General features: G+C 41.1%; 5 protein-coding genes across 19 annotated transcripts; 2 read left to right on the forward strand and 3 right to left on the reverse strand.

The window, feature by feature from the left end:
- Positions 1-7,037: 7,037 nt before the first annotated feature.
- PMS1 (PMS1 homolog 1, mismatch repair system component) lies at positions 7,038-46,324 on the reverse strand. 4 transcript variants are annotated; one of them, XM_032445665.1, is made up of 13 exons: positions 46,213-46,324; positions 43,909-44,062; positions 40,892-41,074; positions 38,737-38,839; positions 36,903-37,066; positions 27,257-27,373; positions 23,326-23,448; positions 21,764-21,895; positions 19,807-20,684; positions 15,063-15,518; positions 14,382-14,512; positions 9,935-10,095; positions 7,038-7,456 (listed from the first exon to the last, which is right to left on the reverse strand). In XM_032445665.1, the coding sequence occupies exons 1-13, from the start codon at positions 46,257-46,259 to the stop codon at positions 7,286-7,288; spliced, it is 2,820 nt and encodes a 939-aa protein (XP_032301556.1). In that variant the 5' UTR covers positions 46,260-46,324; the 3' UTR covers positions 7,038-7,285. The 4 variants fall into 4 exon arrangements, 3 of the variants coding, with proteins under 3 accessions (XP_032301556.1, XP_015723334.1, XP_015723335.1); XM_015867848.2 differs by having other exon boundaries at positions 21,764-21,907; XR_001556341.2 differs by lacking the exons at positions 7,038-7,456; positions 9,935-10,095 and adding an exon at positions 14,810-14,924 and having other exon boundaries at positions 14,404-14,512; positions 21,764-21,907.
- ORMDL1 (ORMDL sphingolipid biosynthesis regulator 1) lies at positions 46,256-51,200 on the forward strand. 6 transcript variants are annotated; one of them, XM_015867859.2, is made up of 5 exons: positions 46,256-46,370; positions 46,882-46,965; positions 47,993-48,186; positions 49,576-49,727; positions 50,541-51,200. In XM_015867859.2, exons 3-5 carry the CDS (start codon positions 48,013-48,015, stop codon positions 50,674-50,676), a joined length of 462 nt encoding a protein of 153 aa, XP_015723345.1. In that variant the 5' UTR covers positions 46,256-46,370; positions 46,882-46,965; positions 47,993-48,012; the 3' UTR covers positions 50,677-51,200. The 6 variants fall into 6 exon arrangements, with proteins under 6 accessions (XP_015723345.1, XP_015723348.1, XP_015723346.1 ...); XM_015867862.2 differs by having other exon boundaries at positions 48,006-48,186; XM_015867860.2 differs by having other exon boundaries at positions 46,266-46,370; positions 46,885-46,965.
- Positions 51,201-51,329: 129 nt separating this feature from the next.
- OSGEPL1 (O-sialoglycoprotein endopeptidase like 1) lies at positions 51,330-56,971 on the forward strand. Of its 7 annotated transcripts, none has more exons than XM_015867853.2 (9): positions 51,332-51,550; positions 52,014-52,248; positions 52,646-52,737; positions 52,922-53,031; positions 53,728-53,932; positions 54,012-54,160; positions 54,719-54,849; positions 54,989-55,060; positions 56,831-56,971. In XM_015867853.2, exons 2-9 carry the CDS (start codon positions 52,052-52,054, stop codon positions 56,919-56,921), a joined length of 1,047 nt encoding a protein of 348 aa, XP_015723339.1. In that variant the 5' UTR covers positions 51,332-51,550; positions 52,014-52,051; the 3' UTR covers positions 56,922-56,971. The 7 variants fall into 7 exon arrangements, with proteins under 7 accessions (XP_015723338.1, XP_015723337.1, XP_032301561.1 ...); XM_015867855.2 differs by having other exon boundaries at positions 52,649-52,737; XM_015867852.2 differs by lacking the exon at positions 56,831-56,971 and adding an exon at positions 56,500-56,824 and having other exon boundaries at positions 51,330-51,550; positions 52,644-53,031.
- Positions 56,972-60,206: 3,235 nt separating this feature from the next.
- ASNSD1 (asparagine synthetase domain containing 1) lies at positions 60,207-63,409 on the reverse strand. Its single transcript, XM_032445666.1, has 3 exons — positions 61,864-63,409; positions 61,139-61,320; positions 60,207-60,531 (listed from the first exon to the last, which is right to left on the reverse strand). Exons 1-3 carry the CDS (start codon positions 63,343-63,345, stop codon positions 60,282-60,284), a joined length of 1,914 nt encoding a protein of 637 aa, XP_032301557.1. The 5' UTR covers positions 63,346-63,409; the 3' UTR covers positions 60,207-60,281.
- Positions 60,215-66,918, reverse strand: ASDURF (ASNSD1 upstream reading frame). The gene is made up of 6 exons (XM_015867850.2): positions 66,789-66,918; positions 64,858-64,911; positions 64,248-64,323; positions 61,864-63,439; positions 61,139-61,320; positions 60,215-60,531 (listed from the first exon to the last, which is right to left on the reverse strand). The coding sequence occupies exons 1-4, from the start codon at positions 66,849-66,851 to the stop codon at positions 63,369-63,371; spliced, it is 264 nt and encodes an 87-aa protein (XP_015723336.2). The 5' UTR covers positions 66,852-66,918; the 3' UTR covers positions 60,215-60,531; positions 61,139-61,320; positions 61,864-63,368.
- Between the last annotated feature and the right edge of the window lie 3,459 nt (positions 66,919-70,377).

The raw sequence follows: 70,377 nt of genomic DNA on the forward strand, positions 1-70,377 counted from the left end.
CCCAACATCAACCTACCACCCATATTTTCCCCCCAAACCATCATCTTCAATATCACATCTACACATTAACATCTACAGTAAACCTCACTAATAGCATAGAAGGCTTCAATACTGAAAGGACAGGTTCATCTTATTGCTCTGCCTTGGTCGATGCATTACCTCATTTACAGTTGTAGACCAAAACTGCCAACTCAAATTCTTGCTCTCTAAAGGAGCTGGTAGTGTTTTCACATGCTACAAGGCTGCATTAATCACAGCAGAGAGTTACAGCTCGACTAAGCAGCAACATCTCACAAGTAGAGATTATTCCAATGCAAAGCTTTTGGTGCATTAACGGTGGTAACACTGTGTAAAGGAGGGTGCTGCCTTGTGAGAGAAGTAACTGAATTGCTGTGAAGAGGGAACTTACATAAAACTAGTCTCATGCATCTGATTAACTATGAACAGGTTCTTATTCTAAGCTATACATACTTACACTGCCAGGGAACAACAGAAATTTAAACTGACTTAATAAGAGTCAAACTCTGTTTTAAGTGAAGAAGAACAGAAATCCCACAGCACGCTGCTTTGAAAGCATCTATTTATTATTAGTCAGTTCTGGCCCAAAGTTTGATGAGAATCACTCCTCACAGCTGAAAGCATTTGCCTTTCAACAACTACTTCATATGAAACTAACTCCAACTGTTTCCAGAAGGATTTTCCTTTACTTCCTCCTGAGGTTAGATGACAGGACTTTTTTTAAACCTACAGAAAGAATACAAGAGGGTTACTCTTAAATGTTTTATTAAAAGTATAGATTCTCTCATCTCCTGTTAAGACCACTCAGCCACCCAGTAGAAACAGAACAGGGCTAATATCAACAGGGCAAGACAGAACATATTCTGTATTTTATACCCGCTTCAGTAATTTTACCTGACTCAGTATCATTAAAAGCATCCAGAAAGGAGGTCAAACTGTGCTTTTACCAACATCATCTTCTCACTGTGATGACGTGAGAAGTGAACACCCCTATAAAATCACCTCTAACAAAACAGTTGCTCCTAGTGCCAATATTCTAACTGGAAAAGGCATTTTAAGTGTTGAAACACACAACATCAGTGATTTAAATTAACTAAAAGAATGTAATGATCTAATTAATGCTGAGCTCCTCCATGCATGAATGATTTGACCTGGGTTTGAACACAGTATTTCAATAATGCAGCTGCCATATTCATTGGTCTCTATGTTTCCTGAAAGTTAATCTGCCAAACAAGACACAGAGTATTAATCTTCAATGCTTCTGTTCTTGCAGGGCTGAGTTAGTAATGCTCCACAATCCCATATTATCTCACTGAAAAGTTCTTTTATAAATACACATAACATTTACAGATACCATAACTTCAAAATTAACACATTCTCAAGGAATTATTACTATCAACTCCAAGGAGCTGAGAGGTAACTGTTTCTGGGCAACCTCAGGTCAATTTAGGCACTGACTCCTAAATGCTTGCTTTTTTTAAGCTACACTTGCTATCTGCAGTTGTTATTTTCTCCAATAAGCTGTCAGAACCATAGTTGTTCTGTACTTCAAAGTCTTAGTAACACAACACATCTGTCTCAAGGAATACAGAAAATAAACTAGGGTCAAAGCACCACACAAAACAAAAATTTCCATGAGGTACCTAAGAGCCTCACTTGTACCACCTTATGAGAGCTGCTCCGATACACAGTGATGTGAAGTGCTGGATCTGAATGAGTCTGCTCTGGCAAAGCTTTACTCGTGATGCCAAACAACAACGGAGGGTGAAATAACCAAGGAAGAAATAACCACTGGGAAAAATTCAGGGTTGTTTTGGCTGAGTAACTCCAGCAGAATCACCAATTAAATTACTGAAATGCAAAAGGACATGCCATCAATTGAAAAAAAAAAAACAAACCTACAATAACATTGGATAAACATTTATAAATTCAAATACATAAACGATTGGAAAAGCCCAAAAATTCTGTAGCTACCAATGACAGCAGCATCACAGTTAATATTTAATCACGAGATTGTGAGAATATTCAGTAGTGAGGGACAGGATTAACATATTGCTTTAAAACATTCCATTACTTTCTGCATCTGTTTACTGATAATAAAAGAAACAGCTGTTCCAAACGTAACATTAACAGGTGTAAACCATTCATTTGAGATTTTAAAACAATAATTCTCATCCATTTCCTCCTTAGCTGTTTTGAAATGACATTACGAGCACCCCTCCTATTAGCTTACACAATTAACTTGTAATTGTTTAACCTCTTCTCATGTCCACTAAACATATACATGTGGAGTTAGCTTCCTTCTCGTTTAGTGCAGAAGGCTCTGTTCTTATGCAGCGCACATCCTGAACTAATTCACCAGATGTGTTCCATAAAATGTTTGGTCACACTATTCAGCAGCTTTCCTTTAGCAACTGTTCTATATCAAATTTACTGTAAAAAAAGCATCATAATTATGAAGTAACACTGTATCAAATTCACAGGCCTAATACCTCACTATGCGTGGTTAAGCCATGAATGATAATTGAGCTTGAAATTGTATATTTACTTTAAATAAGTCCTCCAAATCATCTGCAACAACGTGTGCTTAATTCGAAGCCATTAACAAAAGATTTAACATTTCCACATTTATACTCTCCATAATTTTAGATACGATGCTCCACGCTTAAGAGAGAGAGAGGGAGAGAAAATAAAAGCCACTTCTGGTAGGCCTCCATTTGAAGAACGAAGTTAACATCCCTTAAGCTTTTTACAAATTTCAACACTGAATGTTAAAGAAACTCATTTTTAAATTCTTCAACATAACTATTGTAGCAAAAAAACAATCCAAAAATAAAACAAAAAAACCCCACCAATGCAAAGCAATAGGTTTGTCTATTGAGCACAAGCACACAAAACCCAACCGATCAAAAACTAGGCCTGATTACAAAAGATACAAGCTCTGAAGATAAAATTATGGAAAACCTTTTAGAAAAAAACCAAAAAACCCCAACCTGGCCATTGATGCTTGCTTTCCTGAAACTAATACCAATATACATACAAGAAAACATAGTAGAATGAACTCACTTGCACACACTGCAACTGAAGAACTACAAGTTGATTAACTGGAGTACTGTATTGATTCTATGCTAGATACTTCCATAACTGAAGTATGGAAGAACCCATTATAACAACATGTCATAGAAATTGCTGCCAAGGAACGGCTAAGTGCTCACGAAATAATTCACCATTCCTCTGCTTTTGCAGTTCTTCTCTGAACTGGTACTACTCATACTGAAGGAATAGAAATATATATACACCCATGGAAATAATCCTAATCCCTTCACATACACAGCTCTTGACAAATAGGAAACAGAAACCTCATTATTAAGACTCTTAATACATTCAGAAAAGAAACATGTAGGAGATACTACTTCAGTTGCGTGCTTATATTCACAAAGAGGCAAAATAATTCTTGCTTCAGTAAGACTCTCCCCTGCTTAAAAAGAAAATTAATGCTCAGTGGCTTCATTTTAATACACAACTTCTCAGAATTTGGGGGATGTGGACACTGGAGCTGGAAGTGCACCAGCACAACCTGCCAAAAAGCACCATTCACACAATGCTTCTGAGAAAAGAGGAAAGCTACAGAGAGCCAGAAGATTAAATCAATAACAAAACAAACAAGATTTAATCTGTAAAACCCAGCGTTACTGGACAGGGAATGCTTCTACCTGCACTAGGTTTATTAGGGGAAGGGGAAAAAGAGCACCCGAAGAGCAGTTTCCCACCTGGTAACACTTTGAAATGCTAATGACTGGCAGGAGGAGGCGAAACTCCCTCAGAACCAGCCCGAGCTGCCAGCTGGCTGTTTTATTAGGCAAATTTGCACAAGAATAGAATGCCAGCAGAGGGCACTGCAAATACTGGAACTCCCCTGAGACACCCAGAACCGGCCATTGGTGGTGGCCAGGGCCGGGTCTGAGGTGCCCTGCCTGCTCCCCTGCACCCCATCCTGCTCCAGATGATTCATTAAGGGAAGAGTCTACTAGTAACCAAGCTTCTACACAGTGTTACACCTCTCAAACATTCGTTCTTCCCTCCAAATAGGGAATGCAGTTCAGGGCTGCTGCGCACCGACATGCTTGGTGCTCTGAGGAGGCCCACATGGGCCAGCCACATCACCCATGGAGAGAGACTCCAAACAAGGACCAAAGCTGATAGACATCCCAATGCAAGAACTACCACAGCAAAAACACTACCTGGCTTCTCTTAAACCATCTAAAACCATCACCCAGTTCCTACCAGCACAGCATCAAAGCAGCTCAGCTTTAACTCTCAGTGCCACAGCCGCCATTGCTGAGGTGACGTACAACCTTGTCCCTGCAGCACCATCCCGTAGCACTCACTGCCAGCACCCAACCTCAGCACCTCACAAAGGCTAAAAGAAAAACAAACTGTATATTCACCTACCTCAGAAAAATAAGTTGAGGCATCTTCGGAGCAGAGAGCAGCCAGCCTGGTCAGGAAGGCAGGAGGGAAGCCCTGGAGCTCAGCCTGGCACACCTGCCCCACAGAAATGCCTGCTGCTCGTTTGCTGCCATGTTAACGGAGCCCAGCTCAGCACTTGTGCAGATGCTGACCGTATCAATCTACCACCCACCTCCACCTGGGTACCTTTAAATTAACAACTGTTAAACTCCATGAATGTGTGCAAATTGAGATTAATATACATATGTAGCACTTATTAACACACATACTATGTATTAGTCTTCGCAACTAATTAAAATCAGTACTTGTATTCATTTAATTTCCAGCAGACTTTACTTGGTGATCCATTCTCCAGACTGACTTTAGCATTTCTCACGGCTACTCTTTCAACTCTTAACACTCCATATCCAAACGAGAATAAAAATAAACTATAACCTTCTGTACCCACTGCCACACGGGGATCCTGTTTTCCCCTCAGAGCCAAGAGTCACATCTCATTCCTGTGCCTCCATACACCTACTTTCAGTCTGAAAATTCACATCTTCTGCAGCGAGTGGCACTTACAGCCAATGTGTGCCTAGTTTTCCAGTCACATTCTCATTACAAATTAAGATATCCTGCTTGTACCCTCCTTAAGCCCCTGCTGTGTTCTCCATGAGTCCCTACATTGCTGACCTCCCTCCCCCCCTTCTTGCCCACTGTGAATATAACCAGTTATGTAGTGCACTGTTAGGCCTCTGATGGGTTAAAGTCAAACATGTTAAGATCTTTCACAGCTGAGAAACATAACGTAAAGGTTGATCACCCAGGTGGTAACTGCTTAATAACCCAGGCTTCAGATGCATGCTCCCCTTTTCAGTGAAGCACATCAAACCCATGCATTCCGTGAGCCTCTCATACCCATGATATTTGTGGCTATGTCTTAAGACTCACTCAGCATGACAGCAGATATCAAACTTGCTTGAGGGAAAAACAACACTCCTTCCCACTTTACGCTCAACTACTACTCCTGAAGGCTCTCATCTCCTAATATCCCAGCTGTTCTCAATCTGACCTATGTCAGGTGCATAAGAAGAGTAAGGAACAGCAAGAGGAACCCACGTATTTCTTGCACTCATAATCTTACAAAGAAAGCAACAGGAAGGGAGTTCCTTGTTTGCTGCTGCAATTTACCTAGCTGATGCACCATCCTTCCACGTAACTGAAGAGGTAATAAATACTACTTTACAAAGCATCCTTCCTTAGTTCAACATTGTTTGATACAGAGCAATAAATCAATAATGCACATTTTCACACTAAGCTTTTCCTTAGCTTCTACTCTGATATTCTTGTCCACAAACCAGCTCAGATTCTGGCTTCTCAGCAACCTTTCACCACTTACCTAGCAGACACAGAAACAATGCAAAGCTAGGTTAATTCCCATACATTCACAGTAAAAAGTGTGCTGTGACAAAACAATTAGGGATATACACAAGTGATCTTTTTAGAACCTTTTAAACATAGGCTTCCAGAGACACTGTGCTGCACTGAAGGCATAATCTAGTAAATAGATAGAAGTTACCTACTGCACAGTTTGAATAATACGAGAGTATAGTTGTAATAAGAGAATAAATAGTCAGATGGTATCTAAGCAAAGACTCACCAGTGCTGAGGCTTTTGGTCAAGATGGATGCTCGCCAGCATTGAAGCTCACCACAAAAACATCACAAAGGAGCAATCTCCATAAAGAGATGCTACCTTAGTGGTGGTCAGCCTTAAAGCGGGATCTAGGAGAGGTGGAGCCAAGCTTCACCCCTCTGGGGAGCACAGCTGAATTACCTTCACCTGTGCTCTCGCAGCTGACTCCTCCCTTGCCTTAGATGGTTAATCAGAGGTTCAGGCTGTCATCTACAGTTACCCTTACACCTACTGATCAAAATGTAGGAATAAACACTACATTATGGTAAAAATAGAATAAAAATGTTTACCGCCAGCAGCAGCTCTTCATAAAGCAGATTTCTCCCTAATTATGCCATGCTCTTCTTGACTGAGGACTGTCTGCTTCCAAATGGCAAAAGGTTTATGTATAGCACTGCACTATCACACGCATGTTGACATCTAATTTCAGTGCTAACCTGTACTCTCATGACTTTGATCCATTCATCTTCTAACTAATTAGCCCATCTTTGTTAATCTTAAGTTTTAATAATGTACTGAACTTCCAAGAATCACATCTTTGCACATGAAGGTTAGAAATCATTGGAGTTACTTGCAAAGTTAATAAAGAAGCTTTTCAGAAATTAAACTCTAGGACTTCAATACTCACAAAATCCAACAAAATCCAACAACATGAATATGTGCCAGTAACAAGTATATATGGAAGGGCCACATTTAAATACTTACCACTCCCCAGCTTCCTGTAGTAATTCATCCATCTTGTCACAGTGCAATCAAATTTTGCCACGCTCTTTTGAGAGCAGCTTATGACCATGTCTAAAACAGTTTGACATACCAACATTTTCTAATTTCTGATGTTTTTGGCTAAAACCAGCAATAAGAAAAGCATCAAACCAATTGAGAACATTTCTTTAATAAATTCTTCTAAAAAATAGTGGAGCTTTTCTCTACAATATTAATTTATTTCCATTTCTCAAGCAGCAAGTGAACTCAAAAAAAAAAAAAAAAGAGAACTTAGATAACAAAAATATATAAAAACTTTACACAAAACATACAGAAGTTACAGAATAACTATCAAAATTAAGCAAGAGAAATTTAATCCCAAACAAAATGTTCCATTTACTGAATAATTTCCTTGGAGTTATGGCTTGTTAACTTCTGGAATATCTGTTAAGTGATGAAAAAAAGGACGACCGTGAACACAGCCTTTATTTTCCCTTCCAAGCTGTTGCTTCATCCTGTAAATTGTGTTTTCTACATCTTCTTTTGACAAATGCAAGGGCAGCTGCCGAGCTAAACGCACTGCTTCTCCCTGTGGAAAGGAAAAACAAAACAAAACCAAGTAGTTTTAAGGTCCTGCTTTGTAACATGTTAACCTGGGGCTATGAGAACACATGAATTAAGCACTCACTGTTGAAAGGTCACTCTTTTCTTTTACAGTTATATACTCTGAATCCCAGAAACACACATTAAATTCTAAACGTATCATACTGGTCATTTTAGGCTCTTCTATGCCAGTCACACACAGTGTACTGGTTATGTTTGCACTTTTTCTGTTAGGGTCCCTGTGTTTCTGAATAGCTCAGTTTCTGTTGGTGACAGTATTGCCTGAAGAGATTTACCAGTTCACAAGACATATTCCACACCACAAAATTATGAACTGGTCTAAGCTTAAGAAATAGCTAAAAAGAGTATTAAAATTCTATAATGAAATGTTAGGTCAGTGCTATGATAAGTATATACAAATACTGTCATCTCACAGTACTAGAAATCAAAAGTGACCTCTGAATGCTGCAGTACTAGCAAACACCCTCAAAGAATCAGTACTATCAATAGTAATTTCTGTTTCCTTCTGTTATCTTAGGCCTTCGTGCCTTCACAAGGCATGAAACCAACATTTATCATTTTTTTAATGTGAATCTTTTCAGCAGATCCCCCCCCAGCCAAATGGAAAAACGAACAGTGTGGACCATTCTCTACTTAGAAAGGCTTTTTCTTTGAGCGTTTCTCTATTTGTGCTTCTGGGTTTGCCAAATGATAGCCAAATAAGAAGATATACTGATTATTCCAACTTAGGACAGAAACTGCATTCTGGAACATGAAATGACAGTAAAAAAAATATATATATAAAAATCCAGTGCTTATTGGAAAAATCAATCATTTTCACAAATGCAAGCCATGTACTTCCCAATGAATATGCATTTTCCAGCTACTGTTACTGCTAGACATTCTTTTGAACTGTTCCTCACAAGATCAACTATTGCTGTTAATAATGCTCTGATAGTCTCTAGATAAACACCTTTACCTTTAAACACGCGCACACTCTCCTTTTAAACACTAGCATTCACACAAACCAATTCTACCCAATCCACCTGACAGACACTTATTGGTAAATAGAGAACTTAAAGCTTCCACCTCCAAACCAGGTTACACTCCTGTCCTAACATTGAACTGACTCTTTCTTTAAGAGCACATGACTATAGTTCACCTGCTGCAAAGGCAGCTGTAAATTTACTGACCCCAAACGGCAGCCAAAGATTTGTATAATTAATGTTCAAAAGGTTAAGCACGGATTCCATCTAAATGTCTAGGACTCACTATGTACCCTAGTTCCAAATAACACATAGGCAAGAGCTTGCGTAAAAACAAGCTAAGCATATACTTGGGTATTCTTTTGAACAGATATCTGAAGAGCTGTGCCTTAAGATGGCATTAGTGAACCATCTAGAAATAAGGTAAGAACTGCTGGAAAACTTCTTTTAGTTATTCCAGCTTTGACCAGTACCGTATTAATTAGCTGTCTCTGAAAATTCAGGCCTATTACTGTTTCCAGGCAGACAATTTTATCTCCTGCATATCAAACATTAAAAAAAAAAAAGTAATTCTGGTTCCAACTGTTGCATAACAACATCTGAAAGAAAACAGCTTAAAGATTCTTCTGCTTAAGTACTGTTTCTCTGGCTGCTAGTGAATAATGCTGGCTGCTGGTGAAGAACACATGGTTTCCTGCAAAACTTAGTCACTACATGAGTAAAGCGGACCTCTGAGACGGTCAGTTGTCAGCATGTGCTTCCCTTAACTTCAGCAGTTATTGATGCTAAATAAATGCAAGCGTTTGCAGAAGCATATGGGTTTCGCTACATGTGAGACTTCATTTTTTCACTTCAATGTCTCAATTCCAGTGACAGCTTGCTTTTTTGGCTAAAAAGATTCCCTTTGTGTCTTATCCCCTCTTGAAATGAATCATGGGAATTTTTCTTCATCAAGTGGAAATGGTGCACTTTCTGCTTTTCAAGACATGCATCTCTTTGAAGAATTAAGTATCCATTAATGCCTACTTCTCATGAACTAATAGCTTAAATCTTTTAATAATTTCTTTACAGACCTATTGAGGAGGGAATAAAAGCTTTATTACTGTTCTAGGCTCAACTGCATTGCAGAGCTTGGAAGCAATTTTATGACTTTATTGTATTCTAACAAGAAGAAATGATGATCCAGTCTGAAAACTGCATATGCAGAACAATCCTGCGAGCACGAACGCTCAGCATGTATTAGATGACATTGGATGACTGTTTTGTGGCATATCTGATGGAAGCATTTTGGTAAGCAATGCAGAGCCCACACACCTCAGTGACTATCTGGCATTCTCCTTTTCAAAAGTAACTTCTGTTCAGACTAGAACTACATTAATTAGAATAGAAAACTGAAACAAGAATCTCAAGCTTCAAGATTTTATTATTTGCTATAAGCTTAGCTAGCCTATGTTTACAAGTAATTTGTCAGGTCTTACCTCCAAGTAGTTTATCACTTTGAGAGGCCTACATTCATATACTTCCTTTGCGTTTCTATTAACGACTGCATTGAGAATTTCTTTCAAGTCAGAAACACCATAATATGACAGACAATTGGCCATTCCTTCTATTTCCATATGGCTTTCTGTAGCTGAAGAACCTGAAAAACAAACAAACAAACAAACAAAAAACCAACAAAAAAACAGCAAGTGACACACTGCTTTGATTTCTATTTTGGAGCAATTAGGAGTAAGTCAAACAGACCTAAAATCCCTTAACAGATTAGCAGAATCAATTCAATACAGTTAGGAAACCTTTTTCACTCCTCCTTTGAGAAGTATTTCTTTGTTCAAGGTTTCAAAATGATGGTCTGTGCATACTGACATCACAAGCCTACCAATTCAATTTAAATCATATCCTAGCTGGTGCTGTTGAAATGCTTAAAACCTTTTACAGCATTTCCAGCCTTGAGCATAGCCTTTAATTAAAGCTTCTGCAGTTTTGATTAAAACATACATTAAAAGATTGTAATAAAATACAACTTCATTTGAAATTAATTAAAACAATGTATGTATTTCCTACATAATTGGTTACAACACTTGTACAATTCAACTCCCATCAATCATAACAAATTCAACTTCTACCAAAACAAAACGGAGCAATTTCTCCCAGCAACACAGAGAAGGATCTGAAGCCTGTACATCTCAAGGCTCGATGACAGACTTCATTCACACACGTGACACCGCTACTAATTAAAATGAGAATAAATCCTCCCTTTGTTTTGGAGTATGGTGGGAAAATTACGTACATTCAGCCTGAGTCATGAATGCCTCAGTGAAATAAAAAAAGGAAGAAACAACCAGACTGCTACAAACTGGATGCAACTAAGGAGCTGTGATAAGGGATCATTTGTACTCCTAATAAAGACACAAGCTAGTGCTAAGAACTATCTCAAAGATTTTAGAAATATACATAGAATATAAGTTAAGACAATGTATCAGCTACTGCAATTAGACCGTTATCCATGACTGGAATCAGAACCAGCTGAAACCAACATTTCACAATACTGTCCATTTATTTCTAAGTCAAATAGGACTTAAGAGCACACCATAAGAACACATAATAAAAACTCTGAAGTCTCTTTCTTTGGTACTTCTATTTCTCCTTTTCTGCTTACACTCTTTGGGCTGAGGAGTAACGTGCTGCATGCTGACTAACATATATTTATCTGCAAGTCTTTGCAGGAATTCATATATTGGCAACATTTGATGACATAAGCAGATGTCCAAACCTCAATATACTTGTAAATTTTTGACAAAATATACGTTAATATTTTTGAGTACTCGAGCAGCAGTCTTCAAGCAGTTTCCATGGTGATTTCTGTGAAATGCTTTACAACTTCCAAGGAAAATATTTCAATGAACAAATAAACTAGTTTTTAACTGACTAAAGACATGGATTTCTCATTGCTAAAAAATTCCCCTTTGTCTGTCCAAACAAAACATTCACAATCACCTTTGGATAATTCCTTCTCGATGGCCAGGAAAATCTGTTCTCTTCCAGCTGCCACCTAGATTAGGTGACACTGTAAGACTATGAAGCTTACAAACTTTTATCAAGATCAGACTGCAGTGAAGTGGCAGCATGATTTTCCCCGGGTTGTCTACAGGCAGCAGCTTGTATTACCAAAGAAGGCAGGTAGTTTGTCTGTTACAGCGCTTTGAAACCTTCTAAACACAGTCTTTGTATACATGTAGCTCAGGTATTCTATTACGATAACAGCTCGACTCTAAAACGTTGCCATAGCTCAAGGCAGATAGACTAAAATAAGGCTAAGACATAGTGGCAATTCTCAGTTCATTTCCACCCATCTTAAGTTTTCACAGAGGAAGCAGATTTGTTGTGAAGGTCTGTACACCATAAATACAATAAGAACTGGATGGAAAGAAACTCATCTTACTTCCTGAAATGGTTCTCTGTATATAGGGATCACTGCAAGCTATATACAGCAAACAAATGCCAGGAGGAACCCAGAAGTAAAAGCAATAAGAGCACACTCCCAAAAGGCAGCATCACTTGAAGTCCCAGCGAGGCCAGAACACTGAGTGGGTGGGAGGGTGGTGGAAGGAGGACTGGAGCTCAGCGTCACCACCTCAGAGGATCACAATTGGCATGTTCTACAAAGAAACCATTATTTTTGCCCAAGTGACATTAACGGCAAGAAACTTTTTCTGAGTTATTTCACAACATGTTTTTCACTCTCAGCTATCCAGAGAAAAACCTAATTAAAAACTCTTCAGACTGCTGAGCAATCAACATCAACAAGAGACAAAAATATTGGTTTACTAAACAACATGGCATATCCAATGTCTAGAACACTTAGAACAGCTTTGGTTGCAGTCACTCAGACCAAAGGTAAACTACATTCTCATTTCACAGCAAGAGAACATCCCAAGGACAGACGTGGCCTTAAAAGAAACCATAGCCAAACATGGTCTGAAACTACTGCACTCTTGTAGAAATCACTATCCAAAGGCTGGACTCATGAATAAAGAAAGGGAAAATAATAAGGAAGAAAAAGAAGGGGAACTGATGAAGTATTAAGTAAAAATCCATAGGCCGGTTGGAAAAAACGACTGGATGAAATTCCATTTTTTGTTGGCATTTCTACCTTCAACTGCAATAACACGCTAAACCAGAGGCTGCAACTGCCATAACATCATTAGCAGAAGCTTATAAATATGATGGACAAGCCTCAAATGTGATTAATGTTTCATTCAAATAAAAGTTAAAATTAAAACCGTGACTGAGAACTGAATTAGATTTCCATTCCTCAGATGGGCTGGTTATATAGTACACATTGAGTCCTTGATTAAACAGTTCCTCAACCTGTATAGAGCACATAAAGCCAACAGAGCACTGCTTGTATTTTCATTAAACTGCAAACTAAACAAAAACAAAGATCCTCATAAGACTTCATTCTCTTAATTTTATACAGTTAGGGACATAGGAAAATGATTATTAATTCCTGGTAACTATGCCGAGTCCTATAATGTTATATCATACAATTTCACTCCTGTACTAAGCAAAGTACTTTTAAATTAGATTGACTTTTCCAGTTCCACAAGAATGCTCAGCAGCTTTCTTCTGCTGTTACCTAAAAGCAGTCTTCTAAATGTTAACAACAAATTTATTCACATCCAGTTTAGAAGGACAGAAAACAATACGAAGGTACATGAGCAGAAAGGCCTTCAATCCCTTCGTCCCATATTTGCCTAGAGACAAGTTGTAGACCTGCTTGGTTTGTTATTTGCTTGACTGACAGTTTCTTAAGAGCTGTCTCTTACCACAAGTACTCAATTGCCATAATGATTCAATCTAATTGCTTTCACGAACACTTCTGGACAGCTCTTGCTATTTATCACAAGACTTAGCCACTGAGAAGGAAGCATCCTTGTTTGTGCAGTACGTGGTTCAGAAAAGAAAACAGCTTAGGCTCTGTTCTTCCCAAAGAGCCAGCCTCTGTCAGAAGGAGTTACTGTACATCCCTTTTCTGTACCCACTCTTAAAAGATCCCATATGTTTGAGCAGATCTGTCATCACCGTACATATGTGGGGATCTGTAACACATGAAGCTATAGCATTTCTAACAGCTCTTATAGCGATGAGCTGTCACAGCTAGGTACTGCCCAAAGACGTTTGCTTTTCTTGGAATTCTGCTAGAGAAATCCTGCTGCTCAGAACTGATCCTGGGTGAGTTGCCCCTGGAATTCCAACAGCATCGCTGTAAATGATTCTTCAGGAAAAAAAAAAAAATCTATAAGCAATTAGTTTTTACTGCTAACCTGAAAGAATCTCAGAGTGGAGACCAACCTCTAACAAAAGAGCTCATGATAATCCTCTGACCCTCTCTTTACTGGCCCCTTTGGGCACAGTGCTACAATCTTGTTATGAATGAAGCCCTGCAAACCAGCTCCAACTCATTACTGGACCTCCTCAGCTGCTAAACAGAAGAGGGACAGTGAGCTGAAGCACTCGCTCACATAAGATTAAGTAACTATCACCTTTCAGGAAGCTGCTTTGACTATAGAAGCCTCATTGGTTTAATCATTGCGATAGAATGATTAATACAGCATTTTGAGAAAAGAAATAAAAATGTCACGAGAAAGTGCATTTCAGAACATTCTTTGAATAGGAGGTTATACCACCAGCTACACGCACTTCCTTTTTTATTCATGTTTGCTGTCATCAGTTTCCATTAGTCACTATTGTATCTAGATGAATACACTTCTAGCCAAGTAACATAACCTTAATGTTTAGGAAACCAGGATTTCGGTGCTTTCATTTCAATGAAATGCAGAATAACAACTTTATAATAACATTTAAAGCATAGAATCAGAAGAAAAAAAGCTTCAATAAGACTAAAAGATGTTCAAGCCATCCTACCTTGTATCACTTTTATCTGGAAGCCGTTTGCTACAAGCCTTGGATCTGACAAATAGCTCCATCCACTTAATGTCTGGTTATCCTTCTGCATTTTGTGAAGAGCATCCATATAGTGAGGTTCACCAAGAAGACTGGGAAAAGAAACAACACCGCACAAACCAACACCCAAAGGGTTAAAAACTATCCTTAATTTTACAATTAAAACAGCTCAGAAAAATACATTAAACGTATCAGATATCAAGAAATTATGATTTTGAAAAGCATTTTGAAAAAAACAAGTCTTTAAAAAGAGGAAGTAAAGAACAGCAACTATTTACATATCATACAGAATGACCAGGTTTAGTCAAATAGTATTAACTACGTCAGCCATTCCATAATCCATGGGGAAAGTTAGCTAGAGGGAAGCTGTGAAAATGTGGAGCACTTACTTCACCCCTCAGGGAGCAGACATTTGTCTTCACTACATTTCCAAACATTTCAAAAGTCATACTTACTTCTACTGGAAAATGACCAGACTGGCTCCTTATTTGTTCTTTCATTTATCTGTAAGAGCATATTTTTATGTTTTGTACACTTACAGATTAAAACAGTCACAGAATTCATAAACAAGGCCTCACCAGCCTACTCTAAATCACTACAAATAATGAAAATCATGTACAATCTTCCTCACTCGTACTCTACCTGTCTGATAACACAATTGGCTTGTCCAGTTTCTCTACTGGAAGCTTATGGTTCCTCAGCAGTCTTTTATGCAGCAGGGCTTCTTCCAGTCTATATGGATTCAGCAACATTAGCTTTTTTTCAGTAGCAAATATCCAAATATCGGGAAAACTCTGCCGACGGATTAGGCAAAGCTCATGTTTATCTGAATTGCTCTTCTCGTGCCTTGGAAACTGAGGTCTACAGGCACTCAGAGAAAAAGGCACTGTAACAACTTTCACAGGCTGATAACACTTCGGTTTCTTATCAACTTGAGCATGCAACATTTTGTCAAGCTTCTGCTGGTTGGGTAGAGAAGTCTTCAGCCTGGCCTTCTGTCTTTCTTTCTCCTTTATGGGTTTGCGTGGTTCTTGATGCATGGCTTTGCTAGCCTCTCTGTTGTACCGCTCCAGGTCTCTAGCAGCTTTTATTTCATACCTTAACAATGAAATGAAATTATTTGAACCAAACAAGAAATCATAGACTCCAACTCCTTAGACACAAAACCAAAAGGCAAGGCATCTACTCCCATGGTTCACTTGAGCAGCCATATCAATACATTTTCCACTGTGACTGGGTTGGGAAGGAGATTGGAAATCTTGCCCTGTGCCTCTACCCAGAGAGGATGATGAGTTCAAAACTTTCCTTCATTATGACAGCCAGGAAAATCTGAATATTTGAAGGGAGATGCATCAACTTCATTATACAAGGAGCTAGTGCAGATTGTCTTGGACCTCAGTCCCAAAGACTGCATTTAACTCACATTTGCATTGAGACATATAGTTTCAGAAGTTTTGCCACAGGCACATCCAACCCTACTCAAAAGGCCACTTGAGCTTCCAGAGCTCTGCAAATTTTAAGTGGAGCCCAAGCATTTAACTAGAAGTTTGGAGGTTAAATAATTTCATAAGCCTCAGGCTCTATTTAAGGTAAAGAACACTGACTTGAAATAGCCTAACTTCAACCACCTGAATAAAAAGCATGCAAATCCACAGTAGATATGATTATCACAGAATTCTAAATAACAAACGTAGAGATATTTCACAAAGTGACTCTAAACGCTGTCTTTATAGTTAAGTCACTGCTATGTACCAAAGCTCTAAAACCTGCAGTGATTCTTAATGTGCTTGTACCCATCAAGATGATAGCTAAAGTTTTATAGATGGTTTGTACTCACCTCCCATATATAAACCTCACTTTTCTGAATGACAGAGGAGCAATGTGCTACCTCCTTGTTTCGCCCTGATTTGATGCTCTAAATTCTGCCAGGTTATTCATACCAATCTGACCTTCGATGGAAGGCAGTGCTATCATACAGAAGTATTGGGAGTAAATATTTTAACTGGTCATATTTATTTATGGCTACTTGCTGGAACAGTTTGATTCAATTATGTGTATGCGTGCTGGAAAATTAAGGTCAAGAGAAGGGTCACCGCAATTAATTACGATGTGCTAGCATTCACATATGGTACCAATATTTAGTTAACTAAAAAAAGTCAGCTTAAATAGTTTCTTGCAATAAATCATGTCCTAGAAAATATGGAGTAAATGCTAAGACAAAAAACATCTGCTGCTTTTAAAATATATCAATGAAATCACTTGACCAGAACTTTTTCTAATACAGAATACATTCATACTATTGACCAGATCAATTAATACTTTGTTTTGAATAGACACAGTTGTAACACGTGATAATATTTAACTACAAGAGTACTGATAAGGATAAACCAGAACCAAAACAACCCCAAAGAAAGTCCTATACGCTTTCATTTTAGGCCACCAACACAGAAATTCTAACCTTGCAAGATCTGACTGTGAGGGCTTTGCCTAAACTAACTACATAAAGATAACTCAGGGTCTCTCAGACTGGTACACTGAGTAGACAAAACTGAATAAATCCGAATGTGTCTGTTAGGAGTAACTTCAGAGCAGCAATCATCACTTGCACTGACTTACACAAGCTGAAAAAAGAGGTACCACATTCTGAATGTAATACCTCTCAGCTTCAGCCTCTTCATAATATGAAATCCAACCAACTCAAACTACCATCTCAAGTAAACATTACATTCTATTCCTGTGTTTCCTGTCTTTGTGAAGGGAAAAGCAATTAAGTTTTTCAATGCTTGTATCAGCTTCTCACGGAGTACTTCTAAAACATCTCGGTTCCAAGTGATCGGTGCAGTTTCCTCACAGTGAAAAGGTTAAAGCACATTAACAAACAATACTTTTTTGCTGGAATTACTAATTGCTAACTTACTCCCCAGCAGCTGCAAATAATGCATTCACACAAGCTGTGAGATGAATAAAAAATTCATCAGGCAACAAAAAAGTACCAGATAGGAACTAGCTACTGCTAGTCACTAACGACAGTCTATGCGCACGCTCCCATCTGTCAACAGACAGCAAAGGCCGTGCTACCTTAAATGATATTTCTCCCAAGGTACAAATATACTTATGAAGAATTACCACACAGCACTGACAAGGTAATCTGTCAGCCCCAGGATAACGTGTGTAGCTCCGAACCTTTCTTAGACCTTCAGGATATACGCTGCCGCTGCTGCTGTCACTGCAGTTGGATGGATTTCTCCCACTGCTACCTGAGCCTGATAAGCAAGAAATATTAAGGCCAGACACACACACAGGCTGTATTAAGAGCAGAGTGAGTATAAGAAATTAAATCCTGGCTTTGCAAAGCAAGGGGATGTGAAATGCTGCCAACATAGACATGCATGGAAACTTTCCTCTTCTATTGTAACCAAAAGACCATAAAATTTGACATTCCGGTTGAGTAATAAATGCTGGCTTGTTTAGAAAAGGCTATCCCGTGTCATTATGTGACATCTGTTGGTTGTGCTGCTCCCAAAAGGGATTTAAACTCATTTAGACCTGCTAGAGAAGCCACAGAGGCAAAAAGAGATGCTGAAGCCGAGCACATCCATAGTCACCTAAACATGGACTTTATGGCAGAAGGACAGAGGTCTAGAGCCAGAGAAGAGATGCCTCGCCAGCAGGGCTGCCTGAACCTGAAGGCACAGCATGCTCAGTAGGAGCGTGGCCCTTTGGCTGCCCTGTTCTATACACAGTTGCTGTTACCTCTAGGTGGCTCAATTCATCCAGAGTGCCCGGTAGGCAAAGGCATGCTCTCAGCCAGACCTGCAACACTTCTTTGGGACTGTTGCCTTGAAGGGAAAGATAACTACCTATCTCTTCGCAGTAGTTATTTTCTGGGGCAATTTTAAAACACTGAAAGCGAAACGGAAAAATACCAAAGCTGAAAAGTATTGATACAACTAGTGGTAAATCTTTCACTGACACCAACATCTACTGCATTCGCTTATACAGGTAAGAAAAATTCCACTACCAGAGAGGTCTCCTTCCTGAACTAACATGAAGTTAATCTGTAGGCACACTCTTAAACATAACAGTTGTACCAGGAAAGCAACCATGAAATCTCAAAAGCTAAAGCAGAGCAAATGAAAATTTTCTGAAGCAGCTGGCAGAACCTTTTGTTCTGTTTCATTAAAAGCATGAATATAATTGGAGCAGACTTGAATTATTACATCAATATTCCTGCTGAAGGAGAGGTGGGCAAAACACCGTTTCCCAAACTCGTGGTTTTGTGATGGGAAAAATAGAGTTTTGTCTGGTGGCTTCCTTTGTCCCCTCTCTTCACATCTGTACCATTAAGAAAACATGTTTTCACAACACTTAAGAGACTCCATTGAAAAAAGCACATAGAATTGCTGAAGAACTATTAATTTCTCCTCCATGTGATTCTCCAAAGTGTGTTATATTTCACCAAATTAAAAGAACATTCCCCATTTTGAACTGTGTTAGAATGCCTTAAAAATCTGTTATTCTAATTGTCCTTACTGAGCAATACAGATTCCACATACATTTTAACTAACTGACCACCAGAACCCCACTCCAAAAAGAAAAAGTCAAGATACCAGAAAATCCAAATGAAAAAAGGTTGAAATGTTTTCCTTACTTGCAGGTGAATTTCAAAAAGTCACTGATAGAACAGTTTAGATAATAGGAAGTGGAGGTATTCAGACCATAATCTGAGAAAGGTTTGATTCAGAGTGAAACAAGGGACCCACTAGTATTTGGACCCTACTAAACTCTGAACATGCACTGGAATAGCTGTTGGGGGGGAAAGAAATTCCTTGTGTCATCTGACTGAGTTTTATGCATACAATAATGCAGTAGACTGGGATGGGATACTTACTAAATATAGGGGAAAGGAGTTTTCCAAACGTTCAAGTACTAAAGATCCTAAAAGAGAATTCTCACTTGAAAGCAATAAAAAGAGAACTGCTGGTTGGAAAAAGTTCTGGAGGAACGATACAGTGCCTCATCCATCACTGCGCTGGTTTTCATTGACAGCGCTTCTGGAGTGACAATACACAGGCAAGCCCTTAAAAAGCTGATGTTTGTATGATTCACAAAGCACATTTCTTGCCTGCTGTTTCTAAACAACAATTCAGGGAAACTGTCCCTACTTAACTGCTGCACAGCAAACACAGTGGCCAAACAAGTAACTCAAATCAGCAGCGCATGTCTGACAGAACCGTTACTGACCTTGAAATGATAAAAATAATTTTCTGGTCTGTTTTTCATCAATAACTGGGAAGTTATCATCTTTCTCCTGCTCACAACAGATGGCTCATTTGCTCACCGCTAACTGCTAGATTTAGAATCAAGATGAAGCCTGGAAACTTACTCCTGCTTGTCTTCTTCATTTAAATTCTTCCATTGCTCTTCAATTTTCAACAGGATGTCCTTCATGCTACACCTTGGATTTTCAGAAAATAACTTGGAACGATATTCCTGGATGAAATGTTCAAATGCAGACTTGGATTTCCTTATTATTCGACCATTAATTAAATCATAAGCTGTTACGTGTCCTGTTTTTTCATCTATTACATTTGTTTTCCTGGTACTTTGATTTGGGATTTGTGGATCGTGGCTTTGTTCATCACTACGCTCACTTTGCCTATTAACTGCTCCTCCAGCTTCAGGAATTAAAACCTTAACAGGTTCCAGGTTGTCTCCTGAGGAGCTTTTAAAAGCATTTCCCATACTCCAACTATCAGCAGATATTTCAGGTAAGTCTTCAGGGACTAAGGCTTCTTCAGCGTTATCAGAGCTCAAAAGGTGCCCACCATCTTTTTTAGACCCGGGATCTGTAGGAGCACTTTTTCTTGGAATACCAGTTGTATTTTGTCCATTCTGCTCCTCCTCACACAAGAAACTTAAGGAGCCTTCTTGAAAGGCATCATTCTTAGAAGCCTCTTTTTCTTCTAGGCGACTATGTAAAGTATCACCAGAGAGTACCTGATGGTTTAAACAGATCTCTGTGTTTTTTCCTGCTTGACAACTTTGCACATCACTGCTGAATGAAAGGAATGAAGTACAAGCATGTAGATCATTGTTTCCAGATGGTTCCTTTTCATTAACAACCACATCTGTTTGTCCTACTTTATGAACAAACACGTCTTCTGAGGTAACAGCTGTTTTATTAGCTTCACCAGGGACCGAAGCAGGTAGTGGCCCATACAAAGTTTTCAACACATTTTCAACAGCAAATAAGACAGACTCCTGGGAAGAAAAAACAAACAAACAAAAGATATGAACAAAAGTAACAACCAGAAAAAAGACACAAAGAAGCTTAAGTGAAAACCGAAATACATAACTGACAGATATGGAGAATACAGAGCAAAGTGATGTTATTCAGAACAGTTTTCAAACAAACCTGGAAAGATTATGGCGCATTTCATTTTTCACTTATGCTAAAAAAGGCTCTGAAATGGATAAATTTAACCACAAATATTTGGGAGAGGTGTTTTGCTTCACTGGTTTACACTAAAATCACCAAAGTGAATAACTGCTTTCTTTAGAGCACAGTGGAGTGATTGCTGAAAACCCTATCAAGTAAAGCTATTCCCACCTAATAGAGTGTCATAAGCTCACAGTAAAGACAGAAGCACCAGCCCCACTTCAAATGGCAAAACCACATTTGTGAAGATGACGCCAAGACAGTTCTGCAGCAAATGATGGAAATAAAGAAGAAACAAGAAAACCCCAACCCTCTTCCTAACACAGAAGTTTTAAACTAGAACAGGTGTGAGAACGCTACGTTAATTTTCATATTAATGGCACCTCACAGGCAATGCATTTTCAAGATTATCATAGACAAGTGCAAGAACTTGAATATAAAACCTCTAAAATACGGGCACATACTGTTTAGTTAGATTTCAGGTCGTGATGTTATCAACAGGATATCCCAAAATTACATGATGTTTATTTTTTAACATTATTTAAGCATGTAACAGCAAACTGTGCATTCAGCAGAAATTAACTTCCCCTTCGTAACGTGTGCAGGGTTTGGAACATTTATTACTTAATGCATTAAGAATCTATGAAAGAGATTTATTTAAGGACACCCATCACAATTACATTTAGCTTTGGTCACTATAAAGCTATTAGAAAACAAACACAGGTATGTGACAGCACATAAATGGTCCTGAAGATCAACTGGGAAATGAGTTCTGAATAATCCTCTTATAAAACTTCAGTAGCACTGATCACCTTCAAATATTTGGGCAGTTCCACGAGCCCTTATTACCTGTGCATAAGTAAAAAATGTCAACTCAACAGCAGAGTAAGACATTGCTTACCTTATAGTGCAGCAGAACTTCAGTTTTATCAGGTGTTACATTCACATCCACAGCAGAGGCGGGTACAGTAATATTCATAAAGAACACGGGGTATAAGCGTGTGCTGTCCTTCTGCATCAGCACGCTGTAGTACTGTCGGATTAACTACAGATTAATTCAGTACAGAGATGTCAGTAAAGGCAACAAAACAGACACGAAGGCACAAAAACAAATTGTAATGTTAGAAAATTATAACCATATTTTTTTTCCCCAAATTAATGGAATGCTAAAAAGATATCTGAATACACAAGTGTGACAAAATAATCTCCACAAGGGGACTCAGTAGTTGCTCCCATGTATTCACAGCTAAACAAACATAAAAATAAAACAAAACAAAAAAGATCAAGTTCCAAGAAACAAAAGGAAACTGCTTTGACCTTCTGAATGAATACATCGATCACATTTGGAAAAACACACATGATATGCCTGTACTTAGAAATGACCAAATTGGACTGCATTTCTAATGCTTACTTCCTCAGTCAACCCAAATCTGTTATATCTGTGTTTGCTTTTTAAAGACCATCTACTTACACAGCTTGCAGCTACATTACTGTCTCTTTCAGCCCAGCTGAAGTCTGTTTGAGACAGTAACACTTGCACCACAGAGTTGACCTTTTCCCAGAACAGGATTAGTTTGTTCCTTTTGTTAACCCAACTCTAAATTTACAACTTTTCACAAACTCTGCTTGCCCTTATTGCTTTCTCTTTAATCCTCTTGAAAACTCCTAACCAAAAACTAAAAAATTAATTGGTTGTTTCAGAATTCAGGTCAAAATAAAAGGATCGCCATTCCAAGAACGGCCCTAATCAAAGGGCAAAGTATTTTTACTATGTCTTATAGTGCCCAGAACTGCATCCAGCCTCTGGTTAACAAGCGGCCTCTGTTATGGGACCCAAACCGAGCCTTACACTGCAGCAAGAAACAAGTATATCAGATACTGCACAGAGATATAATACAGGCTTAGCCTTGTTTGTCACTTAGAGCACAAACACAAGTTAAGGGCTTACATCTACAAAACTCTGATTATACACTAAAAATGAACTCATTTTCTCCACTTTGAACCGTACGTGTACACTTCAGCATAAGTTGAATTTTCTTTTCTGGGAGGTGCGAGGATTAGAACAGCAGTGCTGCTCCAAGTGAGGTGCTGCAAGGTTCAGCAGTGTGAGAAACCCAAGAGTATCAAATTCTGCCTACACAATGCCTAGCTGTAGCCAGTGCTTCTGCACTATCACTTTCATTTTTATTCAACGCATACACAGATTTAAAGTGAAAGTGTGTAAAAGCCTGATGAGCCCTCAGTACGAAGTGGACAAAACTATAATTCTTATTTCAGAAAAAAATCTCTTATGGGAAACCACACAGAGTTCCTGACTGAAAAACTGCACAGGTGTAATTCTGCGAGGCTAACAGTCAAAAAGAATCAACAACCATGGTCTCTTGTCTATCTGAAATTCACTTTCTTCAGGCAGCCTTAAGTATAGCCTCCAGCTCTGCGGTTGAAAATACTACAGGGTGTTACCTTTAATATGTCCTTCTGATGAACTGGACGTTCATTTATAAAAATAAAACTCCGTTCTGAACTTGAGAGACTTGTCAAAGAGCTGCTTGAGTCAGCTTTTGGAAGGAATCCAGAAAGATTTATCTGTAATGACAGAAGAAATGCAGCACAAAGGTCTTTAAAAGAGAACGTCGAGGAGATTTTTTGAAGGTGGCAAATTACACTGAAACATACAGGAGTCCCAGCCATTCAAATAAACGCATTGCTTCTTCAGAGCCACAATGGTTTACTGGGAAATACTGGTGATAGGTGGACAGCTGGGCTGGATGATCTTGGAGGTCTTTTCTATCCTTGGTGTTTTTATGACTCTACAATTCAAGCAATAGAAGCTCTTTAAAAAAATAAAATAAAATAAAATAAAAATTGAGGCTGATGATACTTGTGTCTCTACTACCCCTTATCAATTGAGACATTTCCTACTGGGACTGTAGGTTCACGAGGCTACTGTCTGCAGCTGGGGATTGAAGTTGGTTGGAGCCAATAAAACAATGCCAGCTAACCCTGGACTTGCTGACCGCAGGGCCACCAACTACTGCCGGTATAAGCTAAAAGCACACACTGCTGTCCAGCCTGGAGAAGGGGGTAGTGAGCTCACACTAAGGTAGAAAATCAAAACAGGAACTTCCTCTCTTTCCACGCACAGGACACTTTAAATAACCTCTTATCAGGCCTTTATTCAGGGCACCAAAATTTACCTACACCACTAGCATCCACACCACCTGCCTTCAGGGTGTGCTGAGCACCCACAACCCACAGCCTCCAGAAGAACCTGAATCCCTGACCAGGAACACATCACACAACTCAAGTACCTAACATTAAATACAGGTTTTATAACTTCTCCATTAAGCCCTTTTAGCTTTGTTGTTTTTTTGTGTTTTGTTTTTCCAGACAAAACGAGGCCGATGACTTTTGCTACCTGCCTCATCCACTCCTTGTCTCCACCAAACAACTTGTAAGCCCTTAAAATGGTATCAGTTCTGTCTGGTAAAGAAGCAGAAATCCCAAAGATAATGTATTTCCACAATTCCTGTGATAACTGGCAGCTGTCTGGAGAGGACAGCATTGAAATAATGACCCTTCTGTAGAAAAGGCCATCATACCTTTTCTAAAGACAGGATCCAGCAGCACTGACACATGCCAGCCAGCACAGGTACTGCCCCACGTGCTGCCCCCACTGCAGTTGGCCCAGACAAATAGCTAAGGGCTCAGTGTGGGGCTGGTGCAAAGCAAAGGCTGGATTCTGGATATGTGGGAAAGTATCAAGAACGTTCTGGTAGCAGCGTGGATGAGAGAACACAGAAATCAGATCTCTTTGGTTTTTCTGTTGGCAGAACCTCTTGCACATACTAAGACCCAAGCTATCATGCATTTGAAACGGGACTTAAAATCCCTGGGACTTGGCCTATCCTCCCCACTCACCTACGTCACAGCAGCTATCTGCCCATGTGCTCCCTTATTCCCTCCTGACCTTGTAACAAGCATTCTGTGCTAAAGCCGGAGCGTTCTGGTCAGCAACGTTGCCCAGAACCAAACACCACTGGTCAAGTTAAAGAGGTGTCAAATATCTGCTGGATGATTATCAAAAAACAACACGCAGCACTTCTCGATTTTATCCTGCAGCTTTAGCTCATCCTCTCTGAACCTTCCTTCTTTATGCTTCAAATTTCTTTTGCGGTTCCCAAACATCTGTATTAGTGTTTCACTTCAAACAGTATTTTTATATACAGGCAACATTAAAACAAAACTGAAAGTCTCCCAATAAGTCACTTCAGAAGCTGCCAGATTAAGAAATGGCTGACTGCTGTTACTATTTAAAGACATGTGGAATATCAAGTACGCTCATTAGAAGTTAGCAATGAGATCTAAAACTAATCTTAATGACTAAAACTATCACATGTTAAAAAAAAAATAAATATTAGTTTAGGCAAAATGACATAGACTGGAGAATATTAAATAAATGAACATAATAAAATACATCTGTATTGAATGGACAGTAAGCCTTTCTTCAGTGCTTAACGTTTTCCCAGCAGCTTGGATACCCGCCTGACTTCACCCTCGCAGAATATAGGACAATTCCTAAGAATTCCATAGGAATTCCTTGCACTGTAAAAATTCCCTGAGTGAAACTTGTCAGCCAAAACGGATCCACCCATTTCCAAGAATGGGGATGCAAAAAGCAAAGATGATGCTTTGCACATGACTAACTGTCCATCCTTTATTTTCTTTGGTTCTCTTCCTACTTTGTGAGTACTGCCCAACTTTTCCATGCCTTAGAGCCAACTTGAACTATGTTCTTGTTTTATGCAGTGCTCGTAATAGGGAAGTTTTGAAGAAGGCAAGGCTTTAAAATGCATGAATCATTATTGCAGAACATTTAAATATGCAGTTAGTAAGGTACAGCTTATGAAAAGTTATAGCAACGCCGAATTCGTATTCAGAGTAGACTTTGTAGTAAAGGAGTAGGAAGCTGCACTGTGGACAAGTAGGAAGCAAAGAACTGGTGCTGCTCTCATCTGTGTACTATATGAGACATAGACTGTGTGGAAAGGAAAAAGTGGCATACACGTTGTCACCAAATATCTATCACAACTCCTGCACGCAAGAGAAAGAGGCAAGGGCTACACAGGCAGCCTTAATTCTGTCATTTCATTGTGTTTGCCTGCTTAAATTAGAAATATCCACAGCTTCTGAATGTGAGTCTGTGCACACACAACGTGCACGGATCACTTACACACCTATAAATGATGCACGTGGCATTTTACACACTATTTAGAGACAGAGAGAGAGATGGAATGTTCCCCAACTTCTATTCAAGGAATATGGATGCCTCACGATATAGCAAAGAGGTAACATGAGAAGCTGAGTGCCTCCCTCAAGCTAGTCCCTTTTAAATACCCCCTGGTCCTCCCTGCAGAGCCCCCTGCATTAGCCATATGGGGCACAGCCAGCAAGCAGTCAGGTACGAACAGAACATCTTGGCTTGTTCTGACATAAACAAGAAAAACTTTGTAAGCTATGAAAAGCAACTCTGCTTCACCTTTCCCCCCTTCAGTTCCTGGTATGTATATACCACAAGCATTCTCACAAACTCACTATTTAAGACTGACTAAACAGTTTCTTGCAGCACAATTATTTGTGTTCAATAGGTACTTCTCACTTCAGTGAAGGTAATTCATCTCATCGACACAACTACAGCAAGATCTGCTACTACAGGATACAGACAAAAGTTAACTGTGCAGTCTCAGCAGAAGGAAGACTGTCCTCTGTGAGAACGTCTGCAACAAAAACAGAAGCAGAATGAAAAGAAAAAAGTGAAAAGATTAGACAGAGCACAGTATTATGGGCAATTCCTTCAAATTCATCAGCAGCAAAGAGTCTCATGGGCTTAAGCTGTGTGACAACTGTTAAACATTGCCTTCAAATACAGGTTTAATATAAATCCTGCAAAACTTGCCTTCTAAGCACGTGTTTATTTTGCTCTTCTGGTGACCCTGACTGAAACTGACGGAATATTTTGAAGATAAGGCTAAAAGGCCATGAGGATAAGAGCTATATAACTACGTAGTTATTAATCAGAGCACAACCTGCCTGCAGGCCAGGAATCCTAACTTAGACAGCTCTGAGCAATCAGCAATTCTGCATTTGTCATCGCAACTGTTTTTACTGCCATTTGATCAGCACCACATGAGTCCTGACGAGATGATTCTGGGAGTGCATTTTCAATCACCAAACCGATTAATTTTACAGAGAGGCAAGTAACAGAATCAAATGCATTGATCAGATGTCAGGCCGGAGATAATATTCTCTATTTCAAAGTCTCTTTTTCGAGTATAGACTTAGCTCTTCATTGACGGACTGTAAGTGGATTTGGGAGAAGGAAGCTTAAACTCACCTCAGGATCTTCACAGCGGTGCTGAAAAGGTACCATACTGCCCATAACGGCTGTTCCCAGAACTGACATACAGGCCATTTTGTGATCTGACACCCTGTTCTTCTGCCAAAGAACTGCCTGAAACGAGTGGCACAGAGTCAAATTTTTGACATTATATTTATATTTGTTGAACTTAAGTCACGTCTATGAACATGTATATGCAACTGCACACATACTGTATATGTAACATTCTGTACTTTCACCCTCTTACATTCACAACTTTCAGTGTTAACACACACAAAACGATACTTTTTAGCAAGGCTTTTCATGTCCTGTTGCTGATTTTGACTTGTAGCCATCAGAAAATTAAGGAGCTTTACAACATCTTTTTGGCATGACGATCAGCATTTGAAGGTGGACACTGTAATGCATACGGTACTTCAATCCGCTTTGGGAGAAGCTGAGACATGACATATCCATTCATAGCTCCCATCTGGATGCTCGAGGTCTACAAGCTTGTTTTTTAGGAAGGAAAGCAGTTTGTAAGGAAGTATCTCTAGCAAAGTGGCTGTTTGTCTACTGGAAATTGAAGTTAGCAGGATACATGCTCAATTAGACACATAACTTTCACAAAGAATTAGCCAGTGCAGTAAGGCTGCATGAATTGCAACTTGCATGGAAGAAATTTTCCTCTTAAATCCTCTTACATAATTAAGTATTAATGTAACCTTGGGAAGTGAAATTTTGCCTCTCTAATGTGAAGCACCTTCACCAGCATGAACCCCTAGTGAACAGACACAAATTAAACCCTGAATCTGCTTAACTTTTACTTCCCACTAGATATCAACAACAACTGCGCTTAACTGGCTTTCTGCTTCAAAGCAACCTCTAGATTCACACTGGCTTTGTATCTACTTCAGTCATCGGTAGGTGACTGAGTCTATTTTGGTGTGCAACATTCAAACATAAAAGGAAAAAAATGCAGGAAGTTGCCCATTAAATCTGACATTACGGTGCTGGTTTAAAAATAGATGTTTAAATAGGTGCTAGGTGTCCAATAAATTCTAGATGAGTTCACAGTACTCTGGCACAGGATGCTATGTGAAAGCACGGTGAGTGAGCAAAGAAATCACATGCAGTGATCTCAAGAAACACAACACAGAGCCATTAAATTCCACCTGCCCTGTCGGATATTCGCTGGCCTCGAAGGGTGAACTGCACTGAAGAATGCAACGCTCCTGTAAAACAATATCCTCTTCTTATGGGACAGGTGGCATTTTTAAGGCTTTGAGACTGGTAACCCCCAAACTCACCCCCAGTCCTTAACTGTTGATTTCCAAACTCCCTCCTGTCTGAATCTAACTCACTTTCTGTACCCTGCCGACACTGTGCACGCTGTCCTGCCAACCCACAGCCACCTGAAAGCCCCCCAGATGCAGAAGACAACCTACATCAGGGAGGACAGGGCACACACAAAGGGGCAAAGGAGAAGGGGTGCAGAGAGCAGTGTGCCTGCAGCTCGATGCCCCGCAGGCAGCAGAGGAGGATGGAGCCCCGTGGCTCCACACCTGCTGCACATCTCCTCAGAGACATTTGGGAGTGATGAAAGAATCTGTCCTCTTCCTCAGAGCTCATCTTATAAAACATATCCTGTACCGCTGCTATTTTAAAGTCGATTACTTAAAATGGAAACACAGAGTGCCAAACGATTTTTTCTTTACTGGATACATTTTAAATTAAACACTTGTGACAAACAGAGAAAGACACTTGTTACGTGACCAGTATAAACAGCCCGCTGTTTATTTTAGGTGATCCTAGTGTGATGCCACAGGTACAGATATAAATCCTAGCTGCTGATTAATGCAAGGCTGCTATTACCCTGCCCGGCCTGCTGAACGCTGGTACGTGGGACTGTAAAAAGATCACCGCTGTGAAGTGCTTTTAGAAAAGCCACGGAACATGAGAACTTATTAAATGCAAACTTGCTAAAAGTAGACGCTGCTAATAAGTTCAGAGCTTATTTACTTGTCTTTTTTTCCCCCTAATAAACCCACCTAGAATGAATTGTGTGCTCTTTTTTAGCCCAGACTGCATATTATGAAGCCACAGTGTAAGAACAGCTGGTTAATTCGAAGGAAATTATTTTCTAGACTCTCCACACGCATTAATGAACTTTAAAAAGCAATCCATTAAGAAACAATGATAACTCTCTCGTATTTATTTTAATAAGTGCCTGTTGCCATGAGGTTCCTGCTATAGCCTCATTTTTTAACCTTGATTATACCCTTTAGTTCAGCTAAAAATACACACCCACACACTCCCCGTGTATTTTTTTTTTCTAGGTCATATAAACCTGGTGTCCAGGATGAGCCAAGGAAGAATCCGACTCTGCTCAGTATGATGACACTGCAAAAACAGCCTACTCAAAGATATATTATTACATACAGACCATCTTAGGGTTTGTTAGAACCAGCCAAATATATCTCACCTTCCTCTTGGCTTCATTGAAGGAGATTACATGATCTTGGCCTTACTTTAAAAGTCCCAACATATATGAAAATCTATTGCACATATACAGAAGATAAACATGAGTGTGTGTGTGTATGCATTTCCTTGGCCCCACCCAGCCAATGAATGGTCATCTTTTGTTGCGATATGTTAAGACATGCATGCCTGAAACAGCAATCTCTATTTTATACTACACACAGCCTAGAAGATTTCCTTGAAAAATGTCGAATGACTGGAAAAAGCGTAGGTACCTTGATAGACAGAGGTTGCCCAATATTTGTCACTGAGGAGAATAACAGCTATGCAGCACGTCACCTCAAAAACCCCAAGGAAGGACAATGGAAAAAGTGCAGCCAATCCTCATCGCAACCCATCTTACACGCTCTAGATCTGCTACCAGCAGCCACAGCAATACGCAATCACAAGAGGAAAACCCCCAGTTAGAGCTGAGGACTGGACACTGCTCCTGGTGATGGTAATGCAGAACAACTACTATGCTGAGATGAACTGCTCTTGCTTACCTTACTGCTACATAGCAGTACTTGAGCAGCCTTCCACAGCACAACTGACATTCTTGATATTAAGGTGGACTTTGAGTGCCCAAATCCAATCTTTCTTCTTCATTTATTGTGTGATAATCATTGTAGTTTTTTATCCCGTAAAAAGTCTGATAGTGTAAAGGTCTAGTAGAGCAAGCTCTGCACCTGAACTGTAGAGAGCAACAATAGCAAGAACTGCATTTCACAGCATAACTTTGTTTTACATGTTCCAAAAATCCCACCCCCCCGATATCTTACTTCAGACAGTTATCTCTTTGGGGCAATGTCCTTCTTAGCTTTCCTGACTTTAAACCAAACAACTTACTAGGCTGCCTCACAAACCAAAACCATGCCCGCTATTTGCTAAGAGCACAGGAACAGGAACTGAGCCAGACAGCAATATCAAAAGTATTAATTCAGTCCAAGGTAAACAAAAAAAAAAAGCCATCACCACGAAAGCAAACTTTTGCTCATGCTGCACAGAAACCTGGCTGAGAGGGGAAGCACTTCTCTGCAGTGGAAGAAAAGCTATCACCTATGATCAGGAACATATTAAGACTTAGCAGTGTAGTTTAAAATCCCAACCTTGAACCAGTGTTGTTTGATCTGCACCAAGCCATAGCTGGTGTCCTGGTTTAAAAACCATAGTAATTTGCCTTAATGAGAGCACTGTGGTGTTCAAGAAACCTTTACATGTTGTACTAAGGGACGTGGCTTAGTGGAAATATTGGGGACAAGTAAATGGTTGGATAGATCACCTTGGAGGTCTTTTCCTACCTTGGTGATTCTAAGACTCAGTGATTCTCTTGCATAATCTTCCCTTGAAAACAAGTCATTATGGCAATTTCTCAGTTAACCTTTAAGAACACAACCCTTTACCCAATCATAACTGCCTTCGCCAAATGCTTTCTATTTGCCTCTGAGGAGTCAGTTACCTCATCCACTTTATAACTGACCACGGTTCATCTACTGCTGGAAGCACAGAACAGAGAAATCCAAGGCACTGTTCTTCCCCCTCATAAGATGCACTCAATGACTATCCCAAGGCATCAGACATCACAGCTATCAATGGAGTTCGATGAAAGGTAGTTATTTTCCACTGCACCGTTCATTCTACAAATTCTTAAGTATTTCCTGCTCAAATTTCCCACCTGTGGTTTGAGAGCACTCTCCCAATGAAGATGCATTCCTGAGCATCATGCACTACACAAGTGCTTGGTCTGGGGACTGGAAGGTAAGTTACGAGAGGATCCAAAAGGTACTGCAGGGAGCCACAGGCCTTCTGCTAACAGATCTTCCAAAGTTTTCATGAATTACAAAGACAGAAGAACGTTCAGGTTTTTCTGGCAGCTTTTACCACACCTGGTCAAGTGTGGTGGTTTGAGAAATTGCATTTCTATAACAGGAACAAGAAAAACAGTCAAAATCTAAACAGTCCTTCAGAGAAGGCAACATCCTCACAGCAATTTCCATATAAAAAAGGGAGTATAAAAGCCTTCTTCGGTACAGTGGTTAGCAAAGTAACAGACCGCATACTTAACTCTTACAAAGCTCACTGCTAAGGCAGCAGGGAAGCTCCCACGCAGCTTTAGAAATGCCCTTTTGCCTCTAACAGGTCTTAAGCCTGCAAGGGGAACGTGTAAGCTTTACAAGAGCCAGAAGCAAATCTCAGATACCGTGGCCCAGGCTGCCTATATGAAGCAGTAATTGTTTTGAGATTACAGACATATACTGGGCTGTCATTTGAAAAAAGTGATGGATGGGAAACTGGAAACCTCAGGGAATTAGTAATAGGATATAAAGCATTTCACCTCTAGGTCACCAGTTCGAATTCAACCAGGTTGGTAGTGACCAAAAGTAGTTACCATCTGGCAGCTGTTCTCTGGCTGATGTAAGCTGAGTTGAGGGTCTCAGCGCATTTCCTAGTGGACAGGTGGCCACATCACAAAAAACATCAGAATTAACTCTCTGTTGGGCTTCCTAAGTGAAGCCACTCAACAGTGAACGGAAAAAAAGACTGAATTCCAGATCTATTAGAATGCACGTTGCTTGCAGAGTACTGCAGATTTTTACTAATTCCCCTTTATATTTTAAAGCACAAATGAGGAAGGGAGTCCATCATCATCATTACAGTAAATGGAGTAACCTTTCCAAATCAAGAAAGTGCTTATGTGCTGCTGTTAATGCTAAACATCAGATTTCTTTTCAGTGTGCAGCTAACAAGAGTTTGGAAGCAGAATGAATAAAGGTCAAGTGTGATCCCATCATGAAAAAAAATTCTGGTTATTTCATCTCTGGAGGAAAAAAAAACCCACAGTTACTATGGAAAGCTCAGAGAGAAGAAACAAACTGTTGTTGGATTAATGGATACAGGCTGTAGGAGGTCAAGACTTCTCCAAGATCTTACATTAAACTAATTCAGATAATGAAGCAGCAGCACTTCCTCACACAGTAAATACTTAGCACCTCACATAGTACATACCTGCACCTGGTGGCATCATTTAGGTAAACACCAGCCACTGCCACCAAAGGGCTTTGGCTAAGACAATGCCAACCACAGGTAGAGAAACAGCTGTAGAACAGACCGGCTGCATCCTGAGGTTCTTTTCTCCCAGAAACAAACAGAAAACAGCCCTAGACCAAGGCTTCAAAACACCAGGCCTGACAAGCACTTAGAAAAAAAACAAACAAACACTTCCTTTTGTAGATTTTTCTCAATAGGAACTGGAAAACGCATTGAGCCTTAGGGCGCAACCGTGCTTTGTGAATGGCAGCAGTTGCATATGGCGCTACCTGTTGATAGGCATCACCTACATTAACTGTTGCCATAATTTGTTCAGCCTTTCTATGCCTTAAATTGTTAAAAAAAAAAAAAAAAAAAAAAGGTACAACTACCAGGTGTCCTCCCTCCTCTTGCTTTTTGTGGAACACAAGTAACAAGAACAGAGTTGAAGTATATAACCTTTCAAGAGGCTAAAGTATCCCTTAAACATCACCACCGACTTGAGACTGGGTGACGGGCCACAGGCACGAATTGGGAAGGAGCAGGTGAAGAGTCTGATCCAAGCAGAGCCCAGCAGTGCTGCTAGTACAACACAGCCCAAGCTCATGAGGGGCTACAACGTGGCATTTTGGGCTGAGGGGTTTGATGTGGCAGCAGTAGCTGACTTTGGAATGTTCTTAGCATGCTTTCAGATAATGTTAACTTTAAATAAACTTGCTGAATACTCATGTAAATTATTTCCATTTGGCTGTCTCATTATTCAATATGCTTTCAAGGAACACGGTGATGAAAGAAGAAAAATACCTTTCTAACATAACCATACTGGCAAGAGGATCGACATTATCAGTATTCAAAGAATGTCTTGGCAGGATAAACCTTCATAAAAAGAAGGAGCACCAGCTAATCCAAGTTGTCAAAATAGCAATAGTACTTCAAGGGTTGATCTGCAAAGTGATTCATTATTTATTGCTAATGCAAACAAAACATTCTGAGCAGAAACAGCAATTGATCATTTCCCGTCAGAAATTCACTGACCGAGGACACCAATAAATAAACCCTAAGAGGACTGACAGAAGGAGACCTATTTTACTTACGTACTTAACAACTACCCCAAGGCAGTAAGAGCATCACTCTCAACAGCAAACAAATCGGACATTTAAGGGCAATAATTTCATTTGTAGTGACACAGACACACAGCGTGGCACAACCACAAGAAAAAAAAAATAGGAAAATCTCATTCAGAAACAAGGCACTGTCTATTTAAAAAAAAAACCCACACAAAACCAACAGAGTGGAAATACAGCATGCAGCCAGTGTGTAGGGGATACTAAAAATGCATATACATTCAACAGCTCAAGAATAAGCCTGACTTCCCGAAACAGATTTAACCTAGAATCTCTTACACAGCCATTTTCAGATGCCTAACTTCAGACACATGAATGAAAATATCTCCCTCATCACACATATATTCTTCCTCAGTATGGTGAGAGCTACGCTTTCTTCCACTCTCATTTCTTACAGAACACAGAACTTTAAGAAGGATTATTTTAGAAGGTACCGGCTTACTGCCTTTGAGACTTAAGAGCTCTGTGCCATGCACTGTACTGTACTACCCTTCCTACTTCTTCAACCCATCTTTCCTCGTCTCCTTCTGCAGTACCGAATATCTCTGCTACCTCTTTGCTCTTTTAAGTCCTGGAACCTGATCTTACTCCTGACGTCTATCATCATCTATGCAGCAGTAAGTATTGGCTCAGCCTCAGGAATCTGAGATTCTAGGAACTCGTTTGAGTAATTGGACGTACACATTTTTTAAAACTAATATATAACCCTCCAGCTCCACGACAAACAAAGCTACTTAAAAAGGCAATTCATTCTCCTAGCACACATCAGACAGAAATACGACAGACACTGCCCCAAAATAACAACCCTATTCAGTAGCGCATTATCCTACCATACATACCCTATAGGAGTGCTAAGGGAAAAACATCTTGCAATTGGACTTAATAATGTCAATGAGAAAAGCATTTAGCATCTGAAGGAAGAAGAATTCAAAGTCACACACTGTGATATTATGGCAAAACAAATGCATGTCAACCTGTTGAAACTTATGCACTGAAATGGCAGCACTTCAGATTTCTGAAAAGGTATGAAGCAATAGGCAGCTTCTATTTTGCAAGTAATGACAAAAGCAGTAGAAATATAGGAATTTATATTCGGATAGAGGTTTTTTCCCCCTCCTTTTGTTTGTTTTTTTCTAATTCTCAGACTCTTTTAAAGCAGTTACATGTGCGCAGACAAACTACACTTCCTATATGATGTCTTGGGCCTTTGATTTTCCCAGCTCAACAACAGCTACTGAGCGACCTCTTCTGTTCAAACGCATCTGAGCAGCTTCTCTTTTAATGTTTTTTGTAAATAAGTTAAACGCACATAAGGGCAGCGGTGCAAAATTCCTTTCATTACAGTGAACATGTGCTCCACATAGCAAATGCACTCATTTATCCTACCAAACTTGCCTACTTGGCACTGAAGGGTTTACCTGTGAAGCAAAGAGGACAGGCAGACTTAGTGTACTCCCACCAAATAGAAACAGATTGATTTGTAACATGGAGGCGCCACTTCCTAAGCTGGGCTGCTGAGACAACCACCTGAGATGAGCTCCTGTTAGCTGCCACACGAGTTTGGTTTTCAGCTCTTACCACCCTCCCTTGTCAAAGTGCATAGTGACGGCTGAAACAATCCTCCAGTCTCTTCTTTATTCCAGAAAGCCACCCAATAACCTCTATCCTTAAGACTACCTGTCTACAGAAACATCACATATGTCAGGAGAAAATTCCAATTCATGTTATTTTGTCAGGTCTTGTTTACATGATCGCAATCACAGGTTCCCAGAGTATGTATCCTCATCACAGTTTTTCACATTCTCCTTTTCAGCGTGCTGTTTTCTAGACTTCAAAGCACAATTGCACTGTTAAAATACCCTCAGCTTTCAGAATCTTATCGAAATGTTTGTATGTGCACAGAGATCATGTGATGACAGAACATCCCTATATTGCATTTCACAGCCATCCCCTTCAACAAAACCAAGACATTCTAGAGGACAATGTCTGCACTCTTTCTTCAACAGCAGCAAAAGAACAGCTCGATAGGACAGAGGCATCTCTGTGCACATCAAGGGGAATTTCCAAACAGCTGGGATCACACAAAATCTGTACCAACCATGCAATAAATGTCTAGTTCAAGATGGTCAACTGAACAACCACATTCTACAATAGAAAAAGATGTTTCCCCAACACAGTCTGTCAAACTTCAGATGCGTGACAGAAGACAAATGGTAGTCACACAGGGAAAGAAAAGAGGTTCACAGAAGGTACAGTTGATGTACAGTATTTAGACCCTGCAGCAATCAACAACAGTAAATAAAACCCCCCGCTTCAAGAGAAAAATTTCACCACACCCACTGAAGAGGGAAAAACCACACCACCAATTAAATACACAATTAGTTTTAGTAACCAATACTTACAATACTCTTTCTTAGCATACAATGCTAAGGGCTCTGGCCAGGAGATGTCACTCTATACTTTGTTGCAACTTGAGAATTCATTAGCCTAAATTTCCTCCAATGCATCCAAAGCAGCAGCACGGCCAATAAAATGAGCTATGTGAAACTGGAGTCAGGGAAAGGAGAATCGCCCAACGTGTCACTCCTGTAGCTGTATATTTAAATGACTGTTTGGTAGCCTGTGAAGTCAAAGCAGTCCCCAGGAAGCCTCCAAATTTGATCCCCCAGAGTCTCCCCCAAGTAACAAACAACTGGCTCAATTAGCTTCAATTATTAACATAGGAGACAACATTTATACTTCATACATCCATCCACAGTATCCGCTGGAGCAGACCAAAAGGCAGAACTGAGCCTGAGGCTTGGAAACGTTTGAGATAAAAATCTGTAACCATCCTAAAATATATATATAAGGAATGAAGAAAGAAGCAGAAGTTCAAAACTCATCCATGGTGAAAGACAACTCCTAGGGATCAAGTACTTTATGTATTAACTGCACAAATTCATCAGAGAAAGACCCTTAAGCACAGCTGACAGAGAAATAAGGATTATTACCTTATTATGTACAAAGGTTATTCTCAGTTCAGGCTTTATGATGCCATATGCTACCAGGAGGTCCTGGACTTTTTTCAGTTCTTCCTTGCATTTTTTATTTGTTGAGTAAAACTGTTTCCTCACAGGAAGGTTCTTAAACAACTTGAGGACTGTCACTGTTGTACCTACACAGCAGGTGAGGAAGAAACAAGCAGACATTATACTGAAAGCATATCACCATCTGGATAGCAGGGAAACTTTGTTTATCCTTGAAGGGTCCTGTCTGTATACGACTGCACGCAAATAAACCCTAGCAACAATAAATCAGATTACTAGATTAAATTAGCTTAAGAAATAACATTTTCACGAGAATCACAGTTCTGTGATTCTGTGATTCTGAGGTGATTGCTAACTAAGTACCAACATAAGCTTCGATTCCCCTTTGTGTGGAGGTATGATTGCAGCTTTAAGCATTCATTGGTACGCACAGAGAGCACTTAGAATTAGCCTTTAATTAAAGCCAAAGACTCATTTGGCGCACAATAAGTTAACCACTTTATTAAGGAAAGTTAACAAACTTAGAAACCAATAAGACACATCTGGAGGCAAAGGAATGCTGAGCTCCATTAAGGCCTTTTGCTGGCATTCCCATTAGGGTATACCTGAAAGGCCAGGTACCTCTGCTCAAGGCAAAGTATGTGGTGAGAAGGGTATTTATCTACCAGTATAATCATGCAGGTTCTTTAGCTACAAACATATTACTGGGTATTAATGAGATATCATGGAATTCATTTTTCAAAAGCAACCATTAAACAATTTTGACAAAACACAAGGCCGTGCAATTCACACGCTCCAAAAAGGGCCTCTCTGGTTGTAGAAAATACTACAGCCTGAACCTTAAAGAAGTTCTTGTTAAAATTAACTGCCTATATTACAGAGTTGTCAGATTCAGCTCCCTCTACAAGAGTTGCCCATTAACTAACCCTAACTTTCCTGAGTCAGGAGCTCCCTGCTGCCAGACAGCAGACCAAGTGAGAGCCAGGTCTGGCAGGCAGACTGCGCTCTGGATGTACAAGGCAGCACACCCACCATGGCACAGAATAATGACAAGGAGCTTGTGGGGCTCAGCATGAACGTGCTAAGGACAATAACAGATGTATCCTTAAAGAAAAGCAGTGACTGGTTTCTCAGAAGCCCACCCTAAACACAATAAAGGAGCAATCACCTCTTCTGGGATCACAGACCTGTCGGAGTGTGGAAGCGAGGATACGGTGTGGCCTTACTGGGAAACAAACAGCTGAACAGAGTACAACGAAAGACCAAGGGTACCCCAAGCCCACACCAAGTCTGAACAGTAAGGCCACCTGTGAGGCGAGGGCAACCCCTTTATCTTTCACACAGCTAAATTTCAAGAGACACAACTTCACTGGGTTGGTTCAACAGCCGAGCTGCTTCCAGGTACTCCCTCAAACAGGAATAAGGCAACTCTTCCCCTTTTAAGTAAGGGTTTTGCCACATACAGAAACATCATCTTGACTCTGAACAGGTTTTCACATATTGCCTGTGCCTGGACCTGGGGCACAGAATTATTACAACGTTTATTTCCACTCTGTCAGCTTGAAGAAGAGAGTCAGGTAAGCCAGAACTAGATTAAAATTACTATCTGAGGCAGCTTCTGAGATGTTATTTCTTACACTAACAACACATTCTTGGCTGACAGACATAAGGCAACAGATTTTTACAGCCAAGATATCACATTCAGCCTTTAAATACTGAACAGGTATTTTGACATCAAACAGAGCCCCAGAGAAACAAAATCCTTGTCACAACACAACGCTAGAACACAATATCCTACCTTGACCAAGATGGGAAGGTTTTTGGGAAGTTATATGCCCAGTACTATCCAAAACATACTGAGTGCTGATATCATCATCAGCTGTCTTTGTTGTGACCAAAACCTGTGAATAACAGTAGTAAAAACATGTTAATCAAGGATTCAAAAAGATCAGAATGAGCTCAGATAAGCTTGGCTATCACTCTTATTATTTAACATCATATTATTTCTGCCACCACAATTACATATAATTAGTTTATAAAATCCTTCTCCTACAGGTGTTTCTTAGTCACAGAAAACATTCTGCATTATCACTCATTTTCCCAACCATTTAGTTAACAGCTACTCATTTCCACCACAGTGCTACACACAGTATAAGCCGTTCCTCATACCTACAACACATACTTCTTTGTTTTCTACTCTCAACACAACTTAAACAACTACATCAACCGATAACTTCTCATTTGCAACCTTCAAGAGAAGACGTACTGTGACAACTTCTTAAATTCAGGTGAGATTACACAAACCTAATTACTATCAAAGACTGTAATAATCTTCCACACCCAGCATATCTGGCAATCGTGAAGCCCTGTGTTTTGTAAACTGCTAAGGTAAGACACAGATCACCTTTAGCAAGACCAGTTACACTCCAGCAGTTCAATAAAGTTGCAGCTCTGTGAGTTAAGCTACCAGTGTTTTGAACAAAGAGCCACCGTGCTTAAAGCGCCCTGGAGACACAAAGGTTATCACTCCCACAGAGCTTCAGGATGTTTTGGTTTATTTTAGTTTCCTCATATGAATCACTCTGAATTCAGCCATGCCTCTGGAGAGAAAAACAGTAATTGATTAATTGGAAACAACAATGTTACAGGCCTAGGTATGGGCCGGTAGTAACATATGTACCTCTTAACTGAAACTTCAGGGGCAGTTTGGGCAGGCAGAATGCAATTAAAGCCAGGAGCGTTTAATTAACGTAATTACTGATCCCCATATTAGCGTAATACCTACTATAGTACTTAATAGACCAGTCAGACCAACTCCCGTATCTTATGAAACACAACACAGGCTGATTAAATGCACAGTACAGATGGCACCCTGCCCTGACAACTCATCAGGACCACTGAGACCTATCATCATCCACCAGCACGCCACCACTTCTGAAAGCCTCTTTGGAAACCTCCATCCAAATATACAACCCACTCCCACTTAGTGCAATGCGAACATAGCCCAAGGTAGCAGGGAGTCTGGCTCTCTCACCCTCTGACACCTCTCCTGACCTCAAGAGCTGTCAGTTGCCATCAGACACCAATCTCAGTATCTTCTTGCAGTATCTAATCCTTGGGAGACTGAAATAGAAGTCCAAACTCGACCTTGTCTCAGCACAAAGACATAAAGGCAGAGAAGCACAGAACAGGTAGATGCCGTGTGCTTCACAGTCTGAATATTTCTCAGATGGTTTTGAACCAACTTCCTTTTAGTCTACAAGTTATATCTTAAATATCAGTACGCTGTCAGTGTCAGCCCTGTTAACACAAATATATGGATCAGACTCAGGCCAGGGAGCAGGTTCCTGTTTACTCATAAAGACAGCCGTTTGTGCAACTGCAGTCATATGCATGTCAAGGAACAACATGGACTGCAAGAAGATCCCATGACTGTTGATCATTTAGATAACATCGAGGCAGAAATCCTTACTAGAACTGCAGCTATGTGGGCCATCAGCGTCCTGAAGTGGTATCTCCCGGCCACCATCTGCTGCTTCTTATTTCCAGTTAGCTGGATTCAAGTAGCAAACTCAGCCAAGCTCTTAGGGATCGTAACACTAAGGGGGCAAACCAGCATTCCAAGGAATTACGTATCTATACCCTGATATGGCAGAAAAGGACAAGGAAACACTAACCAAACTGTCTCTGATGGATATTTACTGAGGAAAACAAATGCAGCACCGGTATAACCGGTATGATAGTGCACAGGACTGACACTAACAGGACATCTATACTGCTACCTAACCCTTATGATATGACTTAAGGGTGGGGAAAGGAGGCACAAACAAACCAGGCCGTTCCAAAAACAAGTTCCCAGTGGCTGCCAGAACAGTTTGAAGACTCTGCAGTGATATGTTATGAAAACTTTCACAGATGTGCACAAATCACAACACCGAAGTCCAGCCACTCACCTCCGATACGCAACAAATGGATCCCAGGGCTTCCCCACGGAAACCGTATGTTGTCAACTGTTCAAGATCCTCAGAAGAGCTTATTTTGGAGGTGAAGTGTTTAATTGCCATTACAGGAACATCAGCAACCTTGATTCCATTGCCGTTGTCTCTTACTTCTATTTTGTCAAACCCGTAATTCTCCTAAGTATAAAAAAAAACAACAGTAATGAATTGCCAATAGAGAATAACGTATTAAGGGACAAACAAAGCGACTGTAAGTACTGCTTCTCTTCCAGTATCTCAGTATATGCGATTACTTGTCATTTCAATAAATACCTGCACGAAGCAGATAAAACTTTGACAGCCCAGGTAATTAGGACAGATAAATGAAAGATGAACTTCAGACTCTCTACCATCTCAAACTCACACACGGCAAACAAATGCTTCCTTCCGGCAACACTACAATCAGCACATAGAAACAGCATCCAAAAAGAAATAAATCACAAGCAGGATGAGAAGGACGGTAGAACTGCAGGATGGCTAACTAAACTTTCACAGAAGCCATTTGTGGCTCTCTAAAGAGATTATGATCTGTCATACAGAATAGTGTGCCTAGTGTGTGGTACATTGAGGCAATCGCACATCTGGTTTGCTTCCAAAAATGGTCTTGAATGAGTGGTTCCCATGTTTCCATAGCCCACTGATGATGTGCAGAGCACACGAGGGGCCATCTCGAACTATGACTGATTAAACAAACTCACCACGTTCTGCCACCTGGACACAGCCTGGCTGCAGTTAAGGAAAACGTAACCTACTCCCAGGTTGCTTCTTAAAGAAAACTGAATGCAATTCAAAAGCAACTAAAGATAATACATGTATTCGCATCCAGTCTGCACTACAAAACATCAAAAGCTTCTGAGGTAGCCTAAGAACTATAAATATTTCATTGACACGTAGTACAAACACGGATATGTTTTCCTCTCCATATTAATCAGTGGTACTATGTTCAGGTTAAGTTCAGGTTGAAAAACAATGTTTGTGCTAATATTTGAACCAACCTCCTGCTGGGAAACAACATGGAAACTATGACAGAGCCAAAATGGGCATAAAATCATGTTAAGACACAGAATCATAGAATTATCCAGGTTGGAAAAGACCTTGAAGATCATCAAGTCCAACTGCAGCCTAACCGTAGTACCCTAACTCTAGCAACCCTCTGCTACATCATATCCCTGAGCACCACAAACAACGGCTCTTAAACAAATCCAGGGATGGCGATTCAACCACCTGCCTGGGGAGCACCCACTCTGCTTTGTATGCTGCAATGCACGGCTTCTGCTTTTTACTACAAACCACCATGTTCCATTTTAACTTCTACAACCGTTTCATTTCTCTGGTTTGGAAAAAAAGAGCGAGCAGATTTATCTTCTTCAACTTGAATCAAAACATTACTGAACGAAGTTCCATTTCAGTCCTAATATTATTCACTTTTACTCAGGCACATTTACTTCAAATATTACAGTATTAAAACTTTATATTCTGCAACACCACCCTCTCATGCTAAATGGTCTGAATACCACGTGATGCTTTAAGATCTTTAGGTTACTCTAACAGATCACTGCTGCCAAGCCACACAGTTCGACTCCCTCCTCTTTTAATCACAGTTTCATGGTTCCATCTCTGCTACCCATTAGAACTCACAGAGCCACACAATCACAGAACAGTTTGAGTTGGAAGGGACCTTTAAAGGTCATCAGGTCCAACTCCCCTACAATGAACAAGGACATTTACACTAGATCAGGCTGCTCAGGGCCTGGTCCAGCCCAGCCTTGAATGGCTTCAGGGACGGGGTATCCACTACCTGTCTGGGCAGCCTGTTCCAGTGCCTCACTGCAACTCTGCAGATCAATTCAGCTTGCTAAAATAGCACAAACAACCCACTTTTCTCATTAGTCTTCAACATTAGCAAGATGAACAGATCATGAAAGACAGTTAGGCCCAGCAATGCCAAGCGTGTGGTTTTAGGTCTTAACTTTTAAGGGAACCAGATGGATCAGCTGTTTAGTTAAACTTCTCATCCTGAGCTAAACTTCCTCTGAGGGGGATGTAAGAATTAAAGCTTCCGCTTTACGCACTGAAAAAGAGAAGCAGAAACAAACACCTGCCTTTTACAACAGCCATTTAATATAACATAACAAACCTGCAGCTGAGATCCCTACTTCCTGAACCCTAATTGTGCTCTGAAAAATAACAAAGGCTGTTGCTCATCTACTCTATTAAATTAGAACATGCAGGTGTCAATCAGACTTTAAAGATTATTCTCATCAATTCCTGCTGTCAGAGCTCAGTCAGGGAAATTGCTAAGACTGATGTCCATGTAGTCTCTTTACTCCTAAACAAGCAATAATACTGCTGCACCGGCAGGTCCTAGCATACCTGAACCCAAACCCAGCACATCTCATCCAGAATCAAACCATGACTCCATAGCTTACTGCACAGTCACGCTACCAGGGTAGCTGACCCTGCTGCTAACAAAGCCGCGTGTTTGTCTTTATAATAGGAACAGAGAGGAGGTTCAAATTAACAAACAGCTATCACGTAATGCCCTGGCTACAGTTCAATTTTGAATCAAATGACTGGGTTTATATTGTAATGAAAGCAATATCACATTATCTAAAGCTATAGTACAAGCTCACGTGTTTCCCTGTCTTGTGTAAAAGCTGGCTGACACATAAGGCACAGACAGTAAATAACATCACCCATCGGAGTTTGGCTGATCAAGTTAGCAAGGATACAAACCTGTCTAAGACTTCATGCTATACCTCACCACTACAACAGCTTCTGAGAAATACCTCGCCTGCAGATCAACTCCTGTATGCCTGTCTTCTGACTTGCAGGGAACTGATTTTGGACTATTCCTGTATGAGGTTAAAATACATACTTATAAATTACATTGGCCTGAAAAGTACACTGGCAGAGGAACAACTTTCCCAGCCACTATTTCGCACACAAGTGTACAAGGAGAAGGGCCTTACCAATCTAATGTCAATAGTTGTAGCACTGGCATCCAAGGAGTTTTCTATCAGCTCCTTCACCACGCTGACAACTGACGTAATCACTTGAGAACTCGAAAGCAGACGAACAGTTTCTGCTGACAGCTGCTTCATAGTGGAATTAGAATCAAAGAAGCTGCATAGAAAGACAGGAGAAATAGAATGGAAAAGGCACATTACAAATACACATTTCAAAACATGTGAAATTAAACATAAAGGCTAAGGGGGAACTTTCAAAGACTCATCAGGTCAGCACTTCCTCTTCAGTAAACGGTCTTACCAGACTTACTGCATGCCCTCAGGCTGGTCTCTTTATTCCTGTGCATTGCACATGAAAATAGACATGCCTCAAATTCTAATAAGGCAATAGAGATGCTCCTCTCAATGGAAACACTTACAAAGGGCTACAAAATTCCAGCTGTTCCAAGTGGTAACAATCTGCCATGAAGACAGTAAGTGCATCTGCAAAGTTTTGCAGGTATTAAACACTGAGTATGTACAAAGGCCTAATTAACCAAACTCCAATTGAAGTCACACAGTATCACACAGTATCACAGTCTTGTGCGGGTTGGAAGGGACCTTAGAGAGTCTTTGCTGATCCTTGTAGTATGATACAAAGAACATAACCGTAGTCTTTCATACATAAGAGAAAGGTGGCAGAAAGAACGTGACCAGCTCTTTGCATCTCAAGAATGGATTGAGCATTATACCACCCTGATCCTCAAGGAACACCTTGCTTTTGTAACCCACAGCCCCCTGCTATGAGACGTGGAAGGCCATTATTTATACTGAAAGGCAAACAAAGCCCATCATAACCCAGGCTCCTATTGCATCCCTTCAAGCAACCCGGTAGAGGACAGCCCAGCTGGTCCTGTGACTGCACAATCAGCATCCAGCCCGAGGCTACCAGCACGTGGGAAGGAATGGAGCAGACCCAGCCAGGACAGCAATAAGGTGTGCAGGCATTGAGACCAGCCCCCAGAGCAGGACTATCCTGCAGGGTCTGCACCGCTGGCACAACAAGCACACAGCACTTCTCTGCCTTGAGAGCCTTCTCTGAAGCACTACTCAACATAAAGGGCCAAGAAAACACACGGCTACAGGCAAAACAAAACTCAACCAGCAGTGTTTGAAGATGAAGCGGAATGAGCACTTTACTGAGAACAGCTACAGAACTTTTCTTTCTATCCACAGCATTTACATTCCAAAGAGAACGTGCCCTGCAGATGTGGCAAGCTGATCTGACAGATCTGTTTTCCACCAAACAGTCATAGGAACACGGGAGGTGTGTTGCTGAATACAGGCCAGCATTAATCACACACACAACTTCCGCACGCATCCACAGGTCAGGCAGGACTCCTGCACCAAGTGTTTGATGATTTATCGACAAGCACCAACCTGGAGCTGAGTATCTCCGAGAAAAGATGCTGACAAAGGGGAGGGAGAAGCTGACAACAAAAACGCTGCAGATCAGAGACAACCGCTCTATGAGCAATGCAGGGCTTAGGGAGACCAAGCAGCTCCGAGTCTGTTCCCTGGTCTCAAACCTCACGTCAGCGGCTGTGAGCAGCACAGCCACACCTGCTGCCTCGTGGGTCGTGTCGGAAACAGGCAAACAAACACAGAAGCGTGCAGACACAGAGCTCACAACAGCCGTAGTAAGGAAGGATGAGAGCAAAACGGGGTGACGGACCTCAAGTTTTGTCCGGGTTTCTGGTAGGAAGTACCTCAGGTAATTGCTACACGCAGAAACGCATCCGAGCTCTGGTTACTTTGTGCCCCAAAGATGGTATTTCAGCTGCACACTGTTACAACCCTGAGCTGCCCAGAGGCGTTACACGGAGCAGCAGGGCCGGCCCCATCGCTCCCCCGTGTCTCCGTGCAGCGGCCGCCCGTCCCGAATCCAGACGAGCCGCCCCACGGCCGCACAGCCGGTAACCTACGGCTGTACTTCGCCATTCAGTGCAGCAGCTCCAGGCTGCGTCCCGACAGCCGGCTCACCGCACTCACGTTCGTTTCCAGCTGCCCGTGGCACAGAGGCAATCCCCGCAGCCATCCCTCCCACCCCGCTCCCTTCCCGCCCGCACCGCGCTCCGCCCCACGGCTCCAGGCCCGGGCCTAGGCCCAGCGGCGCGGGAAGCGGCAGCTGCCGCGGTGTGGGAAGCGCCCTCCTTTTCCTTGTACTTCTTGCCCTTCCCTTTCTCTTCCTCCTCCTTTTTCCCCCCTCCCCGGCTGACAAAACAACCTGTCCCGCTGCCCCCCTCGCAGCCCTGCAGCCCCCAGTACCTGCTCGTCCCGCTGCCCCGTGGGCGGCCCGTGCCGGCCCCTCCCATCGCGGAGCCCAGCCCACGGGGCGGCCGCCCGGCACTACCTGCGGCCCCGCTTCAACTCCTCGGCGGCCGCAGTGCGAGAGCGGCCGGCGGAGCTGCCGCAGCGCCTGGAAGGTGGGGGCAGGGTCCGGGACGAGCGGGAGGGGCGCGGGATGGTGCCCGTGGCGGGTCCCGGGGCTGCTGTGCTGCCGTTGTGGTGCCGGCGGGGCGGCGAGACGGGGCGGGGCGTGTCGGGCCGAGCTGCCCCGGAGCCGTGTGTGTTGCGGGGCCGGCGTGCTACGAGGATCGGAGATGGGGCTTTGGGGCTGTGTGCTGTCTGCACGGGATACCGGGCTTGCTGTAGGCCTGACTGCCCGAGTTATGGGAACGTGGAATCACACAGCGGTTGGGTTGGAAGGGAACTCACAGCCCAACCAGCCCCTACCCACAGCTGCTGACGCTGCCCGGGGCCCGTGCAGCCCGGCCTCCTCCAGAGATGGGGCACCGCAGCTCTCTGGGCTGTTCTGTCACCATGTGTATAAAACACGCGGTGAGGTGGGTGGTGGGCTGGGAGATGCTTTGTGCTCATGCACTGTGTGGCACAGCCGTGGCACCTCACCACCTTTTCACCCTATTCCACACACAGCAGGTAGCAGCACAAGCTTCCTACCCTGTGGCCGTTGATACAGCCCTGTGAAGCAGCTGTTCTTTGGCACTCCTGGGTGTGCAGGTGTGTTCGGACAGAGATATGTTTGTGTGGGGCCTTGAATGAGCACAGCCTGGTGTGGAAGCAGATAAGTTGGTTCCAATCTCTGAAGCCAAATTACAGCTGGTTTCTGGCAGTAGGAAAGAAAAGACAGGAATGCAATAGATGAAGAACATGTTCAGCTGATTAAACAAGAGATGCTGAGGAACAAATAGAGTCCGTATATCAAAATATGGTACTGACTAACTATGAAGTGCTTTGCAACGAAGGGTGATTATAATTGGCATTGCCACAGTTCAACTTTGGGTTCCTCGCATCTATTTTTATATAGCTAACTACTGTTAACATGCTTATTACTCATTATAGTGTATTACATTGTGGTGTTACAGATATGATGGTCCTCTGCAACACCAAACAAGTACCAGAAACAAACCAGGCTGATCTCCTATAGAAAGGAGGATTAGAATGGTGTTGTGTATGTTTGTGTATGTCTGTCAAGTAGAAACATTTTGAGCCTTTGGCTATTAGCAGATAAAGACAGCAGGGAAAGAGTTCCAAAACCTGCAGGGGGTGGAAATCTGGGATCTGATCTTATGCTACAAAAAAGCAGGAATAATGTGGCTCTTATTCAGTCTTGCCAGCAACAGGTGGCCAGGCAGACAGTATATGCTAAATTCCCATATAGCCATAATGTGAGAGAGATGGGGGGAAACTGGTGAGAACTGGGCAAGAATGGACGGCGTTAGTGGCAGAAGAAAGGAATTTAAGGGATAAAGGTTACAAAGATTGGTGTCCTTGTGGGTTTACGCCTTCCCGTTGTGGCAGCACAGTTCACTAATCCCACATCATCCCTGTAGTTTGGTTGGTTGTTGTTGAACAAACAATCCCAACAGCCTTTTTGAAGTGAGTTCTTTATAAATCACACTTCACTTCAAGTGATTTGTGTTTGGCATTCATTCCAGACCTACTTATTTAAACCAGCCTCTTTCCTAATTTGCGAGCTTCATGTATTAGATAGCTCTGTGACACAGTAGTCTCACTCCACAAACAGTTTTGTTCTGTAGGGTAAAAATGAATGTCGGAGTTGCCCACAGCGAGGTGAATCCAAACACGCGGGTGATGAACAGCCGTGGAATGTGGCTGACGTACACGCTTGGAGTTGGCCTGCTTCACATCGTCCTGCTCAGCATTCCTTTCTTTAGTGTCCCTGTGGCGTGGACTTTAACAAATGTGATTCACAACCTGGTGAGTACCCTGCCTTGCTGAAATAGATGCTCACACATACTTAGTTTTAAAAGCAAGTGAAAAGAGGAATAGCTGGGCTGTGTGGACACTGACACCAAAACCACCTTCTGTACGTGGCTCAGCCACTGCTAAGTGGGTTGGCTCTTTCTGTTGTAATCATTCTAACAATAAGAATTAATTAATATTTCTCAGATACCTCACTGAATTCATCTAGGTTGTGATAATGTCCACAGGGACGATAGCATGCACTGGCCATGTAGTTTTCTTGCAGAATGGATGTAAACTGTGCTTTAGATATTGGAGCATTTAAATGGCACTTTTTGTTTAAAATCCACATATGTTCATCCTGGAATGCAGAAAACTTTAAGCTGACATTAAAATTACTTTTAGTGGTTCTTTCTGCATGTACTGCTGCAAAATGAAATGTGGAATAAGCTTTGGGATGTCCTGAAAGGGACTTTTTTGTTATTAAAATTGAGGTGCTGGAAAAAGCATGAAGGAGATAATTAATTAAGAAAATGAATTCTATGGTAGTAGACTTCTGGACCAGAAGCTGTTTGTAAGATCCTTGCTCAGCTTTCACCTCCTCCACAAAAATCCAGAAAAATGAGATTTTTTTTCTCTGGATAAAGCTTTCCATCTCTGTGCATGAGCTGGTGATCTCTGTGGGTGAATGCTGAAGTCTTTGATATTTTCAGGTAGATACTCTTGCTTGGAGTTGGCAAATAAGAGACACATGATTGTTAAAATTGGAAGCTTTGCTCGTTTGTTGAAACTAAACTCTCCTATCCGGAATTGATGGCTGCTAATTTATCTTTGAGAACTGCTATCCGTAGCCTCTGTCCATCAGATAGTAACGAGGAACTCAACGTGGTTAAGGAGATGGACAGATGGTATTCAACAGGTTGCTGGTATTCAGCTTCTAAGCATTAGAAGCTAGTGGGAGGTTGAGGAAGCTGTTGGAGGTTCTTGTAATATTGCCAGTATTCACCAGGGAGATTTCTACTTTGTGCAAACTCAGCCTCATAACTCAATTTCGTACCGTGCTGGGAAACAGTAACAGAAATCATCAGCCCAGAACTTGCTGCAGTGCTTGTGTAAATTTTGTTGACTTTGTGTGATCTTTGCTGTCTAATGTAGAAGATGAATCGTTGGGTTGTGGGTCACAGAGGCTTTAATTCTTGATGTGCCACTGGGTGCTTAACTTCAAGCAAAGCACTTCTTGGCTCTTCTTTGCTCTCTTATAATTTGTTATTTCAGGTGAGCAGCTCTTCTATCTGAGAGTTCATTTACTCTTTTTTTTTTGTGTTGTTTGTCTGTTTGTTTTTTGCAATGCATCGAATTGCATAACAGCTAAAAGCACCAGCATATTCATTTATTTTCCTCCAGGGAATGTTTGTCTTCTTGCATGTAGTGAAGGGGACTCCTTTTGAAACACCCGATCAGGGGAAAGCAAGGCTCCTGACACACTGGGAACAGCTGGATTACGGAGTACAATTTACATCTTCAAGAAAATTCTTCACAATCTCTCCTATAATTCTGTAAGTTCTAAACTGTATTATGACTGAAGTGAGTCATAAAACCGTGGCTTCAAAAGCCTCTGGTAAATGAATTGCAATTTACTTTTGTCTTTTTTTGGGTTTTTTGCTTTTATCTGCATTAGAGATGGAGGAAGTACATATTTTCAGCCACACAGTCAACAGTTTTCAACACTAATTTCAAGTACTGAGGTTGAAGTTAGTGAACAGTTATTAACGGAACGGCTTTTAAAGATTAGAAACCTTATGAGAAAGCCTATCAACTCTTGAAGGTCTTTAAAAGATTGTGAATTCATAACTATTGAAAAGCTAAGCTAAGAGTCTCTTAGCACACGTCCTTTACTTTGCAGTAATTGCAAATCACAAGGTACAGAATAGGTAGAGAGGAATGCGGCAGTCCTCACCAAAGGGGACGCAGGGTATTGCCTTCTGTATACACTAGTTATGTAAATAGACCGATTGGAAACTCTGCACCACCTGTCTCTGTTGACAAAAGTAGGGTTGCATAACTGAAAGAAACCTGAGACGTGTTTAGTATCCACTTCTATAAAGTCATTCTGTTTTTCCTAAAAGGAAGTCGTCTGCTTGCCTGTGAGAGGGAAAATAGGCTATTCTGCAGAGTTATTTCACCACAGAAAGAAATGGGAATAAATACATGTAACTGCCCCCTGCAAATCCTCTTTCTTCCAAGATAGTTTCGTGTAGTTTCACGGGTAAAACATACCTGAACACTGAAGCATCTCCTTGCAGCCCTGCTGTGTTGGTGTGCCTGTGGATAAGGCAGCCAGCAGCTAAGCGTGCTCTTTCCTCCTGCAGGTACTTCCTGACCAGTTTCTACACCAAGTACGATGCGACACACTTCATCATCAACACCACCTCTCTTCTCACAGTGCTTATTCCTAAGCTGCCGCAGCTGCACGGCGTTCGAATCTTTGGCATCAATAAGTACTAGATGGAAGGTGCGATGCTGACTGATCCTGACACAGATTCTGCTTCTCGGGCAAAGGAAACGAACAGTCTGCTGTTATCTAATTGTATTCAATGAGAGATGCTTTTACATCCGAGATACAATTACTACTTCCTTGCAGCACTGTCTGGGTGAAAGCTGAGTTATTAAGATGCCTTCAAATGCTGAGATGTGAATAGGAAACCTGTGGATGGAAGGTTTCCTGAAGCAGCGGGCAGGCCCAGCTCTGCAGTGTATCAGCACTATGAGTAGATGTAGGTCTGGCTGAGGCAGGCAAGGGAGGTGTGAATAACTGCTGAAACGGGGCTTGATGTTTCAGCAGTGACTGGTTAGCTGTGATACAGATGGTAATTAATGAATAAATCCAGCAGCCTCCATTCAAAGCACTGGTAGCGCTTTGTCGGTAGGTGAAAGTAGCTGGTTCCTGCTCTGGATTGTGAACGGCTGTGTTTGTTAATGCATTGTACAAGATTGTCTCAGTAAACATGGTGAGAGTTGGTAAAAAGGGATGGAATGATTCGTGCCTTATGTGTCCTTGTAAGTTTAGTCACAAAGACCTGACAAAGCCCGTCTGCCCGCTCAGGGATCGCTACATCCCGCCATCGCCTCCTTCAGGGGGCGCCCCGCCACACAACGGCGGCAGCGTCACGTCCGGGCTCTGCCCCGCCCCGTCATGGCGGCCGGGGTGGCTGGGAAGGGGTGTCGGGTGCTGCTGCTCCGTGCTCCATTTGTAGGCTATTAAACATCATGTCTTGGGCAGCGAAGTAGCACAACGAACAGCAGGAGGTGAAGCTGGGCGCACGAAGGAATCGATGCGAAGCGTCCCCTTCCTCGGGGCAGATCCCTTAGGCGTCCTCAGGTAAAGCACAGACATGGGACCCCACCGCCTGCGTAAACAACGTCGGTTTTCTTTAAGCTCTTGAAAAGCGTGGGGTACTTTCCTTTATTTTTTATCTGTGGCGTCCCCTTTCCACAGGAATTTAAGTTAGAAAACCAGGAGTTGATAACATACCAGTAATATCTATTTATCCCACCTCTAATCAGCAAAATGACATTACAGAATCACAGAATGACCCGGGTTGGAAGGGACCTCAAGGATCATGTAGTTCCAACCCCCCTGCCTGGCAGGGCCACCAAACATACACCTTTACTAGATCAGGTTGCCCAGGGCCCTGTCCAACCTGGTCTTGAACACCTCCAATGATGGGGCATCCACAACCTCCCTGGGCAGCCTGTTCCAGGGCCTAAGCACTCTCCTAGTGACATTAATTCCTTAATAGTGTGTATTTGGAAAGAAGTCTCCACACTGACCCGCTGTGCAGCTCCTTTGCAGGCATCACCCTGGGACCAGCTGCTGCCCATGGCCAGGCGGCTCCTGCAGCCAGTGATGCATGGTCGGGCTGCGTGGCTGAGCTGCGGCTCCAGGCACTCTGCAGGGCACACGAGGCTCGTGCTGGGCATCGAAACGAGCTGCGATGACACGGGGGCGGCTGTGCTGGACGAGACGGGCAGGGTGCTGGGAGAAGCGCTGCACAGCCAGAAGGAGATCCACATGAAGTAAGCACGTACAGCTCACATTAATTCTTCATCTAGTTTGACTTGACTTTATGTTAGCAATACTAAAACAACCAAAAATCAGAAATTGGCATTGGTTGCTACATACATCAGCTGCCAAGTGGAGGGCTGTGTTAAGTCTCAGCCCTTGCTTTGGAATGGCTGTGAGGTAGATTTAAAAGAACACATCCCAAGAAGGGAAAATTAATTCTGTCCTGATGATCATAATGCTCCATTCAGTGCACAGAAATGGTTCGTGTCATTTAGCCTAAACAAGGCATGCAAAAACATCCTAGAGAAATGAGCAGGATGTAACAAGGTTACGAGGAGCTGAAAGATCTCTTGTTGTGATGGCGTTATGAAATACAAACATATTACAATGACTTGTTTTTAACTAGAGCAGGTGGAATAATTCCTCACGTAGCACAACAGCTTCACAGAGAAAACATCCAGCAAGTAGCAGAGGAAGCGCTCAGCGCCAGTGGAGTTTCTGTAAGTGAACTTGCTGCTATTGCAACTACAGTGAAGCCAGGACTTGCGCTGAGCCTGGGGGTGGGACTGCAGTACAGCTTACAGCTGGCAGACAGGTACCAGAAGCCTTTCATACCCATACATCACATGGAGGCTCACGCGCTTACCATCAGACTGACAGAGCAAGTGGAATTTCCCTTCTTAGTTCTTTTACTCTCCGGAGGTCACTGCATCTTGGCAGTAGCACGAGGAGTTTCAGATTTCCTTCTGCTCGGACAGACCATCGATATAGCACCAGGTGACATGCTGGATAAGGTAAGATTTCAATGCACACGTGAATCTACTTGTTTTCCTTCTGTTGCAGTTAAGCTACTTAATCATAGTATCAGCATTAGCCTGAGTATAGCAATGTAATGTGAAAGGAGGTTTACATTATGTTTTCTTTTGTCTATTTTGAAATACCATAAGCTTAAGACGCAAGAGGCTCTTAGACATCTATGCACTTCGGTAGTTCCAGTATTCAATAGCTTATTAGTTGTGTTTTTAGCAAACAGATAACATAACCAAAGCCAGTTATGGAAGGTTTGATGACAACTATTATACAAATGAGTTATTAACTAGCAAAGATCAATAGCAGGTTTATAACAGACACTGTCATACCTAAACCAGTACATACCACAACATTTGTCAGCAGTTCTTTTGTTGTTACCTGTTCTTTATGTAGCTTGAATACCTGGTTTGGCTTAGCCAGGCTGTACTGCTTGGGTTACTGAGCCCATTCCTTAAAATTGGGCACTGACCATTTTGTTTTCAAACACAAGCGTGTTTTAAACAAATGCTATTTGTGTTCACGCATTAAGAAAGGAGGGGTGGAGTGAGAAATGGCTTCAAGTTAAAATCAACATTATCAGAGTTTCTGGCTGTAGCAAAAAAGTCCACTGACCGCTTAAAGTGATGCAGTTACAGGAGGTGTTAATTGAGTTCTCTATTTTGAGTCTGTTTTCTCCTTAGGTAGCAAGAAGACTCTCTTTAGTAAAGCACCCGGAGTGCCATGGCATGGCTGGGGGGAAGGCAATAGAGCACCTGGCTCAAAACGGAGACAGGCAACAGTACACGTTCAGACTTCCCATGCAGCAGTATCGCAACTGTGATTTTTCTTTTTCTGGACTTCAGAGCCTTGTCAACAGAGCCATTTTTCAGAAAGAAAAAGAAGAAGGTATTCTTAAAGTCAGATACAAACCAGCAACTCCATGAGCTGTACTGAGGAAAACCCATCTGATCACACATTTTTATAGGTATTCAAGAAGGTGAAATCCTGTCTTGTGTTAAGGACATTGCTGCTGCTGTACAGCACGTAGTGGCTGCTCATATTATCCAGAGGACGCACCGAGCCATGCTTTTCTGCTTAAAAAACAGCATATTGTTACCCAAATCTGCAACTCTGGTGGGTAGAAATTAGTTTGTTGTCATTGTGCATGTTGCTTTCTATACTTATAACTAACACCACTGAGGATGCAGATTTCCTCATACTTATCCCCCATGACAGAATTAATTCTACCGATGGATAAGGAATAAGTCAGTGTGCATTAAACTTAGCTAAAATAGTAGGATTAAAATAATATTAGTCTTACAATATTTATATAACCTCTTTCATTGTTTGTTTTTAAGCTAGAAGGGCATTTTCATGCTAAGTAACCTGACCTTTCCTAACATCTCATGTCACACAGTGTGATCTAGGGCTGCCCAGGACCTGACAGCTGTTCTACTTACAGCATGATTTCACTCAGGAATTGTTTTTAGCCATACTGCTCTCACATTATTTCCTGACAGGTTTAAATCTTCACAAATAACATAATGTTGAAATACATTTTGTAATTGCAGTCTTCAAAACTCTATCTGCTAAATTGTTGCTCTTTAGACAGGATGCTCATGGAGTTGGACTTGCAAGGCCTTTCTTTTGAGTTAATGCCTTTTTTCTTTCTCTACCTAAAACTGCTGTTAGGTTGTATCGGGAGGAGTTGCAAGTAATCAGTATATCAGAAAAGGCCTGCAGGCTCTGGCACATGCAAATGGTTTTGCTTTTCTGTCGCCTCCTCCAAGACTGTGCACCGATAATGGTGTTATGATCGCATGGTAAGGGCTATTTTCCTTTGTGTGTTTCTGTAGCATTCTTTAAAATTAATCAGAATCGGGCATTTTTGTATATGGTGACTAAACCATGTTATCTATGTACTCATACAGTTGACACACATGTAATTGCTTTCTTGCTTAGGAATGGCATTGAAAGGCTGCGTGCAGGATGTGGTGTTCTATACAGTACTGATGGCATCCGCTATGAACCAAAGTAAGTGACTCAATTCATTCACAGTCTGTTACACAGTCTGTACCATCTCTTCCTTTTCTGTGTAGTTGTTAAGTTAAAGTCATCCTCTTCAAGTACTCGAGGGAAGCTTCTTATTAGGAGGGAGACCAACACTGTACACTACCTGTTCGTGACAGGATAAAGGGGAACGGCTTTAAACTAAAAGAAAAGTAGAGTAGATATTAAGAGGCAGTTCTTTACTCAGGAGGGTGATGAGTCACTGGCCTAGTTCCCAGAGAGGCTGTGAATGAATGCCCCTTTACTGGAGATGTTCAAGGCCAGATTGGACAGGGCTCTGGGCAGCCTGATCTGGAGCCTCATTTAATGGCTGGCAGCTCTGTCCACAGGTTGAAACTAGATGATCTCTGAGGTCCCTTCCAACACAAACCGTGCTACACTTCTATAATTTTTGGCATTTAGGTTTGCTTTGTCTTAGATATTCCAATAACCATACATCATAAAGTTTTATGTATTTACCTATTACTGCAGTAATGTGGAAACGAGAGCAGGTTAAACAGCACACTCCCTAACTTCTTAGTTACTGCAGTCATAAAAGTAAATGCTCTTATGAAAACTGTGTTTTCATAACCATTGAAAGTTTTCTGCTGGCTTCCAGCTGAGACCTTTAAGTTCATGTGGCTCTAACCCCCTGCTGCTGTAGGCATGGTCATCTCCCTGTAGACTAGGTTGCTCACAGCCCCATCCAGCCTGGCCTTTAACTCTTCCAAAGAGGAAACATCCACATCTCTAGGCAGCCTGTTTCAGCATCTCACCGCCTTCACCATACAGAATGTCTCCTTAATATCTAGCCTAAACTGTTCCATTTTAAAGCTAATTCCACTCTTCCTGTTACTACCTGCCCTTATAGTAAGTCCCTCACCAGCTTTCCTGTAGGCCCCCCCTTTAGGGGCTGCAAGGCTTCTGTCAGGTCCTCCTTTTAAAAACTTCTCCAGGCTGAAGAGCCCAGCTCTCTAGGCCTGTCCCTGTAGAGACAGCCCTCTGCTCATCATCAATTAATTTTAAATTAAATAACAGGTTATGACATAAGTGTTTTTTTAATGGCTTGTTAAATATGGCTTATTTTATGGATTTAAATAGACCTTGGGCTTAGGGCTGGACAAAATGCTAAGTAATGTTTTGAATTTTGATTAAGTTATTAGTACCAGGTGGTCTTAAACTCTTAAGGTGTTGTTCAATTTATGCCTTTTCCAGTGCCAATAAAACACACACTTTGAGGGTTTCAAGAGGGAAAACATAGAATTCTCTCATGAGAAATGGTAAAATATTGTCTTTCAAAAAAGAATGCCTTATATATCAATCTATATATCAATGAATAAAATACTAAGTTTCCTTTGCTGTAACTATACATGCCATACAATTACCACAGCAAAGTACATGTGAATCTCTAATTTGTCTTGCGGACGTAGAATACATTATCAGCTCAAATCAGAACCTGAATAACACCCCCCAAAAGACGGCTGTAAGAACATGGAACTGCATGAGTTTGGAACAGCTAAAAAAGTAGATGACTCCCCACTCTAGAGCTGTTTTTAGGCACAGACTCAAGCAGATCACTTCCACTGTCACAGTCTAACAGTGTGCAAGGAAGAAATTCGTAAAAATGCTGCCTGGTTTCCAGGTTGATGGTACAAAAGTCTTGTGAATCTGCACATCTGAATAAGAGGGGAGTTGCATTGTACCATAGCAATCATGTTACTTACCTTTTAACATATGGATCATGTTATTTTCTAGAGCTCCCCTTGGAATTGATATTTCAAAAAGAGTTGAAGAGGATTCCATCAAAGTGCCAAGACTAAGGAAGATACAATGGTCAGCACGTTAAGTAGTAAAACACATACAATAAACAGCTTCAGATTGTTCAGTGTAACAGCATTGAGACTGTTTTCATGTTCTTGACTTCATATGTTGAAATAACACCCAACAGAGAAATAAATACATATCCATGTGGTAGCTGTGCCAATACAATTGAATTTCAACAGCACCCACTCTTCCTTTGCTAATGCAAGAAGATGATTCCTATTCACAGAAATTAACACCTGGGGTTAAATGGCTAAGAATATTTATGTTTTTTTTTAGTAAACCAATTAACAACTTAAAGAAAGGAACACTAAAAATGGGCTGTTATATCCCAGTTCTGGATTTTCATGTTAATCATTTGTTATTTGACCTTACCTTTTGACAATTGGTACTAGACTGCCTTACTGACTGCATAGGTTTTTACTGGAATAAATGCCCATTTTAATTATGGCTCACAAATCACCCAATCCACAAAGCATTTATTTAGAATGGCCTCAGTTTAGACACATTCTAGGGCTTAGACCATCTCACTGTCTGATGTGGTGAAGCAACTACTAAGATATGGTAAAAGCTCAAGAGGAAGACATAACACAAAGAAGGCATATAGACACTACTCTCAGGTGGACATTACTTCTGGCTTTCATTATTCAGTGCATTATTTCAAATGCTTATGTTGCATGGAAGTTTCAAATACGTCTGCCCAACTGTCAGCCCTGAAACATCCCACATAGTACACTCAACTACTTAAGGATATATATGAATTCCCAGTAAAAACAGAAATGGTACTCAAAAGGGTAGAAGGGACAGTCATCCATATATAATAGCTTCCTTATAAGAAGTAATTAACTATATTAGTATTCCTCACCATCTTGAAAACAACTAAAAGCATGACTGTTCATCATCTACTCTAACACAAGAAAGGAGAGCCAGATAAAGTGAAGACAGGCTCTAGGCAAAAAGAAATGTTAAGAATCCTAGAAATATAAGCAACTTCTGGAACTCTGCTAGTGCAGCTAACTTAAAAATAAATGAAGAATAGAGCAAATGAGACTGAAGCCCATTGAATGCCAACAAACATGGTTTCTAAGCTCATGAAGACAACACAAAGCCATGTTTCTACACAACAGAAGCCACTGTGGGAATAAAGTTCACATATTTGCTTACAAAGAAAGCAGTTAAATACACGGTGTGCCCTTTAAAATTCATGAACATTTTTGATGTAGCCACTTGATACTTACAAGCATATATTATATGCAGGCAGCTATATATAAACCTATTTTATGAGAACATTTCTTGACTAGAAGCTTCCTTTCTATGTATGTACTTCAGAATGCATTAGTATTTTTCAACTTCAGTAAAGCATCCATAGATGTGCAGTATGCAGTCCTATAAGTAAGGCTGCCAAGCTTGCCTGTCTCGTTGAAACCCACATACAATGTTCTGTTTAATTCTTCTATCTCTTCTCATGTTCTTCACTGGTTGGTAACTGCTTTGTTCCTGCAAACTACTAAGAGCATATAGAGAGCAATCAGGTATCAAAGCTCAGTGCCTGGGGCTGTACAAACATGAAACAAATACAGTTCTTACCCTTACTTCAGATGTATTTTCTTATTAAAGTGACCACTTGAACAAATCAAAACACATTACATAAGTTTAAAAAACTCATTGTCACTTCTGCTTCAAGATTCAAAAAACATACTAAATGAAGATTCTGAAAGAGATGCACACTGAGTTGATGAAATCCTAGCCAAAACGAGAGTCAGAAAGCATCCATGGAAGTCAGAAGAACTGCAAGAAACTAAGCCTCCAATATTAGCTAAAAAGGACAAGAAGAAACCTTTACTATCCTTGGTAATTCAGCATCACTGTAGCTCAGTACCACATCTCGCCAGGAGGTGGAGTAGCAGCTGCACAAACACTGCTTCAACCTGACATTACCTGGTGAAACCTTCATTGTCTTTCTGCATCACAGCAGGTCTTACTTTGTGATTATTTTACTTGTTCATACAATGGATGGTTAAATATTAATTCCATCTGAGTGTATGGTGATAATGTCAGGTGCTTGCTTGAATCGAAGAACACTGAAGCTGTAGAGGAATGACAGACATACTGAAAACAAGATTACATAGAGAAATGGTAGGTCTAGCAATCTATTCCTTCACACCTACAAGTAAAGACAGTTAATGGTACAGGTTCCTCAATCACTGAGTGTTACGAAGTAAAGTAATTGTTAGCAATGCTCTGACAATAATTCATTGTCCAGAACCAGGTCATAAGCAAACTGACCTGCATAGATACCTTGCAGCCCCACACAAATAGGTGTGCCTTGTCTTCACCCCATCCTAACCTTCAGGATATTGTTACAATGCATAAAACATAATCAGTTTCTGTTACCTCATGAGTCATTCTGAAGTTAAATAAGCGTGAAATGCATCATTAAGTTTTATCTTCGTTAAATCTGTTTGAGTTGTACAGTTACTAAAACAACTGAAACACTTACTGATAAAAATTATTTCTCCCCCTTATGGAAACACATTTGGCCAAGAAACTGCAAGTAATAGTGATGACCATACTTTAAGGAATAACAATTAACTACACGTCTATACAAATGTTTATAAGAAACTAGTTAAACTGAAAACCAAAATGCTAGAACCTAATTGCATGGTGTTAAGTGATAGTGCAACAACGACAGCAACAACATCTCAGGCTGCAGCAATCGAGAATTTGCTCAAACCCAACAGCAATAGACAATAAGGGAAGGAAACTGCTTGTTTACCTTCAGAAGGCCGCCGGTACAGCATGACCTCCAGCAAGAAGCTCTCACCACCAATGCCAGCCCTTAAATGAGGTCTGGGAAGGGTGGATCTCAGCTCCACCCTTCCCATGCACTGCTTACACCTGAGCTCCCCATGGTTGGTCCTGCCTTCCCACCACGTGCTCCATCACTGCAGCCCTCAGTAGCTGAGGCAAGAGCAGCCTCAATGGTTAAGTGCCATACATGGAAGGAAGCTTAGAGGCAGTGTGGCCCAGGAGCCTCAGCTCTCAGTGGCTCTAGCAATCCAGGTTAGTTCCTCACCACATTCTCCCTTCTAAAACCATAACCTTACAGACCGCAGGAATCAGTGGGCACTTAGCTGAGGAAGGGGGAAAGGAAATGCCAGCCTATGACCATCTATTCCACACAGACCAGCATTCCTTATCCCCTAAGGATGCATTCATAACGTGTCTAGTACAAGCACTAATCTACATGTATTATTCTGATTACTATAACAAAACCCAAGTCAGTAAAACAAACAAACCAAGCCAAATGTTTTAAAAAAAAAATCCCAAAGATTTACTAAATTCACATATAGGATAAATATTAAGACATAGCTTTCCAACTCATCTACTGCAATAACTTCAGTCTGCTGCATGTGTGGTAAGCTTTTTCATTGTTGCTCTCCAGTTTTGCAATCCGAGATCCAAACTGCACAGCCCTTTTTGGCAAAATGCTTGCAGCTGTAAGGCCGAGTTCCTTGGCTCCAAGGCGCAGAATCAGTTTCTCACCAATTCCTCGTGGTAAAGTCAAGTCCGCTTTTTCAGAGATAGGCAGAGAGTTGAGGAACGAAACCACATCTTCATCCATAAAAGGAAACCTGAAGACAGCAGGAAAAACAGATGTGCCTTAAGCATTAGCTGCATGCTACTGAGGGAACTTTCCAAAGCAGTTTTATTGTCTGAGAGGGTAGGTAAAACATACTGCAGTTTTGCAAGTCGGTGAGCAGTAGTATGGAAGAAGTAAAGTCAAAAACCCAATTCTTAAAGTAGTCTAAAGACCTGGAAATACACGGGATATTGATCATGCTTTGATTGCATGGGCAGGAATACACAGCATTTCTGCTAGTGCATCACAGCCTCTCCAAGGCAGCGTTAAGAAACTCTCCATCTCCAAAGTCAGTCCCCAGGTTACCACAACAGAACACCACAAGGCTGAGAAGGCCACTGCACTTAAAACAGTAAAACCCACTTGATTGTGCTTTCTCCAACATCTGTTGCTGCTTCTTAAAATATCCAGATAGAAATCCAATGTTCATGTTGCTACATTTCCATAAGTATCTTTGCCGTGGTACTACAGATTAACACCCACAGAACAGAATTCAGACACAAAAATGTGCTAACAAGATTCAAATAAAGCTTTTTTCTCAGACTGTTTGAAGCAGAACTTAACCAGTAAAAACCAGTTTTGATTCATGTTAGTATTACCTGGCTTCTTTCCCATGATCACCAATAATCCGGTCGTCTCTACCAAGATTTCTAGAAGAAATACGACCTAACTCCATTTCAAGTTCCTTATTCAGACCTTCTGGGCCACATTTCTTGAAGCAAACACGGTGTCGGGAATAGCCAGCAAGCTGCTCGTCTGCTCCAATGCCTGTAAGCACAACCTAAGAGAAAAAGAACAGAGATACCTTTCTTAATATCTAGGGAAGCTCGTAATACATACCAGATCTTAGAGCTACACACATGAAAACAACATACAAGAAGGAAAGAATTACTCTTTGTGGATTGAACAGTCATTCAATCAGCCTGTAATTACAAAGATTGCAAGCAGTCACCTTTTGTCATTATTAATAGCTACTTTGCCACACAAATGGTGTGCCTGAAGAATACACAAAGTTCATTGTTTTGTTCAATTGGATTAATAGCACTTGCCCACTACTGAGTTTAGACACTGAGAATGATAGGCACTGACTTTTTTCCTAGTCACTACAGCTTATTCAAGCTCACTGAAAATCCATTCACATAAGGAACTAAATGCAGGTTTAAATTCCGGAATTACACAGTTTATCTGTATTGTGTTCTGCCAAAGAATTTCAGAAAGCTTGTGAATATTAAGGAACCCTTCTAATTTCCCAAACAGCTGTTTTCACATTCACAAATTAAGTGTAAGAATGAAAATATGAAACAGTTTAAGAAACAATCAATACCTTTGCAGGACTTTTATATGGCTTCATTTCTCCTTTCTTATTAATAAACCCCTGTCCTCTGGAAGCAAACCAGATAGCACAACCAATGCTATCATCCAAAACCGTATCCAGAGGATAAATTAAGTTATGAATGAATTGCTGTCTCATTTCTTTCAATTCCTTTAGTGTGACATTAATTTCCACAAAGTTCCATGTTCTTGAAGGGTTAAGGGCTTCCAGTTCTTTCAGCCCCGCCCTACCAGTAATTCTGTCAGGAACATCAAAGCGAGATAAATCATCACCAATTTCAGCATTGAGATCTTTATGGTTTTCTTGACCATGATGCAAATTCAGCTGCATTTCTTGGCTGACACAGCTTTTAGTGGCACCTGTTCGCTTAGTTGGTTCTTTGGTCATGAAAGCTACATTGAGAAGATCAATTGGTTCCTCCAAAGGAACGTGTCGATCAGCAAGGGCTGCAATAACCATAGAGTCAACCCCACCAGAAAAGAGCACCGCAACACGAGCCTTCCTGGGACAAACACCCTCAACTTCTCTTGTTCCCTGATCTTCACCTCTGAAGAGTAATAAAACTCGTTTCCTCACTGCTTCATCTAAAACATCAATGAACTGATGGACCAGTATTTTCTTGCGTTCCTCTGCAAGATATCCCTCTAGAGTTTGTATGGAAACCGTGCAGCTAGAATCACTGCTATCAGTGCTTGCATGTTCAACTGAGGCTTCAGAAATGGTTCTGTTTAAGGGGGTTACTGGTGCACTGAGACACATCTTGGACTCATTCATCCTAACAGTGATGTGATTTGGTAAGTCTTTAGAAATCTGACCCAGAACATCAATGAATATTTCTTCTTCAGTTTTCTCTGTGCAATTGTACTTCCATGGAAACAACGTTAAAGACAAGGATTGAGTTGTTGCACAGTCTTTGAGATCCATTTTGAAGATTCCAGATGCTGGGACTTCTTGGCATTGGTTACAAGATTCTGAATTCACACTCACAGATGAAAGACAGAAAACGTTATCATTCACATTACTAAACTGCCAAAGCAAACTACGACGACCAAAATAATCTCTACCAAACCATAAGCTGTGTCCAGATGCCTGGTAATAAATAAAAGACCACGGACCCCGGAGCGATGAGAAGAGCGATAAAATATCAGCTTCACTACTGCACAGTCCAAGATGATGAAACATAACCTCAGTGTCATTCTCTGAATCTCCTACATGTACTCCATTAAAAACTTCTCCATTCCAAAGAAAAACATTGTTATTGACATCTTCCAGAGGCTGAGGAGTCATCTGTCCCCTCAGATGAAGTACGTGGCCAGAGAAAAGACACTCATAGGATGGCTCACACACAGTCTTTATCAACTGTTGGCTGCTGTCTGGTCCTCTTCTTCTAAGAAGGCAGTGCAGATCCTCATTGAAGTGATCATAAACAGTACTCTGGCCAGATAGAGCAACAACACAACAAATACCACACATGGTGACTGGAAATTCAAGATGGACTATTTCTTGACTTTATTCTTCTCCGAATTTTCCAACTCTTGCTGTGCTTTCTTTAATTGATCTAATGTATCTGCATTATTAAAAAAAAAAACAAGAGAAATGTCTAAGTGAGTTTAGATCTAAGAATTGAGTGTCATTAATTACTTGATGATTTAAAGACAGGAAAACTAGGAAACGCACATGCTACAGTATTGATCTAATACAAACATACCTCACCACAATCTAATTATCATTACTTATCCATAGATTAAGTTCTTTTCCCCCTTGAGGAAATTCATACTGCAAGTTTAATAATGTAAATGAAAAGCCAATTATTGCCTACATCATCAGCACAATTTACACACTTTTAGTAAGAAAAATGAATAGACAATGTGTCAACACATTAAACTCCAATCAAAAAAGATATGGGCAACTTTTCATTCCAGAAAGAAATTGTATACTTTCACATTTATTTCTAACACCCTTCTTCAATTAACATATGTCTTAATCTTCCATTTCCCTATCTTGTTAATCCCACAAATTCATTCTCTCAGCTGCCTAAAGATGTCTAGCTTCACTTTCAGTTTCCTAAGGGTTAATAATTAAAAAACAGAAGGAGGAGAACTGAGCACACAGAGCTTCCCAAAGGGCACTAAGAAAAGCGACTCCTCTGTGGAAGGACTCCCTCCTGTATCTTCAGCACATGCTGTTTTACCACACATGCAAATCAAGTGGGAACCACATTCATTCAGCCCAGAAAAGCAGGCACAACTGAAGTCCACTTGGTATTTAACATGCAGTTGCCAGCTTTCCCACTGTACTACAACTTGGAAATCTTCAACAGCTACAGAGACAGCTTTTAAACAGTTGAACTATTACCTTTGGTGCAGCAAACTTACTTTTGCATTGAGACAGTGTTTCTGTTCGGTCTACAAGGAAGAATATGTTGCTATTGGGTTGCTGCCTATAAACTTTCTGTAAAATAAATACAACACCACATTAAGTAAAAGTAGCATACACAGGCAACCACACTGCAGCAGAAACTCACTGAAGTCCACTGAGATACCCTTCCCTTTTATGTCTGAAAGATACCTTCTCTGCCATGAGCAATGTCCTCATGTCGCACCAAAACATTTCAGGAACAACCCACAACCATTCTGCATTTTCCTCCTTTCCTCATACTTAAAGGGTCATATTTTGTTTTACATCATATGCACATGAAAAATAAAGAAGCTTTTAACATAAACTGATCCACTCAAACATCATAATATAAAAATTGTGCTAAAGTAAAACCTTGAGACAGCTTCCTGTTACAATGCACAAGTGTAAGTAAACCCTCAAGCGATGTAGACAACATTTTGACACCATACAGAAGATCATATACACATTAAAATCTTTAGTGTAACAACTAAAGATAATGTACTCACTGCAATTTTGTTTGCCCTCTTGCCTCTATACAAATTTATCTGATGCTAAAATGAAGTAAGCAGAAAAAACTTTAATGCTTACCCTGTTCTTCTTCAAATTCGAAAGCTCATCAACTACAACCTTCTGTTCCTTAATCTGAAAGAGAAAAAACACATCTCAATATAATTGTCAACAATAAACTACTGTGTTGCAGTCCTGGAGATTAAAATCTTTACCCATGTTTTTAAGACAGCTATAAAAATATAAGTCACTGTGCCCTGAACAGACCACTAAAATGAAAGTGGACACAGGAATGAAAAAGAAATTTCATTACCCATTATTCCAAGCATACAACAAGTCTTCGGACCACATAACTGAATTACATTTAACACACTTCTTATTGAAATCTAAGTTATGAATTCAACAATAAGACAATGAAGCACTCTAAATAACTGCTTTGGAAGGGAATTATCTTGCATGGTTGACACTGTTCCCATCCCCCCAAAGCAGTCATTACTGGGAAGCCAGAGTACTCCTCGCTGCTCAGAATCCAAAATCACTTCACCCTCAACCTCCCCCAAAAAAACAAACGTATAAACAACTATTAACATTTGTCAGCCTGGAGAAGAGGAGGCTCAGGGGAGACCTTATAGCTCTCTATAACTTCCTGAAGGGAGGTTGTAGTGAGCTGGGGGTTGGCCTCTTCTCTCATGTAAGAGATGACAGAACTAGAGGGAATGGTTTTAAGCTGTGCCAGGGGAGATTCAGGCTGAACATTAGGAAGTATTACTTCTCAGAAAGGGTAGTCAGGCATTGGAATGCACTGCCCAGGGAGGTGGTGGAGTCACCGACCATGGGAGTGTTCAAGAAACGTCTGGATGTTGTGTTGATGAATATGATTTAGCTGGGAAGTATTGGTAACGGTTGGACTAGATGATCTTCTAGGTCTTTTCCAACCTTGATAATTCTGTGATTACGCAACTTAGAGAAAAGATTTACCTACACAATACACTTTATAATCTTATTCTCCAGATTCAAAATGAAAACAGTAAATGAAACAATTAAAAACCTACATAACCAATAACCCCCCCCCCCCCCCCCAAATAAATAAATATGTATAAAACAACCCCAAAACTGTATTAAGATAATTAGAAACACTTCCAGTACACTGGACTTTTAGCACAAAGTTGTCATGCTGCATCTACCGCCATCAGTTCAGCTGCACTGACACAAACAGTCCAATGCTCCTGCTTCCCTGGACAACGTCAGCCACTAAAGACAAAGAGCCATTAAAGACAAAGAGCAATCAGGGCCCATCAAAAAAGCTGAAACACAAAGCTAAAGTGGTTCAACACACACTACTTTCTGTAAGCACAGAACACACCTTACTCCGGTCCTCCTTTCTGCCTCCTGGAATTGGCGCAGATGGAAATAACTACAGGGCTGTATAAGGCAAACTGAACTGAGAAAATGCTGTTTCACCAACAGCTACAACAGCATACTATGATAGTTATTGAAACAGACAAGAACACAGTGCAGTCTTGTGATGCAAAGCAGAACCAGGCATTTCAGCCACGCAGCTAATACGCTGTGTTGTGCTGATGCAGTTGCTCTCTTTAGTCTCTTATGTAACCAATCAACTAGAGAACAACACTAATCTATTGCGATATTAGTGTAGAAGAATAAAGTCACTTTTTATGCGAGGACAACTGACCAGGACTGTACAGAACTCACACTGAACAAAGACAAGACTGCCACTACGAAAAGCCCAGCTTTAAAGCTGGCCTCCTCACTAAACTCCCTCACGACTTGCTCAACAAACCCAGAGAACCACATTCTCCTTCGACTAATCACACACAGCCCATCTCACAACACTAAAAACGGGAAGGGAACTCGCCAGAAGGGCTCACAACACTCGAGCTCCCCCACACCTTCACCTGGGCCACAGCGCAGCTCAGCCTCCAGCACACCCTCCTCCTTCCCACACACAACTATGAGACGCAGGGCAGCACCTCAGACCCTCCATAACTCACCCTCCGGCTCAGCTCCTCCTTACGGCCCAGCTCGGCGCTCTCCTCCTCCTCCCGCCGCGACATCCCCAGCTCGCAGTGCCGGCCGCTGCCGTCGCACAGCAATATACGCACAACGGCTGCGCCTCACGCTGTGGGCTCCAAACAACTGCAGCGACTGCGCATGCGTACAGCAGAGCGGCTGTTAGGCGCGTATGGCTGAGGTGGAGTTATGGCCGTAGTGGCTGTGGAGCAATGAGACCATTTTCCTTCAGTACCGGCTGCCTTGTTGTCGGATCTTTGATAGTATTTTGATTCATGGAGACATTTCCCGTTAGTCCCCTGCTTGAGCTCTACTCATCTGTTGTGCTGTGTCCAGGTGTGGAGCCCTCAGTACAAAAAAGACATGGAGATTTTGGAAAGGGTCCAGAGGAGGGACAGGAAGATGATCAGGGGGCTGGAGCACCTCCCCTATGAGGACAGGCTGAGGGAGTTGGGTTTGTTCAGCCTGGAGAAGAGAAGGTTGCGGGGTGACCTCATTGCAGCCTTTCAGTACCTGAAGGGAACTTACTGCCAGGAGGGGAGTAAACTCTTCGAAAGGGCTGATAATAGCAGGACACGGGGAAATGGTTTTAAGTTAAAAGAGGGAAGATTTAGGTTGGATGTTAGGGGGAAGTTCTTCACTAGGAGAGTGGTTAGGCCCTGGAACAGGTTGCCCAGGGAGGTTGTGGATGCCCCGTCCTTGGAGGTGTTCAAGGCCAGGTTGGACGGGGCCCTGGGCAACCTGATCTAGTAAAGGTGTATGTTTGGTGGCCCTGCCAGGCAGGGGGGTTGGAACTACATGATCCTTGAGGTCCCTTCCAACCCGGGTCATTCTATGATTCTGTTGGAACCTTCATTATCTGTCTTGCTACATTAACCAAAGATGATAAGTGAATGCTTCATCCTTCTGTGCCATCTTCCAAGTAGTAGTAGTGCTTTAGCTTAGGATGCAAGTAGCAGTGTGTCTTCTTGGTGTGGAAACAGAATCAATGAGATGAGACGGCTCAACCTGGCTGTTCCAAAATACACTTAAACAGTAGGACTAAAAGAGTACGACACATCGTGTGAGACAGTGCTGACATTATGAGTAGAACAGAAATGCTGCACGTCCAGCCTGTGTAGCCCTCAGTGAAGGAAGGAGACTGCTGTAAATCCACTGTGTGGAAAGGCATGGAGAGCGTCTGGACGGGCTGATACACGGCAAGGTCCAACTTGCTATTTCTTCATGTGCAAGTGAAATTGGTAAGTGTACAGTAAGAGCTTGAGATGCTATGAAAGGTTGTAGCAGATGGAAGTGTAAGAGATATCTGACATAGGAAATGCCATATGGATGGTGTGGCAGGACTTAAGAATACAGAAGTGTCTTGTGTTCATAAAAATCTTTTATTTTTATTTTTATTTTTCCTGATTGTATTCTTTATAACCAAAAACCAGTTAGGTAAGTTCATTGTTCTGAACATGTATAAAGTAAAACTGTATAATCAGTGATAGTGAAGACCTGATTCTGACCTCAGTTCACACTTTGCTGACAGGAAAGAAGCTCCTAAATTAGTAGTGCTGGGGTTGCTGTAGTCCATGGAATTGACAGAGGTGCTGTGTCCAGTCATTCAGTTCATCTATTCCAATATTATGTCAGTGATGAGTGGCCTCCTACTCTTTGGTGTGTTGAATTGGACTCTGTGCCACACCTGGTGGTTGCTGCTGGGTCTGCCCTGCTTGCCTTGCATATATGCTGTGGGTTACACTTCTAATTGTTGAGACCACAACCCCTACTTGCCCTTGTTACTATCATCCGTTCCTCTTCCCTAACACCTGCAAGGTTACCTAAAAAGCTTCTAATAAAGGCTATGAATATTTGTAAACGTAAGGAGCAGAATGTTATGATGAAGAGAACAAAACCCATAAAACAGGTAGATTCTGCTGTTCAGTATCTCAGATTAAAGAAAATCTGGAATGTAGCTCATATTTATTTTTATGAGGTTCTGTGGTATGGGGCTGGAGTAATTGTTGCCAAGTTAGATACAAGTTTACTGCAAGTTAAAACAAGTGTGACAGTCTCTTTTTGGACTGCTGGTTGGTTGAGATACATTATTGCTTTCCAGAAAGAAATCAGTGTGCCTGTAGTTTCTGAAGTATTACTTTTCTAGTGTGGACACTTTTGAATGAACTTGGTTTTATCAGTGATCTTGTTTGTGGTTCACAAGCGATGATGTAATTAGCAGGGGATGTGATTTATTTACCTGTGGTTTCTCTAACTTGTTGGCCTTGGTGTTGTTCTTGTTCCTCAAAGTAGGCAAATCACTTCATGTCCTTTTTCTGTTACATGTAAGAGAAGCACAAGTGAGAGTACCATCATAAGGATACTTAATTGAGGTGGTTTAATGAATTGGATTGTGAGTAGTTTACCATCCTTTGACAATCTATCAATCTTTTTGTATAGGAGAGAACTGAAAAGTGTAAATTTGTGAAAATATTTTGGTAAATTAATATATCCATATCTTGCTTCCAGGAAATTGTTATGTAGTGTGAAAAGATGTCCGTCTTTTAAGTGGTGATTGTTTCCTAAGCTGGCTGTGAATTAAGTTAGTTAATGAAGTTAGTTCAGCCTGGATTGACTATATCTTTTTTTGTTTCAGTTTAATATTAGGGCAGTCTGAAGACATTCTTAATCGTGACTTAACATCTCTACTATAGGAAAACTGATTGTGTACAGTGACAATTTAACAAGGGAAAATAGATAAATGCTTCCTTGTGAGCCTGTCAAATCACATTCAGTGATCTCAATTCTGTCTTTTTAATTCCAGTGTAGATATATTGTAGTGGTCCATCTGTCTTCCAGTTTTTGTGAATACATCATGGAAGGAGGGAGCTGTGTAAGTGGTAGGAAGATACACATAGTGACAGATAAGGCTATCGTGATTTCATATCATGAACAAATTTAGACTAAGAAATGAAAGAAGTAGCTAAGTTGCTAAGACAAGTAGGATCTGAAAATGTCTTCCAATAGCACGTTTTTAAGTATCAAATTTTAAGACAGAATTTGATTAATTTATGAAATTCTTGTTGTGTTCTGACCTCATAATTGGTTGGTGAATGAGCTAAATACACAAGGAATAAAATCTTGTTATTCCCATAGAAAATAACACATTACCTTATCAGTGTCTATTAGTGGACACTGTTGAGGAATGTGGCTGGGAATTCCTTAAGCAGATCCATGTAGGAACATTACAGTACTTTCTATTTCTTTATCTCTTTTTAAATATTGTACCTCATTTCAAAGACATTACAAAGAGCCATTCCAAACTTAGGTAGCTACTTAAAACTCAATTTGTATCGAAATGTCAGGAAATCTCACAAGTCTTTTTGCTATTGACTGCACTGCAAACACTGTGTGGACCTCTATGAGTTGTTTGAAACATTTGTTACTTTAATGTGTAGGATTATTAACTTTTGCTACTTGAAGATTGGTGTCTTCTGTAATCATGCATCTTTTTATAACATAGATATTTTAATAATACTTTCAGCTTGTGAGCAGCCTTGTTTTGATGGTGTCCTTGAGCTCTGTTGACAT

This window comes from Coturnix japonica, chromosome 7 (genome assembly GCF_001577835.2).
Source record: "Coturnix japonica isolate 7356 chromosome 7, Coturnix japonica 2.1, whole genome shotgun sequence".
NCBI lineage: Eukaryota > Metazoa > Chordata > Aves > Galliformes > Phasianidae > Coturnix > Coturnix japonica.

What these genes read in the sequence shown, in the direction of transcription:
- PMS1 (XM_015867848.2), bottom strand. Translation starts at nt 46,259, where the DNA reads ATGGGAGGGGCCGGCACGGGCCGCCCACGGGGCAGCGGGACGAGCAG. An exon ending in CAACTATTGACATTAGATTG is followed by an intron (nt 41,075 to 43,908) that starts GTAAGGCCCTTC and finishes TTTTATACTTAG; the next exon opens with GAGAATTACGGGTTTGACAA. An exon ending in CCATTTGTTGCGTATCGGAG is followed by an intron (nt 38,840 to 40,891) that starts GTGAGTGGCTGG and finishes TGTTATTCACAG; the next exon opens with GTTTTGGTCACAACAAAGAC.
- ORMDL1 (XM_015867859.2), top strand. Translation starts at nt 48,013, where the DNA reads ATGAATGTCGGAGTTGCCCACAGCGAGGTGAATCCAAACACGCGGGTG. An exon ending in CAAATGTGATTCACAACCTG is followed by an intron (nt 48,187 to 49,575) that starts GTGAGTACCCTG and finishes ATTTTCCTCCAG; the next exon opens with GGAATGTTTGTCTTCTTGCA. An exon ending in ACAATCTCTCCTATAATTCT is followed by an intron (nt 49,728 to 50,540) that starts GTAAGTTCTAAA and finishes TTCCTCCTGCAG; the next exon opens with GTACTTCCTGACCAGTTTCT.
- OSGEPL1 (XM_015867851.2), top strand. Translation starts at nt 52,052, where the DNA reads ATGGCCAGGCGGCTCCTGCAGCCAGTGATGCATGGTCGGGCTGCGTGG. An exon ending in CAGAAGGAGATCCACATGAA is followed by an intron (nt 52,249 to 52,643) that starts GTAAGCACGTAC and finishes GTTTTTAACTAG; the next exon opens with AGCAGGTGGAATAATTCCTC. An exon ending in GGCATCCGCTATGAACCAAA is followed by an intron (nt 55,061 to 56,830) that starts GTAAGTGACTCA and finishes GTTATTTTCTAG; the next exon opens with AGCTCCCCTTGGAATTGATA.
- ASNSD1 (XM_032445666.1), bottom strand. Translation starts at nt 63,345, where the DNA reads ATGTGTGGTATTTGTTGTGTTGTTGCTCTATCTGGCCAGAGTACTGTT. An exon ending in CATATAAAAGTCCTGCAAAG is followed by an intron (nt 61,321 to 61,863) that starts GTATTGATTGTT and finishes TTTTTCTCTTAG; the next exon opens with GTTGTGCTTACAGGCATTGG. An exon ending in GATCATGGGAAAGAAGCCAG is followed by an intron (nt 60,532 to 61,138) that starts GTAATACTAACA and finishes TGCTGTCTTCAG; the next exon opens with GTTTCCTTTTATGGATGAAG.
- ASDURF (XM_015867850.2), bottom strand. Translation starts at nt 66,851, where the DNA reads ATGTCGCGGCGGGAGGAGGAGGAGAGCGCCGAGCTGGGCCGTAAGGAG. An exon ending in AGGAGGAGCTGAGCCGGAGG is followed by an intron (nt 64,912 to 66,788) that starts GTGAGTTATGGA and finishes TTTCTCTTTCAG; the next exon opens with ATTAAGGAACAGAAGGTTGT. An exon ending in AACACTGTCTCAATGCAAAA is followed by an intron (nt 63,440 to 64,247) that starts GTAAGTTTGCTG and finishes TTAATAATGCAG; the next exon opens with ATACATTAGATCAATTAAAG.